The sequence below is a fragment of the Terrapene carolina genome, unplaced genomic scaffold, assembly GCF_002925995.2.
Source record: "Terrapene carolina triunguis isolate 2854851 unplaced genomic scaffold, T_m_triunguis-2.0 Scaffold95, whole genome shotgun sequence".
Classification (NCBI taxonomy): domain Eukaryota; kingdom Metazoa; phylum Chordata; order Testudines; family Emydidae; genus Terrapene; species Terrapene triunguis.
Genome location: NW_020664446.1, coordinates 38,580,841 through 38,652,929, shown reverse-complemented (window position 1 = coordinate 38,652,929; position 72,089 = coordinate 38,580,841).

The following is a 72,089-nucleotide window of genomic DNA, read 5'->3' as shown; positions in this document are numbered from 1 at the left end:
CAGGACTAAGTATTATCTATTCTAGAATGTGTGATCAGCAGCTCTGACATGAAGTTTTTTAAGCATGAGTTCTGTGTGTGCCAGCCCCTATGGTTTGCATTTGTTTGTTTTAAGCTTTCGGTAAGAAAAAGGTAACAGCAAGAAATGACACAGATCTTTAGATGGTTGCCCAGTCCAGTTATAATATTTAGCACTTCTGTACAATGTTAGCGCTTAAAAATCACTGTACAAATATTAAACAAACTTAATCTAAAGCCTTTCAGCTTTTGAATGACTAGGAGTTGACAAAACAGACCTATTCCATGTTGTGTTCTCTGCCCCCCTGAACAAAAAGAATTCACTGAAAATCAGCATCTTAAAGGAACTGTTAAGGATCTTTTTTTCCTTAAAGTGCTCAGAGTTTAGGAGAGGAAAGTGAATGCGTTTCTGCTTATACAAGGTGTGAAAAAAGCAGAAGGGACCAAAATCTATTCTTGTGCAAAAATCTGTTCTCCCTGAAGTCAATAAGGCTACCCAAGTGGTGGGCAACCTGCAGCCTGTCAGGGTAATCTGCTGGCGGGCCACAAGACAGTTTGTTTACATTGAGCATCCTCAGGCACGGCCACCCGCAGCTCCCAGTGACCACGGTTCATCATTCCCAGCCAATGGGAGCTGTGGGAAGCGGTGGCCAGCACGTCCCTGAAACTCAAAAGAAATCTAATGTGAGGTACTTTTATAATGTAGTGAACTGTTAGAGAACCAGCAAATGGACAGAACCTGCCTTTAGCTTATTCAGCCAGTCTTTCTATCATAGCCTGTTAACAAGTGGATTTAAAATTCTTAAGGGAGAGGGGAAAGAGAAACCTACAACTTTGTGTGTTGAGCTTTCTTCAATGCTTTTGCAACCCTTTAAAAGTACAAAGATTGTTGGCCTGTGGAACTAGGCTGAGCATAAGGAAAGAACTTGGTTGCTTGTGCATCCCAGTACAGAAAAATATATCAAAGAAAAAAATTGGATTTTTTTGATATTTAGTACAGTTCAATACAGTATTGAACACAGTGCATCATAAAACTGAAGCCCCTTAATGGAAGGTACTGTAAAAGTTAAAGTACTGGTATCCAGAATGGGATGTTTCATTTTGTTTTTCCTACAAATGTGTGGGCATTCATTCCTTATACATGGGAGGGGCAATAGTTCTGGCTGAAGCTGAATAGAGTGTGTGCAGATTCTGTGCAAGATTCCCACCCTATCGCTCTGGTATTGCCTCTTCCCACAGCCACCCCTTTGCCCTGCCCTCCCACAGGCACTCACCAGTTGTCCAGAAACAGGACCAAGCACACATAGAAAATGACAGTGATGGGCACTAGGACCCAGGAGGCAGCATCCTGGAGCTGCCTGCCAGCCTCAGCAGAGGAGAGGGACAGAGGGAGCCTCTTCCCTCCCTGACCACAGAGGTCTGGAGAAATCAGGGGTGGGGGGCACTGGGGGACAATGCCTGCTCAAACTACACCCACAGCTGGCAAGAGTTCCTGTGGTAACCAGATTTTTAGTGTCTAGTCACAAGTGTTAACCGGATACCTGGCAGTGTGTTCCTGCAGCGCCGGGAGAGGCAGCAGGTCACTGGCTGTCTGCTGGCTGAGCTCCTTCCAAGCCACAGGGGGCTTCTTTGCCTTTCCTGCTGGCAGAAGTGCTCCAACAGGGCTACGTGAGCAAGTTCGCTCCCCACCACCATCCGGCCGTGCCCCCTGCCTGACCGGTAGGGCCAAAATAATAGGAGAGCCTAAGGCTATAGGCTTATTAGCCTAATGGTTAATCCAGCCCTGGGTGAGGGCTAGGCAGGCCAAGAGAGATATTAATTCAATACATCTCCTATATAGACTCCTTGATAGCAGTTCAAATAGAGTCCTGGCTGAAATTTAAATTTTCCCTCCTTAGTAGAAATCTTGTGGGAGGATGGCAGCAATACCATCGATCCTCCACAGAAGCTAACCCCCCATTGGTCTCAACTGCTCCCACCAGCTTCAGAGGCAGAGCACAAACTGAGCCTCCCTTGCTTGAGTCACTGTGAAATGAGACCACTAATCCGATAGAATTGTAAAAACCTTTTTTTTTATTTATTTATTTATTTATTTATTTATTGCTGCTTATAGATTTCATGTGATATCAGTGGAGGGCAGAGTAGAATCAGCAGCATCGACTGGACATAATGGGTCAAATTCATCCCCAGTTAACTGCACTAATGTCTATTTTGATTCCTTTTGAAATCTGTGTAGTCAATGAAGATCTGATACAATTGATTTGATCAATTTTCAAATCAGGGGTCATATGTCTTTCAGCATTACCCACAAACTCACAGAATTTAAAAATTGAAAAGGTTTATTAAATTGTCAACTTCAACTCCTTTGCAGTTCCCTATTGTATAAAGCTTTATTTTAATTCTATTCAAAATTCCTTTGCACTATTATAGCTCAATACTGAAGTTTTAGTATAGGGAATTATATTTAACTATACACAAGCATTCTAAAATATCCAGGAATTTCATATTCAACATGCAAAACTATTTGTTATAATTGTCTCTATAGGTTAGAAATTATTTGTTGAAATGTATTTATGGCATACCAGGGTACAGTCTAAACTAGTGGGGAGCTGTGTCACCCTTGCCCTGTAACCTGGGGTGCCTTGCAATGTCTTGCTGTTTTAGCCTTCAACCTGGATTGTTCACAACCAGCCATTAGCATGTAGGTCACTCCCAGATGTGTTTGTGTAACTGCCTGTCACACTCTGGCTCTCACCAGCCTTGGTTATACTTCAGGGTGACCCCAACACACTTAGAATCCTGGGCTTTCCCCCCAAATGTATGTTTTGTACTGCCCATCCATCTCCTGAACAGTTCAAACATATTAAGTCTGTTATTCCTCTAAGGGAATAATATACACTAGCCTGCTATCTTAAATGGAGTTACCTAGAAACTTCATCTTAAACACACTGGATTAGATGAAATAATAAAACAAATGTATTAACTACCAAGAGATTTTAAGTGAGTACAAGTAATGATGTATAAAAATCAGAAATGGTTACAAGAAAAATAAAAATAAAATGCTTACTAGTGCTTAACTTAATAAACTATATTAGGTTCAAGCAAAATTTCTCACCACATGCTTCCAGCAGGATCACTGACCAAACTCTTCAGGTCAGGATCACTCCCCAAAGTCCAACAGCTGTTTCCTCTTATCTTCTCAGGTGCGGAGAATGCAATGGGCAGGGAGAGAGAGGGGTGCCATGTGGTGTTTGCCCTATCTTTGTGTATTTCCAGTCCCTCTCTTGAAAAATATTTCCATCTGAGAACCAAGATACAGAGTCTAAGTGGAAGGATGTTCCCTGCTAGGTTTTTTCCCCACCTGTTTGAGCTTCCTTTGTTTTCCCTTCCTACTTGATGACTCTGTTTACTGCTTAAATGCAAATTAAGGCTGCACAAATTCCTTTGTTTATGACAGATCTGTTTGCCAACTTCTGCCTAGGGAGGGCTATGGGGTTTGGAACATGTGTTAATAACATTGGACAGAAGAACCTTATAACTTCACATACAGTGTTGTCATACATATTTTTATCAGGACAATACTGGCCAGCAAATTATGAGTTTTCAAATGACACCTTATAAGGTATTCCTTGTACAAAGATCATTACAGTAGTGTGCAGGGTGTGAATAGAGGGGTGTATTCCGTCACAGTATTACAAAAATATGCAACATTTATCAAATAAACATAAATATCACTCAAATCAGATATATACAAAAGTCCTGAAACAGTCATGATCTTCCTCTTCCATACCAGTGAGACATTTTATTTATTGCCATTTAGTGTGCTTGCATCTGTTTTTCTGTGCAACAATAGTGACATCCGGTGACCAGGTCAGTCAATTCAGGGTGTGTGTTTCACATGCATTTATTGGGAGATTGATATTGCATTCACAGTTGACTTTTTAAATAAATGACATTTTCAGTTCAAGCAGGCATCAACCACTCACCATGTTTAGCACATCTGTATATGTAATATATTATATTGATTATGCTGGTCTTGGTGCAGAAGACCATTAATAACTGATAAGTTAGAGGGAAGTCTAGTGCACATTTCTCATTTATTTTCATAGTACATTTGACAGCTGCTTTTGAAACAAAGTGTTCGCTGCTCATGTAAGTGATAGATGTAGGGATAACAGTTTAGGATTTTGCCTGTTGGTGGCACCAGGAGAGGGAGTTTTCACTTTACAACTTCCTTCTCTGAATTGCTTGCACTCTTTGTAGATTATCTTCCAGGGAATGGGAAGGAATCTGGACATAATAAACTACCCTCTGAGGGATTTGTTACATGCAACACTCCTATGAGAAAAATGAGTAGCTCTTGTTAAAAGATCCTAAACTACAATAATTTGTCTTCTAAGGGAGTGATTGTATCTCCAAGATCCGCATATGGAGGGAGTTCTCAAGATGTGTGTCTCCTTCTTCCTCCCTTGAGCAAGGACTAGATATTTCTGTGAAGCCATACCCCCTGCATTGGACCTGTTCAGTATTCTTCATGTGTTTCAGGATATTTACACAGAGTGGACAAGAAGGTAGGACATGATCTCAATCTACCGAAGGACAGTTTGAGATTTTCTGGATGGACAATTCAGAAGTATAACTTTATAGATGAAGGAAAAAGGGAAGAGATCTATGGCAACCGTTTTATATGTCCAAGAGGGACTTATATTTCCAGAAGAAGTTGTAATGCTTGAGATTGGTCCTACTGTCCACTATTGCACCAGAGAAGGGGAAGGAAGAGCTCCATCACTGTGTCTGAGTGTCATTAATTTTATTGTAAATGAGGAAGTAGTTTTCCTAATTGTATCACACTAAACATCAACAATAAGAGAAACATTTTAGAGAGGATTTTAGAACAGTGGTTGCATATAGCACACAGAAGCAGCTCCTTTTCCTTAGGCGCACCTACCCCCTACTATGTCTCCTCATTGAAATGTAGGGCTGGAAGGGACCTTGAGAGGTCACTTAGTCCATCCTCACAACCTGAGGCAGTATATCTAGACCATCTCTGATTCGCGTTTGTCTAACTTGTTCTTAAAAACCTCCAATGATGGGCATTCTACAGCCTCTCTTTGGTAACCTGTTCCAGTAATTAACTATCCTTATAGGGTTTTTTTAGGAAACCTTTTTTTCCTAATATCCAACCTAAATCTCCCTTGTTGCAGATTAAGCTAATTACTTGTTGTCCTACTGTCAGTGGACATGGAGAACAATGGACCATTATCCTCTTTGTAACAGCCCTTACCATATTTGAAGACTGTTATCAGATTCTCACTGACTCATCTTTTCTCAAGACTGTACTTACCCATGTTTTTTAACTTTTTCCTAATAGGTCACCAGAGGCTTGCTTTATTTATAACCCCGCTTTCCTCCCTGCCACCCTGCGCATGCCTTTTTCGTAGATGGCCTGTAAAATTTGACAGAACCAAGTAGCTACAGCCCTAAAGTGGCCACTTTGGAAGTGGTGCTGCTTACTGCATTTTCCTTTCTTCTAGCTGGTATTAACTCTTATGACAGTTCACCCCTCAGTTTGACATTTCTTGCTTCTGAGGAGATATGGTACATTTTTCACAGTATTGGATCTGTCAAAGTTTTTAAAACCTCAAATTAAAATGAAGAGTTGCAAGCTGTGGCAAGCTGAAAGTTGTAGAAATGTTCAGCTTGGGTGCATTTTGGTGGGGTTTTGTTCCTTTTCCAAAATGAATCCGTTAAATTTACTTTAGTTTTATACCTTAAAAATTTTAATACAGATGAGAGATGTAAGAGCTTAAAGAAAATCTTCTCCAAGTTTATGAGCATAGGAAGAACTAGAAAAATATAGGCATTAAGAAAGAATATAAATTTTAGATCTGAATATAATGCTTCAGAACTTCCTGAGTGGTCTTGGGACAAATTCAAATAAAGACAGGTTCTCCTATAGCCTTCAGAGTGAGTTTGTGATTTCATGATTTTTTTTAAAAGTGCTGTCCTGGTCTGTTGTCAGCAAAATCTGTATTGAACCCACCTTCCTTTGAAAAAACTCTTTACATTCATATATGAATAGCGTTCAGCTAGAGATGCTTGAAATATTGAGGCACTGGTTTTGAATGGAGAAATTTCCCAATATAGCTATACTCCCTGTGTTTTGGAATTATACTGGTATAAATAGACAAGCCCTGAGTGGCTGTTGCAGAGTTTGATGTTAAGTGGTGATATGGCACTCTGTTGTCTGGTGGTAGTGGGATGCAAAAAGGGGAAGAGGATTATTTTGAGGAGAGATGGATCTGAAAGGAATTCCTGTCCTCAAGATCTGTAGCTAGAAAAGCAAAAGTATGTGTATGTGCAGTATGTAAGGAGCATATCCCTGATGCTCCCTACCTGATTTTTACCAGTATGGAGTAACCCATCCTGTATATACAAACAAATAATAAAAAGTGTCCAGGGAGTTCTTCCATGGAGAATTCTGAAATACCCAATACAATTTCTTGCACTTTAGTAGAGCAAGTTATTTCAAAAGATGTTATGCATTATTTATCTGTCATGAGGCAGCAGGGGTCTCCTTCTCTTCCCCTCTCATAGGAAGGCATGCCTTTTCAGGAAAGAAGATGAAGGGCTCCCTGGTGAGATACATCATGTTCCCCATCTGGTGGTGTGCTGCAGCCAACAGGAATGAGGTGTTGTTCAATGTTTAAAACATAATCTATAAACATGAAATAATTATGTATAGGTAGGTTTAGTGGGAGAATACTAATAATGTGACCACCAGTCTGAGAGATTTCACTTTTCTTCAGCAAGAGGTTTGAATTTCTGCTGGGCAGCTCACTGGAGCTCTAAGACAGTCTTGTACACTGTAGCAGGGTGGTCACCTGCTTCTGCCTTAAAAGGCATAAATCAGCCTTGGGAGAGGGCTGAGGCTGTGAGAGGGCTGCTGCTAGGAAAAGCAGCAAGCCTCAGCTGATTGGGGAACCAGCCACAGATGCGGGCCATGCCCCAATCAGGGCCCAGCTGGCCCTTATAAGAGGGCAGTGGGCCAGGAGCACACAGACACACTCTCTCTCTCTCTCTCTCTCTCTCTCTCTCTCGAGAGAGAGAGAGAGAGAGAGAGAGGGATGGGCCTGGCTGCTAGGAGCTAAGCGGGGTACTGAGACTGGAGAAGGGCTGGGGGAAGGCCTGAGGAGCTCCGGCCTAGAAATCACCCAGGCTGCAGGCCTTGTTAAAGGCCAAAGAAGGTACTGGGGTTGCAGAGGGCAGCCCAAGGGCAGGCAGAGGCAGCAGGTCCAAAACCCCCCTTGCCGGTGATGAGTGGAACTTACACTGCAGTCTGCCCCAGAGAATGGCAGCTACTTGATGACTGGCAGTGGCCATAGATTGAGGTGAGGTGGGGATAGGGGGTGAGGGTCCCTGGGGAGGGGAGACCCAGATTTGTGGGGGTACTGCCAGGGGGTAGCACCCCAGCCTGAAAGGGGCACCGGGGTCCAGGAGGGACTTGAGCCAAGTGGCAAGCAGGACACCGGCCTACAGAAGGTGCTCCGGAGGCTGGAAACGCTAATTCCCTGGACAGCCAGCAGGAGGCGCCGCAGCAGTGATTCCCGCCCTGTGACATGCACCTTTTTTGTTACCATATACTACAACAAAAATGGCTTATCTTCTAAAACAATATTTACCGTTTTGCAAACTGACTTTGAAGTTACCTGTCTTCTGGTAGCTGAAAAATACAGTTAAGAACCAAAAAGATAGAACAATTAGCTAAAGAGAATATGCAGAGGGTAACTTTCAGAACTTCTCATATGAAACAATCCAGAATCTGCAAGCTAAAATATAAGTCATGTGAGTGTGAAGGTCTCACAAATTACTTTACTTTTAACGAGGTTTAGCATTACAAATTAACTCTAGCCCAAGTGAATTAGAAATCATCACTTTCCCCATGAAAGGGAGTTACCTCCAATTTGGAATGCCTATCAAACAATGTCTCTCTCACTTTTTTTCATCTTAGTCCAAGATATAGTTGATCTAAGTGCCTAAACTAATATTTGTGTTCATACTCAGAGGAGTTTGCATAAGATCAAATAGTCTCCTCTCTGATCTGCACCGCAGATCTCCTATTTGAACTGTGGATCTCTATGCATATTCAGTTTCTGCCCAGAACTCCCACTGATGTGACCAGAAGTTCTCTATGCACAACTAGACCAGAATATGCAACAAAGAGGCAAGCAAATTATATACATTTAGCTCTGATACACCTAAACGCCGAACTGTGTGGTAAAATGCAATTTCTAACGTCTCAAAATACATGTACCAAAACCTCAGGATTCTTCACCGTATGTCTACAGTTTTCTATAGTCAGCACTGTAGATTGTCATGACATACAGTGTTTTGTTCTATGTGATTGACTGTGTAATAATATGTATTTGAACAAGAAGTATCTGTTTAACAGAAAGATCCTGCAGTACATAGACAGGAAGGAGCTCTGAAAGTGGTTGCGGAAAATATCTTAATGTCTCCAGTCTAAGATTTATTTGCATTGAAGGGGGCGGGGAGAAAGAGGTGTTGAGATGTTTTATGAGGGGAGTATGAAAGAAAAAGAGTGAAAATGTACCAGTTTAATTGAAAATTCAACCACTAAAAGCAAAACAGACTAGAATACTTGTACCTTTGCTCAGGGATATCAATTGTCAAAACATATTTTTGGGATTTTTTTGGTTAATGGCATCTGGTCCTGCTTAGTTCTAGAACACTCCGAGCTCACCTTCCCTTGGATGACCAAATGTGCTTTACAAAGGTGAATAAAGATTCTACATTGATATAGACATTATACCATTTTACAGGTTGGGAAATTGAGGCTAGTGAAGTGATGCTTTTGATCTGCATGTCTTCTGTCCTGGCTCCTTCAGAGACTGCCTTGTTTTCTGTGAGCCTCTGTAACAGTTGAGGTCTGTTACTTAACAATCCTTATATTTAAACATCTGGAGAATGGGGGCATGACATTCATGGTGAAGGGCCCTCAATACCAGAACTCCATGTGAATGTGTGGCTATTGCTGCTCAGATTTCTGTGCAAGGGTCCTCTATTATTTCAGTATTTTGCCCAAGTGGAGTAGCAACATGGATTACTTATGGCAGGAGTTAGTGAGCAGCCTATGTTTTAATCTCCATACATATGATTAGAGTTTGTTAATGAACAACATTTTAGCAATAAATAAAATTATGTGAAAAACTTCACATGATACTTTTCATTGGACCAAAAAAAAAAAATACCCATACTCTACACAAGTATGAAAACATCAGCCTTCCAGAAAAATTCCAAGACTCCGCAGTTACATGTTACCAGAGAGAGGTTTTTATATGATGCTGAGATTGTTTATTCCCTGAATTGGCACAGACGTCCGATATACCCAATTTATATATCTCCATCTGTTTTTCAGCACCATGCCTCTCTTTTTGAATAATTTCAACTCCACCTTTAAATGTGGTGTTGAAGGAAACTAGAGTCTGCTAGACAATCAAGGCATGCATTTATTTGTGTAAGACAAATCACTATGAACAGAAAACGTGTATTCTGATATAACAAGGAAATTGCTTTAGCACCCTCAATAACACGGATTTAAAAGATTGGGTAAGGTTAGCACTCACTAAACCCATAGCAGTGTCAGCAAAAATGACACTGCTTCTGAGTTTAGTATAATGAGTTTGATATTTGAAAAGACTGCAGTATTGAGCCCATGCTCACAAAGAATAGACAAAATATATGCCAAAATATTTATTAAAAGGGAAACCTCTCCTCTGTGATCTTCACTGGAGTTGTAATTTGTATGTTAAGTACTGATCGTGAGAGGTGCTGAACATCTGCTGAAGTCCTTTGGAGGTACAGGTGCTCAGCAGTACTCAGTATTAGGCCCTTATTAACATAAATTTAAAAAAAAAAATAAATAAATAAATAAATAAAAGAGAACTGGATAAATTCATGGTGGTTAAGTCCATTAATGGCTATTAGCCAGGATGGGTAAGGAATGGTGTCCCTAGCCTCTGTTTGTCAGAGGATGGAGATGGATGGCAGGAAAGAGATCACTTGATCATTGCCTGTTGGTCCACTCCCTCTGGGGCACCTGGCATTGGCCACTGTCAGTAGACAGGATACTGGGCTAGATGGACCTTTGGTTTGACCCGGTACGGCCGTTCCTATGTTATGTACAGGATACAGAACTTTGACTGATGTTCAATGGAAATTTTGTACCTGGAATATATGTAATAATATGCAACAAATCTGTGCGGAAGGTTAGTGATCAACCATATGAATTTGAAAGGAGAACTTTTCCTTAATGCTTTAGAATTGAATTAACAGTAAGGAAAGAATTTACAGTCTTACCCTACATGGAAAGGAAGCAATATTCCCCCTGACTTTTTATCATTAATATTTAGGATAAGCTATAGCAACTAAATAGGTGTTAAAAACATTAGGGTTGTACATAACCATAAAAATATACAGTGTTGGGCATATATGCGCAAGGAAAATATTGAGTCGACAGGGAGCACAAGAAAACCTCTTTTTGCATGAAAGAAAGTGTTGCCATGCAGCTGCCAGTTTATTCATATTCCCTATGCACAAAAATACTAAGATAATGGTGTCAATATAGGAACCTGGATGGGTAGACAGTAGCAGTAGTAAAGAATGCATGGTGAAGTGCCTCACTCATGTGTGTTTCTTCAGATACATGCATTCTATGCCTATGCCTGCACCCTAGAAGCTTGAGACTCCTTAGTGCAGAGGACTAAGCCCTACTGCTTAATTTTACTTGTGTCCATGGATAACCTCCACTCACACCTGCACTGGAACTCAGCCACTTGGAGCAGATTCCTCCTGAGGCTCAGTGGGCCAGGCTGGTTCAGAAACGTGTAAATCCAATCACCCTGGCCATCTTTTCTGAATCCAGGCCACACTGTTAAAAAGTACTGGTAATTGTTTTGATGGCTTTAGAGGCAAACTCAGGATAGTAATGCATTGAAGTTTCTGCCACAGTATAACTGAGATGGTACCAAGGATTGTGCTAAAGATTAAAGACTTACCAAGGAAGAAGTTTGATTGCAAAGAGCCTATAAGAGGTCAGAAGATAGAATGAAAAAACTGTAGATGTTATTTTAGATTGCCCATTCCAGTCTTCAAAGACATCTGTTTTAGTGTTGCTCATTATTTTTCACAAACTACTATTAAAATCCATATCAAGATTCCCATTAAAGTAAATGATCTAGGCCTCCCTATTCATTACTGCAGAATTCAAGATGCTCTAGTGTTGTCAGAGGATAACCTCTTATTTTAAAAATAACTATTTTCAGTTGATACACGAAGAATGTGGTTTCTTCAGGTCTAAGGTCAATGAAAATTCTGAATCAGACATACATGTTGGCATTAGTATTCCTCAAAGGAGTAGCTTAAAAAGAGACATTTCAAATAACTACATTTGAAGTGTTTAAAAAAAAAAAGACACAGAAGGCAGGAAATGCATTACCAAGCACATTTTAGAGTAAATTATTTAAAATCATAGTATTAAATACAGAGAAAAAAAATATTTGTTGATCTCATATTTTGGGATGTGTGCCTCAATATTGCTTTCAGGCTAGATTATGCCTTTAGGCACAGCCACAGGCAGACGACAAAGGCATTGTGCCTCAGAGGCACTTCTTGGACCAGGGCCTCCCATGGATGTGCTGGGGTGTGTGGGGAAGAGAGTAGTGTGTGACAGCTTCTTTTGGGGTGCAGCTTAGTGCCCCTTGCTGTGTGGTGTGTGGCGGTAGGGGTGATTCAGCACCCTAGTTATGAGCATTACTTTCACACTGAGTTGCTCTTTGTGGGGGAATATACTGAGTACAGTCCTGCACTCCTCAGAGAGATTCATAGATTGTAAAGCCAGAAGGGACCTCTGTGATCCTCTAATCCAGGGGTGGGTAAACTACAGCCCTCAAGGACCTGTTAATCTGGTCCTCGGGTGCCCGCTGGGGAGCGGGGTTGAGAGCTTTCCCCACTCCGGTGCTCCATTCAGGGAGCGGGGTTGGGGCTTGCCTTGCTCTGCTCCACATATGCAGCAGCTCCGCATGGCTCCCGGAAGCAGGGATAGCAAGGAGGCTCTGCATGCTGCCCCCGCCCCAAGTGCCAGCTCTGCAGCGTCTATTGGTTGGGAACCGTGGCCAATGGGAGCTGTGGGGGAAGTGCCTGCGGACAGGGTAGCACACAGAGTGGTGTGACCCCACCTCCGCGTGGGAGCCGGAGGGGGGATGGGCTACTGTTTCCAGGAGCTGCTTCAGGGAAGCGCCACCTGGATCCTGCACACCTGAGTGCCCCCTCCCCCATGCCCCAACCCCTCGCCCCAGCGCTGATTGCCCTCCAAACCCTTTGATCCCAGCCCGGAGCACCCTCCTACACCCCAAACCCCTCATCCCCAGCCCCACGCCAGAGTCTGCACCCCCAGCCGGAACGCTCACCCCCCCCCTCCGTGCGCCCCAATCCTCTGCCTCCACCGGCCCTCCATACAATTTCTATACTGAGATGTAGCCCTCAGGCAAAAAAGTTTGCCCACCCCTGATCTAGTCTGACATCCTCCATAACACAGGCCATAGGAGTTTCCTGAATTATTTACTGTTTTTGAACCAGAGAATCTTTTAGAAAAACATCCCATCTTGATTGAAAATTACCAGTGGTGGAGAATCCAGCACAAACCTTGGTTAATTGTTCCAATGTTTAAAAAAAAAAAAAGTGCCTTATTTCTAGTCTGAATTTGTCTAGTTTCAACTTCCAGCCATTTGCTTGAGTTATACCTTTCTCTGCTAGACTGAAGAGCCCATTATCAAATGTTTGTTCTCCACATAGATATTTATAGACTGAGACAATCACACTTTAATCTTCTCTTTGTTAAGATAAAGAGATTGAGCTCCTTAGGCCTCTCACTGTAATGCATGTTTTCCAATCCTTTATGAGACATTCTCATGGCTCTTCTCTGAACTCTCTCCAAATTTTCATCTGCTGCCTTTAATTGTGGACACCTGAACCAGATACAATATTCTGGTAGCAACCGCACTAGTGCCAAATACATAGATAACAATCTCCCTACTTCCACTTGGGATTCCCGTTTATACATCCAAGGATCACATTAGCCTTTTCGGTCACATTATCACACTGGGGAAGCTTATATTCAACTGATTGTCCACAATAAACCCCATGTCTATTTCTGAGTCACTGAAAAGGTCCCCTTATCCTGTAATGGTCTACATTAATTGTTCCTATATATGTAACTTAATTTGGCCATATTAAAAACGCATTGTTTCCTTATGCACCAAGAGATCCAGATCAATCTGTATCAGTGACCTGCCCTCTTCATTATTTACCACTCCCCCAGTCTGTGTCTCATTTGTAAACTTCATCAGTGATGGTTTTAAGTTTCCTGCCAGAGATCAGGATATCAAGCCAAGTGGCCCTAAAGCAGGTCAGGCATGGGAGGCACCCTTATACATCTTATGTATTTAAATGGCCTCCATTACCACAGTATTTGAGCACCCCACCATCTTTAATATATTTATTCTCACAACATCCCTTGTGAGATAGTACTTCCCTATTTTACAGATGGGGCACTAAGGCACAAAGAGACTGAAGTGCCCTATAGTCATACAAGAGGACCATTGTACTGGGGACTTGAACCCAGGTCTCTCAAGTCCCTAGTTAGTGTCTTAGCCCTTAGACCATCCTTGCTCTCACTCAGTCTCTCCTATTTCTCCTGTACAGTCACACAGGGTCACAGCATGACCTAACCTTTAACAAAAAGCATTAAAAATCAGAAACAAAAAGATTTTAAAAATTGCTCCCACCAAGAGTGGGCCAAAATGGAATTTGTTAAAAGCTTTTTATCCAAGGGCACCCAGAAACTAACATAAGAACATTAGATTGCCCCTATTGGGTTAGACCAAAGGTCCATCTAGCCCAGTATCCTGTGTTCCGACAGTGGCCAGTGCCAGGTGCCCAAGAAGGAATGAACAGAACAGGCAATCAAGTGAGCTCATTCCCAGCTTCTGGCAAACAGAGGCGAGTTTCTGGTAAGAAAGTCTCCACCATATTCACCTTACAATATACTAGAAAATAAATAGAATATAGTTTATACAGGCATGGTGTTGTGCAGCATTTTGATAGTTCACAATTTAGACAGCAACAGAGCATATTTATCTACTGTCTGTGAATAGTAATGTGAAAGCCAGATTAGGTAATGATATAATTATATCATTTGGTTTACCAAGGCCAAAGAAATGGAAGCTACCATTATTCTTGCCTGTATGCCATGTGTAATTATAAAGCTCAAATGACAGTTTGTATGATGGAATTACACAAACTACATCAGGTTCACTGGAATATTTTATGTTGTTTCAAGGGATGGCTTTAAGCATAGGTCAAATAGACCACCTACCCACCATATACCAGGGGGCAAAGGGAACTATATTAGGGGTGCAGCATAAACTCTGATTGGTCACTCCTCAGCTGAAATTTTACATTAGAGAATCAGACCACCCTGCCACTGGCCCTTTTCTCTCCCTTCCAGGAAGGGTGAGTTTCATGGAGATTCAAATGTGGCCTAGTCTTATTGATTATAGAGCCTGCTAACACCGCCCCAGCAAAAGGAGGCAAGGCAAGTGATCCCCCTCTTCTTTGCCCAGCAGATCTGGATGGCTGCAGAAAGGGAAGAATACTTCACACCCTGAAATGCTGCAGCAGATCTGCTCCTCCTGTATGTTAGACACTACAGAGATCTTGCTGGCCATGGTAGGATTTAACAGGGAGGGCTATGTTTACCATCAGCCATCCAGCACTTGCTGGCAGACCTATCTTGTGTACTAATTAGCTGGGTGGACTATACTAAATCTGGTCAAAAATCTTTTGTCTGAAACTTTGAGTGAAAAATACAGATCAGGATAACTGAAACAATTCACAAAATTGTGTCAAATTTATCAAATTGTTTTGGTCAAAAATATTTTCTAAAAAATGACATTTCATTTCAACATTTTCAAAACAAGACTTTAGATTTTCAATTCAAAACAACTTTTTGATTAGACATGTACTTTAATTTTATTGTTTAAGTTTTAATTTTGTTAAAAAAACAAAAAACCAAAAATGTTTAGTTTTGGTGTGAGCAAAGCATTTCATGTGACCCAAAACTATATATATATTTTTTTAACACAGAACAGGCAGGGAACTGAAAAATCAGTTATCCACACAGCTCTGAACACCTCAGATCCTTTGGCCCTGGGGCACAGGGCTGGCCATTTAGCTAGCCATTCCACTCTAGGCCACTCCCAGAGGTAGTGGTGTGGGGGAAGAGACTCCCCGCATTTTCATTCTCACCTCTACCCCACACCAGCATAGCAGAACATAGCCCAGAAGAGCTGTCCCTTTCTCTTATCTATTGAGCTTTTTCATAAGAGTGCAGAATCATATTATAGTCCTGATTCCCCACTGCCCTGCATGTTGAAGTCATTCACACCTTTTATTTCCATATGGAAACATTTCATACCTACTTTTATAGTCATTTACACCTGTGCAAAGATAAGAGGCTGTAGAAAATCAGGTCCTATGTATTTATGCCTGATCTTAAAATAATGCCGCTATCATTCTCTTCACTGTTACCCCATATTCTTATTAAAAGCTATTCTCCAGACACTCAACATTAATACCTAATAAAAAAGCATTTAAAGTCATTTAAGATAATAGCCTCTTTTAGCAATAAACTCTGATTTGCTATTTTAATTATTGGCCCCCATTCTCCATTCATCTAAATCAACATGTTTCATACACTTATTATTATCGCATTAGAATGAGGGGGAAAAGATGAATTTTTCAAGGAGGATAATCTTTTGTTAGTAATTCTCTTAGAATACCTCATCCATCACTTTCTTCTGTCATTTTCTCCAACTCTGCCAATCCATCACCTGTAAGATTTAATCTCTTGAAGGTAAATTTTTAATTCAGCCATGCCACCAATAAAAAAACCTCTCTTCACAGGATAATATGCTGAGTTCAGTAGCTATGATAGTGTGGGTTCATTTGTGTTCTGAAATGCTATTTGTGTTAACAAAATGTAAATTAATCCCATGGGACAGACATTATACCTGTGTTTTCTAGAACATTTAATAAATAGTTGAGTTGAACAGATACAAATGCCTACTGCTATTTTACATGAGAGCACTGATAAATATGCCCCCTTTTGTGAGAGTAGCAGACTGCTTAGTTGTGGGATTCAGACCTGTTACTTCTTTAATTCAATTGAAGCTGCTTCTCACTGCTTTTCCTATGACATACAGGTCCACCTACACATTACTGTCTGGAGTGGTGATATGGAGATGCAGGAGACATCTTCTGGTGGACTCTCAATCTAAAATATAGCAAATGGAATCAAAATCAGACTTCATTTAATCAGTTATGTGCTATTAAACATATTAAAATCAAGAATCTGGCTCAATTCAGAGAGGCACTGAGCTCCAGCAACACACATTGAATCCTCCCAACCCTTTAACAGTCAAGAGATAGTTGGATTCCCAGCAGCCACATGGCAAAGGGCCATGTTCTTTGTTGCCTTGCACCTTGTATAGTTAGTTACACCAGTGCAAAATAAGTGTTAAGTGGCTACTCTTTTGATACGGTAGCACTCTACAGTCATTTTGTACCAGTGTAAATAGCTACTTAAGGTGCAGGACAACAGTGAATCAGGCCCACAAAAAGAGAAAAACCTATCTCTTTAAGCAGCTAGAAAGGAGAGAGCAGAACCTGAGACAGCTGTGTGCACCTGTTTTCAGTGTTCTCAGCAGCTAAAGTTGTCCATTGCTGCCCTGATTGATCACAAGAAGGGCAGTAAATTCACAATAACTGTAGACATCTTTATGAAATGGCAAAGGACTTAGCAAAGTCAGCCCATTGCCAGAGGAATTTATGAACTATTGAGTTTGTGATCCTTTCAAGTAGAAGTGAATTTCATCATTGTCTCCACTGAAACTCTAGTGACACCAGGAGTCACAGATGTTAACATTATCATCAGATGCAAAGAACTTCATACTTTCACTAGGTAGCATACCAATGCATCATTTCCCTTGTATTCCTGGAAGGAGATAGTTCTCTTTTCTGTGTCTGCTTTCAGACCAGAATATGAAGTTTTTCCCATTCCAAACTGAACTTTGATCTCAGCAGTAAAGATGGGTGAAATCTCTTTTACAAAACTCTTTTCAGCAAAACTTGCAGATTTGGTGACATTGAAACTTTTCTTGAATCATTTCACTTTTGTTGCATTTTAATTAGGGGAAAAAGCTTAAGTCCCAAACAATTCAAAATAACTAGTTTTGACATTCTCAAACAAAAATATATCAATTTTTCAGTATGAAACAACTTTCCATTTCAGTGTCCTTTAATTTTATTTTTAATCAAAACTTTTATATATGCCCAAAATCTAAGCAAGATGTTTTGATTTTGTCAAAATGAAATATTATGTTCATCCCAAAATTATTTTTATTTTGAATTTTCAATTCACCAAAAATGTTTGGACCCAAAACATTTTTTTTCAGAATCACTATGAATTGAAACAAAAGTCTTTCACCCAACTCTAGTCATCAGGTCTCACAAGCTATTCAGGTGCAGGATAGGCCAATATCTGGCTAGGAGATGTCAAGGGAAAGTTAGGGTTCTGCCGGGTTTGTTACTGTCCTCTGGGGTCAGTGTGTTCATGGTGAGTCTCTTTGTACTGAAGCTGACTACCTGCAACAATCAGGTCAATTGTTCTTGTAGCTGAAATGGACAAGAGTTTCTCCGCTGCTGAGTCGAAAATGACTAATGAAGCATCACAAAAAGACCATTCTGGTATCTTGTGCATTGGTGGCAAATGTAAAACAGGTGCCTGGAAAATTCAAACATTGTCCGAAACGGCTAACCATGCCCTCCTATTGTGTGTGAACACCAAGGAATGCTACTACCCAGTCAGCGATCATGTGAGATCCAAAAGATTTGGTGGCAAAGTCAAAGGCTTACAGTCTAATAGACAATAGACAAATGGTGGGGAAAATGAATAATTAGTTTTCCCCATCTGCAAGAACTAGGGGACAAAGGGTTTGTCTACAGGGCGAGTTATTGTGCAGCAAGCCAGGGTGTGAATTTACAATGTACCAGCTTGCCATGCACCAACATACCATGTGGACACTCCTACAGCACAGTAAAAGTCTTGGATTTGTGGCTTAGCCTACTACACTTGTAATGCACAGTAGCAGTGTCCACACAGCAAATTACTGTGTGGTAGATTCACAGGCTGGTTTACCAGGCACTAGCTTCTCATTTAGATGAGCCAAGGCAGATTGAGTAATATGCCTAAGGTCACACAGAGCATGTGGGAGAGCTGGTAACTGAACTCAGATCTGTTGAGACCCAGGCCAGTGCCTTACCTGTAAGGCCATCCTTCTCATCTTTTTCACCTGATCCAAACTTCAATAAGCTTTGTGAGATGCTAAGCTGGGGATTTGAGCCCATGTGAATTTCAGATGCTAATAGTGTTCACTGTTCTAGGAAGGCATTGAACCATATTTTTACCATGGTCTTGTGTTTTCTTCTTCCTGTCTTGTTGCAGATTTGTTTTTCCTAAAAGGGGTTTCTGTTAGTAACCTCTCTGAAAATACTGCTCAGGGTGCATGTACGTAGAAGCAGTTTGTTTGGCAGCAAACTAGCCTGTACATGAGTCACTATTACTTCTCTTCAAAAATTGCTGTTTAATAATTGGTCTGCTATGACTTGCCTTGTTATAATCAATGAAACAATACACTAATTACAGAAATTAATGCCAGGAAGAAATACATTTGTAAAATGAGTTCATGCAGTGTTGCATTGATAACATCAGAGTATAGGATTAAAATGGTCACCAGTTGCATTCTTATTAGTTAGTATCTGTTTTTGATGCATATCATGAATTTGTCTGTGGTAGCGCCTGCTCTAGGAGCTACACGGGGAGTCCAATTATCCACCACCCTAGCACATGTTACTGGGTGTCTTTCTAGTGGGCCAGCACTCAAAACTCTAGCTGAGGTCTCCAGTCTTGTTCTCTCTCGGCATTCCAGGTGAAACCACTAAACATCCCGCAGTCAGTTAACAGGATTAAACAAAAGAAAGGAAAAGTAAAACCGGTAAGCTGCTCCCTCCAGGATCTGGGCCTCTTACTTCAAAGGGGCCTGGGAGTATCACTACCCACCTCAGAGTCCACTGGGGATCCAGTGTAAGTATCAGTTCTCTTTCCTCTTCAACCTGGGAATCCTGCCCCCTCCTTCAGTGAGGGCAGGGGCTCTGCAGGCTGTCATTTCTCTCTTCAGGGCTGGGAAGGCTCAACTCCGTTCCCTTGCCAGGGTTGCCCACAACTGAGAGGAGTTTGCTGCCTTTTAACTCCTTCTCCAATCCTGGCTGATTTGCAGGTGAGAAGGGGTGGGATCATTTCAGCCCAAAGCAGCTACATAATCCCTTCTATGCTAGTGCCGGGTTTATATACCCCATCACATATCCTCCCCCTCAGGACTGTGGTAGCAGTGTTGTAATCAGAGTTGGTGCTCCACTTTCTTTTGAAAAGAAATCCACATTTTGGTTTTTCTTGCCAGCCCAGTGAAAGACCTGGAAATTGCAAAGCTGTAATGATAGGTACCAGAGCATTATCCACTGGTTAGTGTCTTTCATAGTATGTAGCCACTTGAGTGCAGCATGACCCATGACCTGAGAAAAGGTGTTTCCCCACAAATAATATAGTGAGTCCACAGCCCATTTTAACACCAGCTCTTCCTTCTCTATGAAGAAGTATAGTTTTTCCTCTAGAAAACAGTTTCCAGCTTATACAAAGTACTGAGTGTTCTTCTTCAATCTCCTGTGAAAGGACTGCCCCTAGTTCTATGTCAGAGGTGAGAGTTTGCAGGATGAATCCTTTTGAAAAGGACCAGCACTCCTGCAATGTCCCAAAGCCTCCAATCACAGGAGGTTACTTGGGTATCCATTATTTAGAGGCTCCATGAGGGCAGCCGCAATGGTAGCAAATCCTAGCACAAAGCATCGATAATATCCTGCCAGACCCAAGAAGTGCTAGACTTGTTTCTCTGTTGTGGGCACTGGACTGTCTGTCACACTTGGACTTTGTTGACTAGTGGCAGCCGCTGGCCTATTCCCATGGTGTAGCCCAAATAAGTGACTTTGTGGTTCTCTATTTTACATTTCACCATGTTAGCTGTTAGGCTGGCATCTGTGAAGGCCTGGAGCACTGCTGCAAGCTGTTTTATGGGGGTCCCCCAATCTGAACAGTAGCTAATGATGTTGTCCAGGTAGGTGGCTGCATACAGACAATGTGGTTGTAGTATGCAGTCATTTAGCCTCGTGAAAGGTGCTGTCTCATGGAGACCACAATGATACAAGTTGAAGGGTGTGGAAAAGGCTGTCTTCTCCTGGGATTCTGGCATCAATGGTATTTGCCAGTAACCTTTCATGAAGTCTAAAGTGGATATATATCTGGCTGTACCCAACTGTTCTAATAGTTCATTCACCCTCAGCAACAAGTAGGCATCAAACTTTAGTGTTGCATTGAGCTTTTGGAAATCACTGCAGTAACAAATTGTGCCATTTTGCTTTGGCACTAGTACAATGGGACTTTTCCATTTTACTATGTGATTCTCCAAAGTCTAACATAGCTCGTAATTCACCCTGCATGGTGTCCCACATTTTACGAGGGAGCAGCTGCAGCGTTTCCCTGACCCATTGCTGTTTAGTATGGTGATAAGTTAGGTGGATCTGCCTGGGTAAGGTCGAGAACACGGTGGGAAAGGAGTCCAACTTCTGCACCTGGATCCTTTGCTCAGCCTGCAGCATTTCCTTCATTTGTATGGGGTCACACCATTTGTGCTATGGGCTCCTGGGGGTCCTAATTTGGGCTCCGGAGGTTATGGGGTTATAAGGAGTACCTCCTAGTCTTTCCAGGTTTTTAATAGAGTCACATGATAGATCTGGGTCTCCTTTTTCTTCTCTGGGTGCTGATCCTCATAGTCAATGGGGACCACTTGCCTCACTACCTCAAAGGGTCCCTGTCAAGAATTGGGATTCTGAGCTGGGTAGTAACAATAACACCTAGTTTGAATACTCAGTCAGGTCCCCCTGTTATAGGTCTTCTTTTGTCCTTGATGTCTTTACTTTCAGTAGCTGACTCAGCTCTTTCATTAATCAGGAAGTAAAGTTAGATCCTTGATCTGTAAAGATTTCTTTGGGGTATTCCCGTCCACAAAAGAGTTTCATAAGTTCCTTTGCAATGGTAGAAGCATTGGTGAATCGCAAGGGAATGGCTTTGGGGTACCACGTTATATAGTCTAGGATGATTAGGATATGTTGATACCCTGTAGAACTTCTCTCTAGGGGCCCCGCTAAGTCCATGCCTATCCTTTCAAATGGGGTGTTAGCAAGGGGAAGCAAGATAAGTGGTGCATTCGGTATTCCCTTAGGCAGGAGGCATGCTGGGCAGGAGGAACAATAGTCGCTTATGTTCCCATGTAGGCCCAGCCAATAGGGGCTTATGTTCCTCTGTCTCCTGGTCTTGCTCCAGATGGTAGAGCTGTTCGGCCTGGAGCTCGAAGCGGGGCCACTGTCTCAGCTGCCTGGGTTCCAGCACCTCCCCATTTACCCCAGGAGATTGTTCCAAGGCACGCTTGAGTGTCTGGTCCGCTCTTTGTTCCCAAGGAAAGTTGGAGTCTGGTGCTAGGATATATGCTTTCTGGGTCAAGCACCTTCTGTACAATCTCAGGTGCTATTTGTTGCTGGCTTGTTGACCATGGCCAGAAGTTCTCTCTCCAGCATCTTCCTTTTCCTCTCCCATTCCCACTAACTCTGTCAGTTCTTCCTGTACTCTCTTCAGGGAGTTGGACTCCATCTCATCAGGTGGCCATTCCCCCCATTCCTTCAGAACTTTACCAAAGTATTTCCAGTCTCTCCCCAGTATTACTAGACAGGTGAGGGTAGAGGTCATTCCCACACATAGGGTCATTGTATGCTCTTCCATAGTGAGCTGTACTTCTCTGGTGGGATGTGTCTTTACATCACCATGGACACATTGCAGGTAGATATTCTCCGCTGCCTCACCTCGGAGACTAACCAAGTGATCCCTGACCAGGGTCTGCTCATGCCCTGAGTTGACCAGGCTGATAACCGATTTCCCATTAATTCATACTGGTGACACCAGGTTACCAGGGTTTTTTTTCCTAGCCCGAATCTCTGCCATCCAGACCTGCCCATAATTACAATCAATCAAGGGGCAATCCTGATGCAGATGCCTAAGTTGCCCACACAAAAAACAGGCCCTCGGGCAAGGCGAGCATTTGTTCCCTGATCCCTGGCAGAGTTTTCCTGCTGGGGTAGTTCTTTTTTTCCTCTGAGGTATTCCCCACAGGGTGTGTGGCTGGGGCACATTTCAACATGTAGGAATTACCTGTGGAATAGAAATTCTGAGTTTCAGTCAAATCTAGCTGAGAGTTATTGCTGTTTCATTAGAATAAGTGATTTCAGAGGCAGGCAGTTGCAGGAAAGAGATCTTTATTGAGCATGCACTACAACAGAGTTACATGCTGAAAAGCCATTGTCAGTGTCAAGAGAGATCCATGGCCCAAAAGGCTGCTCAGAGTTTTAGTGAACATTTTAAACTGACTCTGCTTTGAGAATATAAATAAAACCATGGACAGATTTAATGGAGTCTCTGCTGACAGAGCCCAGTTAGCACACTTTTTGCCTGGGAGAGACTGCAGCAGGAGAAAGTGGCTATAACTTTCTCCAGAGTGGGGTAGGGGAAAAACAAGTTGAAACAGACCCCAAACCAGGTGCAGCTGTCTTGGAGGGCAAGAATGGATTGACTAGGGCAGTGTTTCCCAAACTTGGGATGCTGCTTGTGTAGGGAACGCCCCTGGCAGGCCGGGCCGGTTTGTTTACCTGCCGTGTCCACACGTCTAGGCGATCGCGGCTCCCACTGGCCGCGGTTCGCTGCTCCAGGCCAATGAGAGCTGCTGTAAGCGGCAGCCAGTACGTCCCTTGGCCTGTGCTGCTTCCAGCAGCTCCCACTGGCCTGGAGCAGCGAACCGTGGCCAGTGGGAGCCGTGATCGGCTAGACCTGCGGACATGGCAGGTAAACAAACAGGCCCGGCCCGCCAGGGGCTTTCCCTACACAAGCGGCGTCCTAAGTTTGGGAAACACTGGACTAGGGCAACTGGTGATTTTGCTGATACAGTACATTTCTTTAGCTTCCTCTGCCAGTATGGCTAAGGAGTGATTTTCCTCTCTCAGCACTTGGGATCTTGCTGAAATAAGGATATATATTTTGCATTATGTGACACAAGTGAGGGGGAATTCAGTTCATGTTCAGTTCATTGACTATAGACAAAAGGCTAACTGACCAGTCTGGTTTACTGTCTGAACTTTGTGGAAAAGATGTTGCAAAAAACAAAATATGGCAAACTAACAGGGACCAGAAAAATGAGACTTTAAAACATTCTTTCAATTGGATAATCTATTGTGTGCTGTTAGTGAGTTTCACAGGTAAAGAAATGTGTTTGCGGTTTAAAATATTTGGGGCTAGATCCTCAGCTGGTATAAATTGGTATGGGTCCATTGACGTGCCGGGACATATACTAATTTACATCAGCTGAGGATCTGTCTCTACTTTTAACTTTGCAGTTATTCATAAAAATTGGGTTTCCCTATTGGAGCAAACTTTGGACTAATGATTTATACACAAAATATTATATACTGCCAATAAGCCTGTCTTCCTACTAGCTTTGTTTTCTCTACCACCTAGCTTCTCTTTTTGCTTGATCAAGTATGACAAGATAGTCTGTAGCCTTGGAAATTATTTCGATGTCACAAATTCAGCAATACTGTGTCAGATTTCCCTGGAGAAGGAGGAAGAAAAAGCAATTCATTTGTGAAAGAAATACCCATAAAGTAATAGAGATAATTAACTGGTAAAGCATATGAAAATAACCCAACAGACCCTCCCTTCGCAGCCAACTAACCAGTTCCTTTCTTTTTTTGACTATTCTAAGTTATTAGACCACACTCATTACCATGATATCTAAGTGCTACACAATGAAGGTAAATATGATTCCTGAGGAGTGTCTGTCTACAGGGAATATTTCAAGCCAGCCTTTTCATTATCTAAATCATGAAAGTTGTTTTCAATAAGAAACTAAATTCTCCCAAACTGATTTATAATGAAATATTCCATCAGAAAAATGTTTGGGGAAAAAGAAAGTTTCCTAAGAATATTAAATTATTTCTTGCAGCCATACAAATAATATGGTTATTCAATAAAGATAAAGCTTTGTTAGCCAAATAGGGAAATTGATTACCTGAGATTTATTGAGCTACTTCCATTACTTTAAATCATGACGATTTACCAACATTCTTCGCACTCTCTTCTGTATTTTTTAAACCTTGTCCTATTTTGACAACTCTTTCAAGTTAATACACACCATTTTAGTGTGAGTGTATTTATAGTTCAGAATTGTCAAATACTAGCTACTTTGTATAGGAACTGGGAAGACAATAGAATTTCTGTTCTCTCTCTTTCAATAGAAAGATGCACCTAAGAATATTACAATAGTAACTATTCAGATCATATAATTACCAATACAATCCCATATGAGATGGCATTTTTATTATTACTAGCCCATTTTGTGGGCACAAAGGAAAAACGGCCCTCACTCTTGAGGTCAACGCCTGCTTCTATTGTTTGCAGGCTGTCACTCTCTCTTTTCCTCTGGTCTGCAGACCCTCTCTCGCTTCAGGAACCACAGTGTCCTCTTTGTGACTCAAGCCTCTGGCTGGGTCACTCAGCATTCCCCTCTTCTCAAGTAGCAAAGTCCCTTTTCCTGGCAGTCCAAGGCAGTCTTGCCTCTCACTGTCCCATGGTGCCACTCCCTCAGTGGATAATAGGGAAGCCCAGGCCAGCCTTCTACTCTGGGTTCCAGTCCAGAGACCCTCAAATCAGCAATTCTGGGTCTTCCTTTCTCAGCTCTCACTGCTCTTTCTCTGGACTGCTTCCTACCACATCTGATTCCCCTTCACCCTCTGGGTGTACCAGCTTCAAAACTCTCCTCTCTCCCCAGGGAGTGATTGCTGCCTGGCTTCCTGCAGCCTTTGATAGCAGCCATGTCTGTTGCCAGCTACCTGGCTTTATGCAAGCCCCACCTGTTCTGGCACAGCGGAACAAGCTTCTCATTAGTTCTCTGCTCCCTGGCTCCACCTCCAGGTGCAGCCTGTGGAGTTAATTGGCCACCTGGCTACCTTAACCCCTTTCAGTCCTGTGTGGGGTGCTCACCCCATCACACTGAATAAATAATTAAACTAGATTTAATTAGACTTCTCTAATTTGGTGTCCTCCTTAGCTGTCCAATTTTCCAAACTGGCTTTATTTTACTTTAGTAAATACCTCAAAATAGAGGTGTGACTTCATGGAGAAAAATGGAGGTGGAGGAAATGACCAAATACAGAAAGGCATGGGTCCTACTGTTTTGAGCAGGACAATAATTTGGAGACACATACCCATCAGTCGCTACAGAGGTTGCTATTGTGTCATAAAATACATCTGATGCCGCCAAGTGTGATATGACGTTCATGCAATTTCCCATTTGCTAAAAGTCATGGAGTTACTTTTATTAAGACTAATAAAATTGCCTTGTTCATAAATTCTCAATAATCTTTTCCCCATATTTCTGTTTTCAGTAATAATCTCTCCATGCAGCCTATGCTATCAATTCAAATGGCATCTTAAACATTTTATGTTAGTTGTAAACATGGACATAAATTAGTAATGTGAATTTGTTTTATTAGTCATTTTATTACAAATGCCTCCTAGAATGTGACTGATGGGCAAATGTAAATTATAAATTCGTCTTAAATAGACAGAGGAGAAATGTTATTGCATTTCATACTCTATGAGCCTAGAGCTGATTTACAGATGCCTATCTCAGATCAGAAATGGATATTGGATGACACAGCTTTAGATGTCCCCTTTATTGGATGTCGAGACAGGATTTGCACCACCACATATACTCCTATTGTGAACTGGCTGGCCTTTCTGTTCCCAGAGCCTGGGGATCTGCAAGAACTGCAGCAGAACAGACCCTTCTGTGCAGGTGCCTTGTTGCTCCCCACTGCAGCCAGGATTCCCTCCGTGACAAGGTTCTTCTATGAGAGCCATGTCCAGGCACCACAACTTCCCTCTAAGGAGTGGGGGGCTTCCCAACTGTGGCGAGGCTGTAAAAGAGTCAGTGCAGCTTGCATTAACTCTTTCCTGGCTTTTTCGTAATGTCTGGGAGAAAATGATGATGGTCATCCTCACTCTGCCCAGGTCCTTCCTCAGCTGTGTACCCTGACCATGCAAAAGGGTCTCACAGGAGTCCTGGACATAATTGTGTGTGTATATGGCAAAAATTATAGAGAGGGAACCCCCCACTATCTCTAGCACTGGGTGGACAATCCTACCAACATATTTTAGATCTTTGGCTTTTTTTCTGTAATGAACAATGTACTTCGACATGTGGTAATCTATCACATATGCCCATATTTTTTAAGGGTGAGCTCACAATGGCTGATGAGCATGTGCAATTAAGGGATTTACAAGTGCAAGTAATTTTATGCATACATATATCAAACTTGTGATCATTTTGGACTAGATCCACAAAGGGGACTTAGACTCAATGTTGCAGTGCCTAATGTTTATGCAGCTTTTTGCATGTCTGAATTCAGAGTCCCAAGTTAGGTGCCAAGGCTCCCTATACAATGCATGGGTATAATTAGGCACCTAAGAAAGCCAGCACTAGGAGCAGGGAGCTGCCTAAGCTAGCTAATAGGAAATGCAGAGGTGAGGGGCCTAAGCCCCACCTCTCAAAGGGAATTGGGGGTCTATCTCTGCTTGGTAGTCACAGCAGTGAACCTTCACCTGGAGTTAGGTGCCTAAGCCCTTTGTCCCCAAAAAAGTGAGGAGGATGGGGCATTTAGCCTAGTGGTTAGAGCAGTCACCCAGGATATAGAAAACACTGGGTTCAAATCTCCTGATGTGGAACTAGGATTTGAACACACATCTTCTATCTGCTAGGTGAGGGTACGTACCACTGGGCTATGGGATGTTTTCTGTGGTGAAAGCTTCCTAAATTTCTCCTGTTGAAGCCATTTCACTTTGTATAAATGGTCAAAGAAAGTGTAAAAATGACTATGGCCTAGTGGTTAGTACACTCCCTGGGGATGAGAGAGACCCACATTCAAGTCCTTGCTCCTATAACTATTTAGTTATACAAAGTGGACTAGCTTCAAGAGGAGAGATTGCAAAAGCCCCATCCCAGAATAGACCAGTCCCAGAATAAACCCAGTGATTAAGGCACTCTAGTAGGAGATATGGTTCAAATCCCTGCTCCACTTCAGGCAGAGTGGGAAATTGAACTGGGTTCTTCCACATCATGCATGTGCGCTCTAATCACTGGGCTAAAAGTTATCGGGGGCTACCATTCCTGCTTCTTCTTATGGCATTTTGTACAGGGTCCAATCAGTTGGGCAATCTTAGTACACCCACCAGAGCAGGCTTCTCGGGGTAGGTAAGCACAGGAACAACTAGTTTGAGAATCCTGCTATGGCTTAGCCATCAGCTAGAAACCCAGATGTGAGGAATGAGGTGATTGTGTGCATGCCTGGCAGCAGCAACAGGCTTTTTATGCACCTAAGAGACTTTACCAGCAGAAACATGGGTAATTAGGAAGTTGGAGTACCTATAGGGTGGCATAGGAGGCAGCTAAGCAGGAGTTGTGAGGATCTACCATTTGTACTTAGGCACCTAAAATGACAGTTAGCCTTTTGTGGGGGAAGTTCATGTGCCCCATGCTTTTAATTTGGGCCACAGCATGTGTGTATATAAACAATTAGTAGAAAGACACACACACATATTGTGTGTGTCTCTGTCTGTCTGTCTGTCTCTCTCTCTCATATATAATGTCTAAAACAGTGTACATGCCTTTCATAAATTGTTCTTTTACTAAAGTCTCCCCTTGAAATAGCAAAATAGACAAGTAAGGTCATACCATATAAGCAAGGTGAAGGAGCATGGTGCAGGAAAATCCCTGCAGGGCTCATGTTAACATATTGTATAATACTGAAAGACAAGAACATTGCTGAGTTTCATTTATTGTCCCTCTGCTACTAGCCCACTGGTTTACACAAGCTATCTTCCCAGCCCGTGCACCACAGAGCATTCTCCTGCCACAGGATTCCAGTCTATTTTCTTCAGGGATTCATTTTTATTTCTTCAGAGTAACAAATACTCAGCATATCAATCATTCCCCTTCTTCCTGCCCTGGGGTCAGGGCAAATGTATCTGCTCCCTTTTCCTTCCTAGCCAGCTCCCTGCAGGATTATACTTTGCTTGGCCGTTTATGCTCAGGGTGGCTCTAAGGGGATGCAGATATGAAGACTCGTGTTGTAGTTGGCTGAAAGATAACTCTAAACTGGAGAGATTCAGTGCTAGTAGATACAGGTATTCATCACTATTTGAGTCATATTTCACCTGGCAAACCACTACATCTTGTGAAATTCACCCACATTTCTGCTCCCTGGCCTTGTCACCCACACTGCTTGGCAGATGAAGGGTTAGCAGATCATTAGCACTTTTCACATTTTTGTGTTTCTAGGTCTGGGAAAAAGCCTTTCTCTCTTTTCCTTCCCCACCCCCTTGATTGATAGTAAAAATCTCTTGGGATGTTTCTGGGAATTTTAATGCTTTCAGAATTACTGCTTTCTCCTTGTCCTCATTGCTGAGCCTGTCTTGCTTCACAACTGTCTGAGACAAGAGAGGCAGCTCAGGATTTTAATAAAAGCTGTCATGAGGAGTGGAGAGTCGTAGATCAGGAGCACTAAGAAACGTTGAAATCTCAAATGTCTTTTCATGACAAGCTCTTCAAATAGAGTCTTTGACCTTCAAGGACAAAATACTTCCCAGGGAACAGAAAAGGGTCAATTGTTAGAATAGTAATCTCTTGGGTCGGGAAATCTTTAAGGGGGGTTGGCAGAAATGACACCCATGTGCACACACACTGATAGGTGTCAACTTCTTCTCGCGCCCGTGGATGCTTGCACTCCCCCAGCCCAGCCCCTACTCCACCCCTGCCCCGCCCCCATTCCAATCCCTTCCCCAAAGTCCTTGCCCCTATTCGACTCCTTCCCCAAATCCCCACCCAGGCCCCGCCTCTTCCCTGCCTTCTCCCCTGAGCACGCTGCATTCCTGCTTCTCCCCCTCCCTCCTACTGCTTGTTATGCCACAAAACAGCTGTTTTGCAGTGGCAAGCACTGAGAGGAGAAGCAGGGAAGGTGCGCTCAGGGGAGGAGGCGGAGGCAGAGGTGAGCTAATAACGTAGCTGGAATTGACGTAGCTTAGGTCGACTTACCCAGGTGTCTTCATGTTATGTTCAATTCTCCACCAAAAATGTTATGCTTATAAGAAGAACATGGGATCTTTTTCAGGGGAAAAGGCAATACGCTGCATTTATTGGAAATACAACAATTAGCATATTCATTTAATTACACACACACACATACTGTTCCGCCAGTCGGTTATAATTACCAGTTTAGAGTTCGGATCAATCTAGTGACCAGCTAGGTTGATCATGGGTAGGTAGGAGCCGGCTTTTGTCAGTTGCGACACAATGCTCTGGGGAAGTCTTGGCAGGACGAACCCAACGTTTTATGGCAAGGCTTCATTTACACCGTGATTTTTTTTTATTGGGATTAATGAGTTTTGCACCTTTATACTGTAATTAATTGTTGTTTGAGTGCTTGACCCACTATTTTTTTAAATAGTTTTTATTTTATTTTGTTTTTTTATTAATTTTTTTAGGAAGTTATTTTATGCTGGTTTTGATTACAGCTCTTTTGTCCCCATGGAAATGTTTCCAGTACTATCCACACTAAACCAGTCCAAAAGGATAAAAGATATCAGAGTGAAATAGTCTGTCTTTGTAAGTGAATTATTGCTATTAATGTCAATGTGTGTATGCACTTTCTGATGGCAGAATTTGATCCTGAGTTTTGCCTCAAGTGAAATACAAGGTTTATGGCTTCACACTGCCTTTTAAAAAATGTTGCTTCTTGGTTCAAAACATTGTTGTGGCTATAAAATACCCCCTCAGCACCATATGCTAAAATTACCCATGGTCTCAGAGTTATGAGTTTCCAGAAGAAACTGAAAATAAATAGCCATTCAGGAGAGCTTGCATCAACATTTGGCACCCAGTTACTTCCTGGGTCATGCCTGATTTAAGGCACCCTGTGACAGGGTGCTGGGCAAAGGGTTGCAGATTCAGCCCTCTGTCATACCCGCCCCTCATTAGGGGAACAAATTAGAGTGGGATGAATGTAACCTGGCCCTAACTGGGGAGGCGGAGACAGCTGCTATCTAACTAGCCTGGGGTTGTATAAAAGCCTCAGGGGAAGGAAGCGAGAGGGAGCAGGAGGAGTGAAGGAAAAGGGCAGTGAATGGAAGCAGGGAGGTAACTTTCCCTTCCCTTCCCCCTGCAGATGGTGAAAGGTTACTTGTACATGGTGAAACAGTGGTGGAAACAAGCCTAAGAATGAAGTGCACTAGTGGTTACTAAACCCAGGGTCTATGAGTGACTTTGAACGTAGCAGAGGCAGAAGCCAAGGGGGCCCTGCAACACTCTGCTACGTGTGGAGGGCTTGTCTGGGACCTCCTGTGCCAGAGCAAGTGTTTGGCAGCCTGGAGAAGGAAGAAACTCTGCAATGGATGGTCCTGCAGCAAGAGAAGGTGTAGAACACAATGCAGAGTTTTCAGCAAGTCCACCGGCTGGCGAGACTGGCCTTGCTCACCTGCCAGGCAGAAGAGCCTGCAGGACTTTGTTTGGGAGCAGGCTGGCATCCAACAGCAGCTCCTGCAGAAAGTGGTGAGTCCCACAGAGGGGGGAGCATTTGGGTGCCAGGCCTAGGACTATGTAAAATGGGCCCGACAGATGACCCTGATGCCTTCCTAGGCACATTTGAGTGGGTAGCTGCTGGGGCTGGATGGGACCAGGGCAACCTGGGCCCTGCGGCTGGCTGGCTACCTAGCCAGTGAAGCTCAAGCGGCCTACATGGCCTTAAGTGAAGAGCGGGCCAGGAATTATGAAGTAGTGAAGGCAGCCATCCTGGATGGGGTGGGGCTGTCTGCAGAGAAGTACCAGCAGAAGTTCCAGGCAGCAAGGTGGATGGGGGTGTTTGAGGCCCTGGGTATTTGCCAAAAAGTTAATGGACTGGGCCACCCGCTGGCTGAGGCTGGATGCGCAGACAGTAGGGGAGACCACAGACATGCTTGTCCTAGAGCAGTTCTTACAGGGCCTCCCTGAGAACATAAAGATGTGGGTGAGAAGGCACCAATCAAATACGGTCGAGGCAGCTGTAAGACTTACAGAGGAGTACGCAGAGGCGGACTTCCCCAGGAAGGAGGGATGGCCGAGCAGGGACATGGAGACTGGGAGAAGGCCCAGAGAAACTCCGCCTGGGAAGGGCCTGGAGAACAAACGTGAGGGCACCCAAGGGGCTTCCCTGGGGTCATGACCAGTGGTATGCTGGCAGTGTGGATGACTGGGACAGCCCACACATAGATTGTGGGTGGGTGGAGTTTTGTGGCTGGGAAAACGCTGGAGGGCAGGGAAAGGGGCAGAAGCTGTCCACCATTCTAGTGATGGTGGGGAGGAAACCCCATTGAGGCCAGGTGGACTTGGCCTTAGCCTACTCTCTGGTACAAAGGAAGGATTCCCAGTGCAAAGATGGACCTAGAATGTGTCCATGGGGATAAGAGGCAATACTGTATGGCCCAGGTGCCCCTTGAAGTTCAGGGTAGGTTTAAGTGGTAATGGGTCGCTTTATCCCGTGATAGTGGGTATGGACTGGAACCCCTTCCCAGGAGGGAAGGTGGGCAGAGGGAGAAAGCCCAAGATAGGGGAAAGGGGAGGGTCCCTGAAGAAGGGGCTAGAGACCCCTGAGCAGAAAATCCCTAGACATCAGAGCCCGAGAATGAAGAGGGAAGCTATGGGCAAGACGACGTCCACCCCAGGGTCCTTGATTGGCGAGCAAGACCCTTGGGGGGACAGGAAGCCCTGATGGAAAGGAAGGGGGGGAGAAAACAGGGGAATACCCAAGGGGCTGTGAATGGTGCGAGGACCTGTGGGTTGCGGCGGAGCTGTGGGGCCATCCAACCCCCATACAATATAGTTTCTGTGGGTGGGGAATGGAGGAAACCCCTGGGATTGACGCACAAGATGGGGAAAGACCCCCCCCGTAGAATCCCTCCCGTAGAGGAAGGAGAGGACGTGGAAGGTTTCAGAAGCAGGGGAGGTGTGTGACAGGGTGCAGGGCAAAGGGTTGCAGATTCAGCCCTCTGTCATGCCTGCTCCTCGTTAGGGGAAAAAATTAGAGCAAGCTGGAGGTAACCTGGCCCTAATTGGGGAGGCAGAGAGAGCTGCTACCTAACTAGCCTGGGTGCTGCATAAAAGCCTCAGGGGAAGGAAGCCGGAGGGAGCAGGAGGAGAAAAGGAAAAAGGCAGGGAATGGAAGCAGGGAGTTAGCTCTCCTTTCCCTCCTGCCTGCAGATGGTGAAGGGTTAGTTGTACATGGTGTTGGGAACAAGTCTGAGAATAAAGTGCACCAGTGGTTACTAAACCCAGGGTCTCTGAGTGACTTTGTGAACCTAGCAGAGGCAGAAGCCAACAGGGCAATGCAACACTCTGCTGCTACACACCCTCATCACATACTCTGGACACACCTTAAATGTTTCCACTAGCTTGAAAGTTTTTCCCAGTTCTCTAGGTGTATCCCCCATGTGGCTGAAATTTTCACAGGAGCCTAAGAAGTTAGGAAAGCAACTTCCATTGGATTCAATAGGACTCAACTGCCTAACACCATTAGTCTTTGAAAATCTCAAATGTGTACCTGTTGTGGTTTAAACAGTTATATAATAGTCTGTATATGTTAGGCATAGTATACACCACAGTAAGAGGTATTATATGCGTGGTATTAATATAATATATATTAAAATAATATGTGTGTGTTGGGATGTTGTTAACTGAATGTATTATGCTCTTCCCACAATTCTGTCAACTCACATTAGTTATCCCACAACACTTTGCAAAGCTGAAGTAAGCTTTGCCATTAAAAATAGGAATCTTGTTAGAGCAATGATGCAAGAATACTTTTTGCCAAGTACGGTTAGGGAGTACTGTTGTGGCTTATTAACACTTACGATGTAGTATTCAAACTGAGATATGGGAAAGCATAGGGAGGTACCATGAACAAAGTGGGCACCAACTAGTGGCTTAAATTTAAACTTTAAGCCATGTGTGAAGAGTTTTGTAACTTATAAAATTGTGCTACTATAAATACTACTAGCTGAGATGTGTATCTGTCTACCTCATAGGGCTGTTGTGATTTTAATCCATTAAAGGTTGTAAAGCATTTTGAGTTCTTGGCAGGGCCGGCTCTGGCTTTCTGGCCGCCCCAAGCGCAAAAAAAAAAAAAAAACGGGGGGCCCAAAAACGAGGAGGGAAAAAAAAAAAAAAAACCCTGCGGCGCAGCCGGAGCCAGGGTGCAGGGGGACGCCCTGCCCTGCAGATGTGCCCCAGCTAGCAGGGGGAGGGGGAAGGAGTGGAGGGAAGAGAGAGAAGGGAGGCGGCCAGGGCTTCAGCGGGGCGCTGCCGCGGCCCCTCCCGCCGTGCCCCCTGCCGGGAGAGCTCTGCACTGCTCCGGTCGGCAGGGAGGGAAGGACGTGGGCTGCCCTGCTGGGCTTGTTGCAGGGCGCTCCCATCCTCCATGCTGCCCCTTACAGGGCGGCCAGAGCAGAACACACCAAAAAAAAAAAGCGGCCGTGCTGCCCTAGGATTGGGCGGAATGCCGCCTCCTACAAGCTGCCGCCCCAAGCACCAGCTTGCTTGGCTGGTGCCTGGAGCCGGCCCTGATTCTTGGATGATTAAACACTCAGTTATTAGCAGCTATATCACTATTCTCCAAATAGTACCATTTTCTGAGTGTAGTGTATGAACAGATAAGGAGTATTTGCTTATTTATTTAAAAAGACAAGCTGAGGGTAAGGGTGCAGTATAAGTGCAAAGAAGAAATTCAGCTGGAGAATGATGTATTTAAGTCTTCACCGAGAAGTCTGAAGGAATGACTAACATAGTGAATGCTAATGGGAAGGGGGTAGGTTTAGCAGATAAAATAAAAAAAGAACAAGTTAAAAATCACTTAGAAAAGTTAGATGCCTGCAAGTCACCAGGGCCTGATGAAATGCATCCTAGAATACTCAAGGAGCTAATAGGGGAGGTATCTGAGCCTCTAGCTATTATCTTTGGAAAATCATGGGAGGCGGGAGAGATTCCAGAAGACTGGAAAAGGGCAAATATAGTGCCCATCTATAAAAAGGGAAATAAAAACAACCCAGGAAACTACAGACCAGTTAGTTTAACTTCTGTGCCAGGGAAGATAATGGAGCAAGTAATTAAGGAAATTATCTGCAAACACTTGGAAGGTGGTAAGGTGATAGGGAACAGCCAGCATGGATTTGTAAAGAACAAATCATGTCAGACCAATCTGATAGCCTTCTTTGATAGGATAACGAGTCTTGTGGATAAGGGAGAAGTTGTAGATGTGGTATACCTAGACTTTAGTAAGGCATTTGATACGATCTCGCATGATATTCTTATCGATAAACTAGGCAAATACAATTTAGATGGGGCTACTATAAGGTGGGTGCATAACTGGCTGGATAACCGTACTCAGAGTTGTTATTAATGGTTCCCAATCCTGCTGGAAAGGCATAACGAGTGGGGTTCCGCAGGGGTCTGTTTTGGGACCGGCTCTGTTCAATATCTTCATTAACGACTTAGATATTGGCATAGAAAGTACGCTTATTAAGTTTGCAGATGATACCAAACTGGGAGGGATTGCAACTGCTTTGGAGGACAGGGTCATAATTCAAAATGATCTGGACAAATTGGAGAAATGGTCTGAGTTAAACAGGATGAAGTTTAACAAAGACAAATGCAAAGTGCTCCACTTAGGAAGAAAAAATCAGTTTCACACATACAGAATGGGAAAAGACTGTCTAGGAAGGAGTACGGCAGAAAGTGATCTGGGGGTTATAGTGGACCACAAGCTAAATATGAGTCAACAGTGTGATGCTGTTGCAAAAAAAGCAAACATGATTCTGGGATGTATTAACAGGTGTGTTGTGAGCAAGACACGAGAAGTCATTCTTCCGCTCTACTCTGCTCTGGTTAGGCCTCAGCTGGAATATTGTGTCCAGTTCTGGGCATCGCATTTCAAGAAAGATGTAGAGAAATTGGAAAGGGTCCAGAGAAGAGCAACAAGAATAATTAAAGGTCTTGAGAACATGACCTATGAAGGAAGGCCGAAAGCATTGGGTTTGTTTAGTTTGGAAAAGAGAAGACTGAGAGGGGACATGATAGCAGTTTTCAGGTATGTAAAAGGGTGTCATAAGGAGGAGGGAGAAAACTTGTTCACCTTAGCCTCTAAGGATAGAACAAGAAGCAATGGGCTTAAACTGCAGCAAGGGAGGTCTAGGTTGGACATTAGGAAAAAGTTCCTAACTGTCAGGGTGGTTAAACACTGGAATAAATTGCCTAGGAAGGTTGTGGAATCTCCATCTCTGGAGATATTTAAGAGTAGGTTAGATAAATGTCTCAGGGATGGTCTAGACAGTATTTGGTCCTGCCATGCGGGCAGGGGACTGGACTCGATGAACTCTCGAGGTCCCTTCCAGTCCTAGAATCTATGAATAAGTTCAGCCCTAAAGTTTTCTAGGTAAGAAGCTTTCAGAGCTATCTCTTAATGTCTTGCAATTATGAATATTTCTGAGACTTATTCTCTTAAGGCTTATGTGACTCTTATTCATAAATTACTGTGGATTGCCATTAAAGTATAGCTCTGGTACTACTGTTCACTCTGGACCTTCTTTTGGATAGGCCTATGGCTTTACTGAGACTACTAACTCACTAGCATCACAGCTGTTGAGTTTTGAAATAAGGTTAAAAAAGCAAAGTTCTAAGTTTTTGTTATTGTACAAACACTTCTGTGAGTCTATTTTCTAGAATTTGTGCCTGCTACTTGAGACTGTGTGAACAGTATATCTGTAGGGAAATGACTCTCTGCTGTTTTACACTAATACATCATCAGTGTGATGGCACTCTGATAATAAGGTACCTATTCTCCTATGCCAGCAGAGCATCAGTGAGCAGACATGCCACTTTAATTATTTATTAGTCCCATATATCCACACAATGTCATTATGTGATGCTCACTAACATAACTCCAGACAGGTGGAGATGGAGAATATTTTTACTGGAAGATGAAGACAATTTAAAATACTGTATGAAGTCCCCTACAGATCTCCCAGTATGTTGTCTTCTCCCTTTGAAGTATACAGAAAACTTCCATTATCCCAGAGAAGATTATATCCAGAAAGAGTGGTGTTGGCCACATATATGGTCCAAGATCCACTCTGCTGGCACAAGATGGTGGGAGGGAGGATTACAAGTGCTTTCTACTGCTAGCCTCCCCCATGCTCTTCCTCCCTGCCCCTTCCCCCCCCCCCCCCCAAAAAAAGAGCAGTATGCATTCTTCACAAGCAAGTGCTGCCAAACACAGCATACACCTTAACCAGCCCAGGGCTTTGTCATGCTACCTAGTTTTCAGACCTTTCACCCTCTTGGGGCTGGGCTGTGATGTCCTTCCTAGTACTCTCTGGTGTACCAGGTAAGAATCATGCCTTGCTGTAGGACAGGTGAGTGAGAGATCAGTTTCCTTGTATCCTCTTCCTATTCCTGGTGCAATGATGTAATGAAGCAGAATATGGCCCAAGTGTTTATGTTACCCCTTACCCGGCACCTTACAAAATATTAAGGAAGTGATAGCATGAAAATTTAATCTAATATTTACACTAACATGTTAAAGGGGCACCATTAACTTCAACACTCTTGTCTGAAAGCTGTAGATCTGCTAAGAAACAACTGAAAGAGATGAGGAAAACATTGGACCAGATTCACTGATCCCTTTGCACCACTAGAACACCACAAAACAATCAGAACCAGCATAACTAGTCATCTGGGCTCTTCCAAGGCATGAGGGAAGCCCTGGATGACATGTAGTCAACTCCTACACAACTTCCTTCATGGCCAAGAGGAAAAGGTTGTGAACAAATAGCCATTATGCTCCAGCCATCCCTTGCTGGCATCCCAGCCCATAGGAGCTATAGCTGATGGAGTTTAGATCAGACTTGAAGAACAAAACCTGCCCCAGTAGTGGGGAGCCACAAATGGCTTATCTGCTACTGCCCCCTCCCTTCAGCTGTGTTTATTGGTACAACTAACAACTCAGCCTATTATTTGGGTTTTTTTTCTCAGTTTGTTTACTTTGTGCAATTAAGAACACTTTGTATATAGTTAGTTTCAGTACAGGCAGTTTCCTTTTTTCATATGAAAATTGCCCATGCACTTTACCTTTCACATGCAAATGGAAGGAATTTTATTTAAAATAGGGAAATGTGTTAAAAATCAGAACTGGCAAGGGTTTCCCCAGCCTTCCACAATGGACAGTTTAGGTAACACTCAAAATTTCTGAAGCAACTATAAGGAAAATGAAATAAAATATCTTTAATCAAGTGTACAATAGTTGGGAGCTGTATACCATATAAGGTAATTCTAGAACTTGACAAAAACTATCAGAAGAAACATTTGTGACCAGCTTCCACCCATGGGGGTGAATATATTTTACTAAAAAAATAATCTTTTTGCCAGTTAAATTAGATAGTAAATATATTTAGCAATTGAAAAACTGTGGCAGCATAGCAGTGGATCTAGGGTATAAAGCAGACTACTGTAGAGTGGAGACCACTGTGTCCCTCCAGAGACACAGCATGTCAGTAACGGGCACCATTTGGTAAAGGCAGGCTAAGAAGCCATTTTTTAAAAAGAACCCCTGAGATTGCGTTCTGGACCACCCTTAGGCCTGGTCTACACTAACCCCCCAAGTCGAACTAAGGTACGCAACTTCAGCTACGTGAATAACGTAGCTGAAGTCGACATACCTTAGTTCGAACTTACCGCGGTTCAGACGCGGTCCACACGCGGCAGGCAGGCTCCCCGTCGACTCCGCGGTACTCCTCTCGCCGAGCTGGAGTACCGCAGTCGACGGCGAGCACTTCCTGATTCGACTTATCGCGTCCAGACCAGACGCGATAAGTCGAACCCAGAACTTCGATCCCCAGCCGCCGAACTAGCGGCTGGGTGTAGACCAGCCCTTAGAGAATGCAGGATTGTGAAGTGATGGTCACTAGCACTGCACAAATACCTGTGTGCTTATTTTGTGTGTGTATTTGAGCTAAGGAAAAGAAACCTTAGTAAATCACCCATTTCTGGTAAAAATAAATAAATGGCCTAATATTTCCTAGGCCTGCTTATACCTTTCCCTGAAATACTCCGACTGAATTGCCCAATAATTTCTCTAGGCACTTTGTCAACCAGTCAGGAAATAGAAACCATATGACTTAACTGACACATCAGAGACTGAATTCCTGATTCGGAGTAGTTGAGAGCTCGCAATAAGTTCACGAAACCTAATAGGCCCAAATATGTTCATAAAACCTAATAAATGAAGAATTAAAATAAAAAACGTAAGAAATCCTAAGCAAAGTGCCAAATCAGAAGAATAAATTGTTTCAATAAATATTTTGGGCAGCTCTATTTCCAACCATGTGGGGAGCCAGCTGGCTAGCCCAAAGGTAATTGTTCATCAGATCACAGATAGTAATAGCTGGAACTGCTGGTCTTAATGAAAATTCCCCTTTGTTGCTAGAATTCCACTTGTTGCGGCACTTCACAATTTGACCTGCTTTAGACGCAAAGTGTAGTTAAGCTTATATATAATCTAAATGATGTATATTTTTGCCTTTGACGCATATGGGCAATTAACTTTGTCTATTCTACAGCCACTACTCTCAGTGCATCAAATGAATGGAGTGCTGGAGGGCAATGTTAGCTAAGAGGGATGCTCCCCAATTGCTTAGCCACCTTTTTCCTCCACAAAGTATTTACATTATTGGGGAGCAGTACCACACTTCATATTTCTGTCCCCCTTTCTTTATCCCCTCTCATGCTGACTGCAGATAAGGCATAGGAAAACATGCTGTATGTGGGAACATTATCTCTTGCTTTATCCTCTTTGGCGTTAAAGCACAGGAGAAGACCTGCAACCAGTAGCACAAGAGACCACTTTACTAGTCCTGCCAAGTTTGAGGATGGAGGCTACAGGTGAGCATGAAGGAGACATAAGGGCAGCTGAGTAGGCGTTAGAGCCCGGACTCTGAGCCCTTTTTCCTTTTTGGGTCTACTCATTCTTCAGCTCTGATAGCTTTGCAGATTGTGGGGGTGATGAGGTGAGGAAGAATGTGCAGACTGTAGCTCCACGGGGAGTCTCAGTTCCATAATGATTCCCTTCTCTGTGCTCTATACAACAGGCTATATACATGAACCCACCCCAGAAGAATTCCAGAGGTGATATGTAATCTCTCCACATGCAGATAGCCACACAACATGATGTGTGGCTATTTTAGGTGAGGTATGTAGCTATGATTTTCCTCTGTGTACTGCACCTTCAAACGTAAGCAACCTGTCTGGCAGGGGTGTGAGAGAGTTCAAAACCAAGGCATTTACTGAGTGACAAGCCCACTCTACATCTTCTCTTGGAGACTTTGGTTGTCCTGAGTGCTCATTCTTTTCCTTAATTTAAAAAAATTGCCATGATCCTGCTCCTCCTCACCTCCCAATACAAACTTCTAGGTGGTTCTGGACAGTTATTAAATACTTGATATTAAGTTAACAAGGTAGAAATATACTGTATGCAGGGAAGTATACATTTAAGAGCTGTTAACATTTGACACATTTAATCATCTATTTTACAATTTTTTATTTTTTTTGCCACAAATACAGGTTTAAAAAACAGATAAATGTTACATATAGAATCACTTGGACTTCACAAAGTTAGAAAGAAAATAAGGTAAATTTTGGGACTATCTTGACTATGCCATATAAACCTTTCCTGTTATATTCATTAATGTTTCCTTGCTAACATCAAGCTTACACTTGTACTGTAGTTTCAAAGCACTTCTGGGGTTAACTTACATGCAATACAATAATAACAGGTTCTATGTAATGTGACAAAGTTCCTCCTATCTTGGTGGGTCCTGCGCTTATTGGCGGATTTTCTTTCCTCAGAGATTCACCATGTGTGTTGGGGAACAGCCCAGAGACCTTCCCCCCTGGAAGAACCCACAGTCCAGGTCAATTGGGAGATTTGGGGGGAACCCGGGCCCACCCTCTACTCCGGGTTCCAGCCCAGGGCCCTGTGGACTGCAGCTGTCTATAGTGCCTCCTGTAACAGCTGCATGACAGCTACAACTCCCTGGGCTACTTCCCCATGGCCTCCTCCCAACACCTTCCTTATTCTCACCACAGGACCTTCCTCCTGGTGTCTGATAACGCTTGTACTTCTCAGTCCTCCAGCAGCACACCCTCTCACTCCCAGCTCCTCACACTCGCACCACAAACTGAAGTGAGCTCCTTTTAAAACCCAGGTGCCCTGATTAGTCTACCTTAATTGATTCTAGCAGCTTCTTCTTAATTGGCTCCAGGTGTCCTAATTAGCCTGCCTGCCTTAACTGGTTCTAGCAGGTTCCTGATTACTCTAGCACAGCCCCTGCTCTGGTCACTCAGGGAACAGAAAACTACTCATCCAGTGACCAGTATATTTGCCCTCTACCAGACTCCTGTACCCCACTGGTCTGGGTCTGTCACAGTAATTATAATATCTTTAGTCTCTAATGCTGTTGAGAGAGGGGGAGAGAGAGACCTGGTCTGAGGTCGACCTGCGGCAAGTAGAAATTAGGGAGTTAGGCATGTGAAGGAAGTAGACTGCGTTGGAGTGTGATCAAAGTTCACATAATAGTTTGCCAAAAGCATGGCTCTCGGATTATGATGGTCATTTTGATTTGGAGGCAGAATGAACAAGCTGAATTGGCTATACTTGATTTGTAAAAGACCGAGTTCAAACTGCCCTTTGTTAGCAATTAAAAAAAACAAAAACCTTCTATGATTGAATACTAGTAATTGGCTAAATGATGCAACTGAAATAAATATTCATTTTTTAAAATGTCTGTTGAAAGAAAAGTCTTTTTAAAAAGGAAAATGAACAGTACTTATAGTAGCTGTTTTCTATAAGACTCTATCATGTAAGTCAGTATTCAAACATGGGTGCCTAAGTAAGGGCCCAACCCAGTGTCTGATTAAGTCAATGGATATTTTTCCATTTCAGTGCTCATTGGATCTGACCCTGAGTGTCTAGAATTTCAGAGGTGACTTCAAAAAGTACTCAGCAACTGAAAACATCAGACTATTTGTTTAGGTGTCTAAATTTAGGCACTTATGTCTGAACATCTTTGCCATGTTATTCTAACAGCCTTGTTGTTCTAACAATCTTAATTGACTTCTTTATTTTTTCAAATACAATGTTAATTCTAAGGTTTGATAATAATGTGATCTTCTCCAGTGTTTCATCTTCAAGGAGAAATGATGATATATTTGTATTTTCCTGTGAATTTTTGTATCACTTTTCATAAATACCGACAAAAACTCATGAACTATTGTCCTTCAGATATGAATGACAGTTATTTAGTGTGGTCTTCCAAAGCAAGCATGACTCATAACTCTTGCGTACATCGCACATCCAGGCATTGTTCTTTTCATAGCTGTGACACAGACGGAGACTGATGCAGAATAAACAAAGTCATTTCTCAATTTAAATACAAAGTAAAAGGGAGTAATGTTTATATTTGTGTTTATCCTTTCATCTTGAAGGCTATCAAAGCACTTACATTAAATATAGTACCACCAAAACGTAGCCTTGTCTATGCTGGAAGGTGTCAGTCAGTCAGTACACACCTAGCAGGCACATCCTCAAACAGAAAGCTAATGGAATGGGGAGCTCATTCAGGATCCATCTACACTGCAGCTGGTAGATATAATTCTCAATTTAGGACCTGTCTGTCTGCCCATCTCTGGTCGAGTTAGCATGCTAAAACTAGCAGTGTGGGTGTGGTGGCACGGGTGGCAGTTTGTGCTAGCCACCCAGTATTTATCTAAGACCCTGGAGGGCGTTGTACTTGGGTGCTAGCCCAAGCTGCCCTGTGTTGCCACCGCACACTGCTATTTTTAGTATGCTAACTTGACCAGAGTTAGCCCAGGTATGTTCATCCGAGCTGGGAATTAACCTCCCAGCTGCAATGTAGACATAGTCTTTGATGTAGGAAATGCAGTTTCTAAGGGAAGGAAAGTCCCACATAAAAGCCTTCCAGCTGCGGTTTGTCAGATTGGCCTTTTTTAGCATCCAGAAGGCTCATCACAGGAAACAATGGTCTCATAAGTCTGATGGCAGTAGCTATAAACTTGAACCAGTAGGTGGCATGAGAAACCAGACCCCATTAAGGAATTCTGCTCCTTGTGTTCTCCTGTGTGAAGTTGATCCTCTTCTCAGTAACACCCTACGCATTTCAGGTCACCTTTACTGTCCAATAGAGTGGCTAGGCTGCTCCAAGATTTTTCCGAGGAGAGTGTCCCATAAAGGCAAAGGTCTTCCAGCAGATCTTCAAGTAAGGGGAATTGGGTATTCCCTATTTCAATTTCATTATTCTTCCCATATTAAGGTATATCAATGTGTATTTTGTTCCTGCAATGCTTGCATTTTCCAGCTTGCCACAGAAAAGAACATATATCTATGTGTAAAATTCAGTCTTCAAATACCTACATCACAGTAGTAGGGAAACTACTCTATGCAAAAGAAACATACAGGCACAAGTGAGCATACCATATATCACTCTTCTTGCCTGTTATCCTCCCTAATTATTTCAATTGTTGCCATGCTGTGGTTGTATTGATTTTTATCAGATTACAGATGAACAGACGTATGAACAAGAACCATTTTTAAGGGGATTTACACCACTTACAACCCATTAAACTGTTCAAACCTCCTTAAGAAGCTGAGCAACAGATATGTGAGAAAGCCACATACTGTTTTTTCTCTCTCAGAATAGCATCCATAATAGAATCTGTGAAATGTCAAGAAAATAAAATGTACTAAATGATAGCATAAACTCACATGGAAACTGATCTGTAATAATTATAGTTGCTTAAGTGCAAAAAAGGTTTGGCTTTAAAGAAACTATGAATAACTTTCAGCATGCCACCAAGATTTCCCCCATCTTAACTCTTTTTCAGTACTAATCAGTTGCACCTAATTGTCAGGCAAGATGAAGCATTATTACCAACTTTAGTCCTATTGGAATCAGTTGAATACACAGTATTAAAACAAGAAATAAATTAACAACAAAGGTATCGGGATAAACAAACAACTGTCTACATAAGCTGTTTGTTGCTTTTAAGATATGCTTTCTCTGTAATGCTTTTGTGCTAAATAAATAGTACTTTGCCTTACGAAGGCTGGCTGGTCACTGGTTAACCCTGTCATTAGGGCTAAATTAAAGGATTTGGGGGCCCAGTGCACTATGCAATTGGAAGGCCCCCCCCCCTTCTCAAACCCCATGCGTGGGAGGCCCTGGATGGGAGAGTCCCCAGGAGTGAGGGTTAGAGAGCAAGCCTGCCCTGCACTGACTCTGCAGCAGCTTCTGTCCCATAGGGCTGGCCCATAGGCTCTTGCAGCAGTGTTCAGACAAGGTTCCCCACACCCCATTCCCAGCCAGGGGTTATATTTTTGGTCTTTATTCTCCTGAGTGGCCAAGGGGTCACCTGAGATGGGGGCCCTGTGCAAATGCATTGAATGCACATTGGTTTTTCCAGGCCTGCCTGTCACTGTCTCTGAGGGTATGTCTACACCAATAAAACACCTGGAGCTGGCCCATGTCAGCTGAATCAGGCTTGCAGGGCTATAAAATTGCACTGTAGACATTCAGGCTCAGACTGGAGTCTGAGTCTTGGACCCTCCCCATCTCCTGACTCAGCTGATTCAGGTGAGCCACAGATGTTTTAGTGCCGTGTTGACATACCTTCAGAATACAGGATGGGCAGGTGCTGAACTAAAGTCAGACTTGCTGAGGTGATAACAGTGAATTGAAGCCTAAATTCCTGGTACGGAGGGAGGGAGTTGTGGGACTACATCCCAAGGTGACTGCGAGAGACCTGAGAACTTCTCAAGGAGTCCACAAAACAGTCCAGATGTGCAGTTACCTCCAGAACTGTGATGTATATTTTATTGCTGGATGCTCTCCAACATTGTCACTCAAGGATGTAAAAAATCCACACCCCTGACCAACACAGTTAAATCAACCTAATCCCCAGAATAGACAGTGATATGTCATTGGGCAAATTCTCCTGTAGACCTAACTACCACCCCTGGGGGAGGTGGCCTACCTACTCCAACAAGAGAACCCCTCCCATCGGCATAGGTAGTGTCATCACTGAAGGGGTGTACCTGTGCCATATGTAGACACCGCCCTAGTAGCAGAGGGGTGAGAGGTGGAGAAGCTGAAAGGGGTCAGCCTATGGGCAAGGTTGTTTTGTAGCACTTAATAGGGAGTTGGAGGTGGAAGGAGCCTTGTATTGAAGGGAAGGGGTTGAAACTATTTGCCATCAATATTCTGAAGGTTAAACAATTTGAAGATCAAATACATTTTTCCTTCAAGAATAAGACCTTCAGCACCAGGCACAGTAAATGCATTATGTCCCCAGGCTTTACTGATGAAATAATGTACTAAAAGGAAAATAAGTTAAGTATTAACTAATTCAGTATTTTTCATTATTCTTAAATATTTGGACACTTGCCAGGCATTTATGAAAATGTTCATAAATCCGCAAAGTCTCACAATTTCAGCACAAATGCTTAGCTCTACTTTATATCTAAGGCTATAAATACTCCAGGTATAATGTTAAAGCTAATGTTAAATAAAGTTTTACATAACTTTTTTTCAAATAAGTGTAGCAAAGTACAATATTTGTCATGCTTTGTAATTACAAATCATTCATTATGATATGCAGTTTAGAGCTTACTTTTCCATTAAGCTCCTATTACTGTCACTCCACTTCTGTTGATGGTTTTGTTTTACATCTTGCTGCTCAGTTAATAGTGATGATTGGAGAACATTTGCAGCCTTTTATATGTCATCCCATTGTTAATCGATTCTATTCAGATGGCTAACAACTCTGTCATAGTAAAATGATGGTATTCCCTAAAATCCTATTCTGGACTAAATAGGACTGATTACAGACATGACAAAATGTAAATGGCTCTTAGTATTCTGTACTGCATAGCACTATGCCTTTACAACTAGAATAGGAATAAAATTTGCAGCCATAACTTGAGTCCACTATTAACTCAGTTTGATATAATGAAAGCCTCTACAAATAGGTACCTTCTCTAAATAGTAAGCCACTGTCTCGCTCACACCTCTCTGGCTACTTATATGGCCCTTATCACCACAGTATTTGAGTGTTTTACACTTGTTAATGGATTTTTTTATTCCTTGACCCCTGTGAGGGAGGGAAATATTATCCCCATTTTACAGATGGGAAACTGAGACATACGGTAGATTTTGCAATTTTGGGTGTATCCTCACTACAGAGTTAACCTGGGCTCATACTCAGGTGTTTCCCTAATCTGAGTCCTATTCACACAAAGAAAACTTACTGAGTGTGGTGGTGCTTTTCACCCAAGCTAACGAGCTTATCTGGGTTTATAAGCTAAAACCCAAGTGCTGCTTACACTTGGGCTGGTAGTCCACCCACTTTGCAGTAAGGATGTAAGCTAAGTCACTTGAATGCTTACAGTCCTCCAGTGCTGCCGCACACTTCCTTTTGTGTGCCCAGAAGGAAAACCAAGTTCTCTCTCAATTCATTGGGTAAGACTCAGAGCAGCTCAGTTTAGTACAGCCTAAAGACACATGGAATATACCCTCAGACGTCCTAGGGATACACACAGGTGAGTGCAGCACCAATGAGGACGCACTAGTTCAGGTAGTGCTTTGCAGTATGGATGCTCACACCTGAACTCGGCTAACTGGGAACTCAGACCCAGGTTGTGATCACTCAAGTTATCTCTGCAGAGAAGACAGACCCTTGGCCCACAGTCACACAGGAAACCTGTAGCTGACCCATGAATCAAATCTATACCTCTTGAGTCCCAATTCAGTGTCCTATCCACTAGACCATTACCTCTCCAGCTGTCAGGCTAGGTTACCCGGGGGTATTTTGGCTATACTCATGGAAAATGCAGGGGGAAGGGAGAAATTATTAAATAAACAAATATGTTTCATTACTGTACATCATGAGTTATAAAGATCAATGCAACTTGTGCAAGACTTGTGTTTGTTTCTTTGTACAAACGCCTAAAATCAGGAACAGGTGCCTTTTCAAATTCAATCATTTTATTTTTCTTAATTTCTACTGGCCGTTGGTGTTTTCCCTTACATTTTCCTTCATTTTTAGTGGGTTTTTAATATATTTTGCTTTTGATTTCTGGTAGCTGTTGGGCCCATGCTATTCATTTTTGTTTTTTCTCATTTTTACTTCCCTGTTTTTTTTCCTCTTGTTTTTATTAAAATTAGCTTTTTCTTCTTTATAGCCTGCAAAATTAGTCATTCTACCTAATTTCTACCTGTCACCCCCACCAATCCCATTCTGAAATGTGTTTCTTTGAAATTATTGGGCCTGTTTCTCCTCTGACTTATACCAGTGTAGCTCTATTGATTTTAGTGAGGGCGCTCCTGATTTACACTGGTATTCGTGAGAAAAACATCAAATCCATTGTATCTTGTTTACTTTATTTGTCTTTCTTGCCATTTTAGAAGGCATTTCTCAAACTGGTTCTTTTGTCTGCTGCTTAAGTTCTATATTCTGCCCTTAGATGTATATGTAGAGTTCCCACTAAAAGTCAGTGGGACTCACCTATGTATACTTGAGTGTGGAAATTGGTCCTGTTCATTTTCTTTTAAAAAGTTATTTCATTTTATTCTTTAAAGGAAAAATCTTCCCTGTTGTGATATATCAACAAAAGTGCTCAAACACAGTAGAACCAGTGCTGTGGGACATCCAGGCTGTGGAGGGGTCACACGCATGGTGAATTCTTTCCCCTTCTGCTCTGCAAGCTGTAGAGCAGGGCTTTGTGGGTGGCCTTCATAATAATGCTCCATTTTATCATCTTAGAATAAATCCTTATTCACAACACATGGTTAAACGTCTCCCCATAAATCCACTTTAGACACTTGGAAGAATTTGGAAGTGGATTAGATTTAAACTGCTAAAACCGTGTTATTTCATACAATGTCATAAGCTGTGACACTTAATTGACCCTGTCCAAAAAACAGTGAGAGCTTATTGCTTTGGTAATTTTCCAGTAATGCAGGATGAGTATTAGGTATGATTGTATGATCACCAACAAAAAGTGAAACTTCTCAGTGGTGGTATACTTTATTTTTTCTTTCTAGTGCAACAATGTATGACAAAAGCACATGGGAGCTATTTTTCTTCTCTCCTAAGATCTTCATGATGTGATGGTGTATTTTGCTGTAATGCACAGTAATCTGATTGCAGCAACATGGTGAATGAGAACTTTCATAGCTTCTAACTCCAGAAGGGACCATTGACCTCATATGTAACACAGGCCATAGAACTTCTCCAACATAACTTTGACATTCTCCTCACTACTGGGGACACATGGCATGAAACAAACAGAATTTCACAGAAAATATTAAGGTACTTATTGTGCTGTCCATGTGTAGGCAAGACTTCCATTGAAATGAAGGGAAGTTTGGCCTACATTGGGACTGCAGGATTGGGCCCTTAAGATTCTACACAAGAAATTGAAGCTTGGCCTCTTATATGCATTTGTTTCTTCTGTCCATAGCCCAGTGTGATAAGACTGGCATAAACACACCTATTCTTAGTGCTAATTAATGTATATTAATGCAATTTCACTCGCTCGCTTAGGGCCAGATTCTGATACCCTAACATTGCGTAGCACCTTGTGCTATAAGGAGTCCCACTGATGTCAGTGGGAATTCTTGTGACAAGGTACCATTGTATGTGAGTAAATTTAGCAGAATTTTGCCCTTGGTCATATAAAGCATTGCATTACAGAGTCCACGTGACGTTTTAGATTTACAAAGGATCTTTCTGACGTTAAACAGGGCCGGCTCTAGGCATCAGCCAAACAAGCTGGTGCTTGGGGCGGCACATTTTTAGGGGCGGCATGGCCGGCGCCAGAATGCCGCCCCTAAAAATGTGCCGCGGCCGCCCTAGCTCACCTCCGCTGCTGCTGCCTGGGAGGGAGGGGGAGATCCCAAGCGGCCGTGGCGCGCGAAACAGCTGTTTCGCGCGCCGCTGCTCCCCCTCCCTCCCAGACTTGAGAGCCTGGGAGGGAGGGGAAGAAGCGGCGCCCGCGCCACGGCCACTCGGAGTCTCCCCCTCCCTCCCAGGCTTTTAAACCTGGGAGGGAGGGGGAGATCCCGAGCGGCCGCGGCGCGCGAAACAGCTGTTTCGCGCGCCGCTGCTCCCCCTCCCTCCCAGGCTTGAGAGCCTGGGGGGAGGAGGCAGGGCTGGGGATTTGGGGAAGGGGCGGAGTTGAGGCGGGGCCGGAGGGGCGGCCAAAATTGTTTTGCCTTGGGCGGCAAAAATCCTAGAGCCGGCCCTGACGTTAAACCAGTACCATGCTGCTACTAGCAAAACTCTGGCTCTGGGCTCATAGTGGAAAGCCTGCCTGGAGTGGGGGAGCAGTGGCATCCAAAACTGGCTGGGGAAAGGACATGTCAAGACAGATCATGTAAGGAACCATGCTGGGATCCTAAAGAGGCCTGGATGTAAGTTAAAACTGCTCTCCTCCACCCGAGGGCAGCAGTCATCCTTCCACCTGTCCTCCCCAAAAGGTTAATCCCCATTTAAGTGCCACTGGCCACCTGTAGAGAGAAACCAAGCCCTATAGTCAAATTATCTAGAAATTACTTTGCTAAAGTGGTTTAAAATATTTAGACAGGTTCAGACCATTCTAGTTATTAGTATACAATGATAGATCCCAGGGGGTTGAGGAGATTAAAGGTTTCTTTCATGCCTAATAGTCAGAATACTAATGCAAGACAATGAAAACACACTCAGCGCTCAGAAGGATTACAGCAACTTTAAAAGATTTTAATCTATAGAGGATTCCTAATTATTATAATAATGAAATAGTTCATTATCCTTTGGTGAGCAAAAAAGGAAATGTCTTTTGTCCAAAGAAATTCAAGGAATTTCCTTTTAAGGTAGTGAATGTAATTAGCCTATAACTGATCATATGGGTGATAAAAGGGCCATTGCACTTCAGGGATAAGATTATTAATGTCAAGGGGTATAGTGAAGCATTTTTATGCAGGTTTCCGGAGGCAGTGGTTGTGTCGGTGGGAAGAGTGGTCTCTTACTGTAGCTGCAAAAATAGAGAGGAAAGGGGAAAGAATAGATACTTTATGCTGCAATGCCTTCATTTGCTACTATATTGTTTTCTGATCTGCCCCATAGCACATGCTAGTGCCACTTGAAGGTACAGTATATAATTAACATGAACTGCTATATAAAAAACATTTCCAGAAATTGTACCAACAGATTCTGCAGTCCTGTTGATGCATGAAAATTTCCGAGACTGTGGGAGTGAGTCTCATCCTCAGGGTTGCTGGTGACTTGTTTAGACCGATTTTTTTTTTTTTTTTTTTTTTTAATTCTGCTTTGCTTCAAGGGGAATTATTTTTGCTGCTGAAGAAAAATCAAAGACAATGTACATAAATCAAAGTTAAAACATGGATTTCTCTGCTTGTGTCACAAATAATTTGGTATGCAAGTCTGTTGCATATCTGCGAGAGTTTCCTACGTAATCAATGAAGGCTTTTGTTTCAGATAATAGTGAATGACTGTTTTATTTATTGATAAAATAAATAGTATTTGTTCCTTACTGTAAACATCCAGTTCCGTATCTTATCTATTTTTGTATTATATTGTAGATCACCCCTTTATACTTCCAATTATCAGTGACACATTTTTTAAAATATAAATTTCTATAGTTTCAGTGCTAATTAAAAAGAAAGGAGGATATAGAAGTCAACTCATTAGTCTGTACTTGAGCTGGATGAATAATGAGGAGAGGAATAAAATATTTCATGCCTCTGGGCATAAGCCAGCTTCTAACTACTGGAGTTTAGGAGGAAACTTTCTCTGGGGGTGGGTTATCCTTAAGGGCCTCCACTTTAAGATTCTACTGATTTTTTAATGAAAAGTTCCCAAGATTTACAAAAGCTTTATTTGATTTTTACTGATTTTCACCTGAATTTTGGGCCACTCAAGTACATAGAAATACTGATTATGTTAAGAAAATCCAATACATTATATTAAGTAGATGTGTTAATGTTATAAATAAATTAATCTAGGTGTAAAGTCTGTTAAAGTATGACAATATAGCAGAACACACACACATATACATGCACGTGTGTGTGTGTGTGTATTGTTAATGTATAATTCATTAAATAAATCACTGCATTAAACTGCTTTACTTTTAATACTCCTATTTTTCTCTATTTGAAGCTTTTATCTGTCCTCCCATCCCCCAATATTAACCTTGATTTTTACTTTGAATACTTGGAAGTTTTTGGGTTTTTTTCAATTATTTTTGCCCATTTTTAAATTTTTGTAATAAATTCTTGGGAAATTTTAAACAAAATAAAAACCAGAAATGAAGGGCCTTGATTATCCCTGCATACTTTAGGGTTTCTAGCACCTTCCTCTGACGCAAATCACAGTCAAAGACAAGATATGTCCTAGGTGCACCACTGGTTTGATTCAGTATGACAATTCCTATGTTACTATTTGAAAACATTTTTGTAAATTCAGGATCTTATTCCAGTTAATTTCTGTAAGAAAAATATGCATCATACCAATATTTTTGTAAAGCAAATTTCAGGTTTGTAACAGATTTGCTTAATCCCCAAAAATTAGTCCCAGTGGGAGCAAAAATATGAGCTGTAAGAACACAGGAATTGTTTTAACAGAGTGGGCCATTTAGTCCAGTATCCTGCCTGGAACAGTGCTTAGTACAGTACCAGATTTTAGAGGAAAGTGTTACAAACCCCATTGTAGCCAATTATGGGATAACCTGCCCTTAGGAATGTTTCTTCTTTCTTCTTTTTTATTATTTTTAACACTAGGTAGTTAATGCTTGCTTATACCCTGAAGCATAAGGATTTATAACTCTTTATAAAATTTTAATACTATAAAACAAATATAGACATGGATATTTTCATTACCCATATAAATGTCTAATCCTCTTTTAAATCCTGCCAAACCCTTGACCTCACTTATGCCTTGGCAATAGGCTTCACAGGTTAATTATCTGTTGTGTAAAAAACCTCACCTTTTTCCTTGATCAGTTTTAAGTTACTACTTTTCAGTTTCATTGGATGTTGTCCTATCCTCCTATTATAAGCCTGAAAGGCTAAACAGAAACACTTGCCTGATTTACCTTCTCTTTACCTTTTTTTATAGGGGGAGCTGCTAGCAACCCTTATATTTGGGTTGACAAAAACTTTCCAGTATAAATAATTCTTGCTACCTTATCTTTGAGATGCTTTAGCACCTCCGTGCTTTGCAGAAGGCCATGACATTTAGCAGGAAGGATAACTTTAGGCTAGGGAAATGCCTTTTCTTTGTCCCATGAAATTCCATTCAGGTTTTCTGAGATATAAACCGCCCTTTTCTCTATCTTGCTTACTTTACTCAGGAAAACTTTGACAGCTTGCAAAGCAATAACTTAGTACGTGAAAGTTTTAAATCCTGTGTCACAGTGCTATAGCCAAAGCATTTGCAACACCATCAGCAGATGCTGTAATGGGAACATCTGGAACCTATCAGAGCCACTGCAGCAGGGAAGAAGACAACCTGGGTTCCCACTCCCTCGGCCCAGAGCATGGCCCAGCTGCATATGTAGTACCACATGTGGGCATAGAGTTCTTCAAAGAATCAGTTGCACAGATAGAGGGAGGTTCTCTCTCTCTTAAACCTGGTTGGAACTGAATCCTCTGGATGTGAGACTTGTGACCAGGTGGTGAGATGAGCATTCTGTGGGGAAGGAAAAGCCCAGTCAATGGACTCTTTGACCATTTGGTGAGCGTGAGAGACTGACTGGGACTTCTTAAGGTAAGGGAGAAAATGTACTATTCTTCCAAATAAAAGTTTTTGTTTCTTGATCACAGGGAACCAGCACTGCTGGCTGAACACAGAGTAGTAAGATAAGAGGTGGGCTGTTGTATCCATTTGGATGGGATTAATAGGGCCTAGGAATCAAAGGTGCTAAAATGACTCTAACTATCCAACATTAAACAGTTTTAAACAAAGTTTGAAGTTTGGTATACAGAGACCTTAGCCAGCTTAGTACCATGGCACACATGCCATTCAATCAGTTTTAAACTTTTATTAAAGATACAGAAAAAGGGAAAAACAGTTAAAGCATTTGACTGTAAAGTATTAAATAAGGTTTTCATTTTAACAGCATACCTTGTTCCCTTTCCCTTTAGCTGGAGAGAGATTTTAGAAGCGGGGAAAAAAGCCTTTGTTTTGGCAGTCTCTTAGGTGGTATTAAAGATAGTAATAAGCATCTGTTTAGGAAACAGCAAAGAAGTTAGTTGAGATTGGCTGGAGCTGTTATTGCAGTTGTTAAAGTCTGATCCCATTTCAAAAGAAGACGAAACAAGACAAACACATACAAAAGTTTTTCAAAGGGACACTATTAAGGGCCCAAAAGCAAGCTATTCCGCTGAGTAGGAAAGATAGGAAATGTGGCAAAAGACCTCCTTGGCTTAACCACGAGATCTTGCATGATCTAAAAAATAAAAAGGAGTCATATAAAAAATGGAAACTAGAACAGATTACAAAGGATGAATATAGGCAAACAACACAGGAATGCAGGGGCAAGATTAAAAAGGCAAAGGCACAAAATGAGCTCAAACTGGCTACGGGAATAAAGGGAAACAAGAAGTCTTTTTACCAATACATTAGAAGCAAGAGGAAGACCAAGGACAGGGTAGGCCCACTGCTCAGTGAGGAGGGAGATACAGTAACAGGAAACTTGGAAATGGCAGAGATGCTTAATGACTTCTTTGTTTCAGTCTTCACCGAGAAGTCTGAAGGAATGACTAACAAACATAGTGAATGCTAATGGGAAGGGGGTAGGTTTAGAAGATAAAATAAAAAAAGAACAAGTTAAAAATCACTTAGAAAAGTTAGATGCCTGCAAGTCACCAGGGCCTGATTTAAAGCATCCTAGAATACTCAAGGAGCTAATAGAAGAGGTATCTGAGCCTCTAGCTATTATCTTTGGAAAATCATGGGAGACGGGAGAGATTCCAGAAGACTGGAAAAGGGCAAATATAGTGCCCATCTATAAAAAGGGAAATAAAAACGACCCAGGAAACTACAGACCAGTTAGTTTAACTTCTGTGCCAGGAAAGATAATGGAGCAAGTAATTAAGGAAATTATCTGCAAACACTTGGAAGGTGGTAAGGTGATAGGGAATAGCCAGCATGGATTTGTAAAGAACAAATCATGTCAGACCAATCTGATAGCTTTCTTTGATAGGATAACGAGTCTTGTGGATAAGGGAGAAACAGTGGATGTGGTATAGATAAACTAGGCAAATACAATTTAGGTGGGTGCATAACTGGCTGGATAACTGTACTCAGAGAGTAGTTATTAATGGTTCCCAATCCTGCTGGAAAGGTATAACAAGTGGGGTTTCGCAGGGGTCTGTTTTGGGACCAGCTCTGTTCAATATTTTCATCAACGATTTAGATATTGGCATAGAAAGTATGCTTATTAAGTTTGCAGATGATACCAAACTGGGAGGGATTGCAACTGCTTTGGAGGATAGGGTCATAATTCAAAATGATCTGGACAAATTGGAGAAATGGTCTGAGGTAAACAGGATGAAGTTTAACAAAGACAAATGCAAAGTGCTCCACTTAGGAAGGAACAATCAGTTTCACACATACAGAATGGGAAGAGACTGTCTAGGAAGGAGTATGGCAGAAAGGGATCTAGGGGTTATAGTGGACCACAAGCTAAATATGAGTCAACAGTGTGACGCTGTTGCAAAAAAGCAAACGTGATTCTGGGATGCATTAATAGGTGTGTTGTGAGCAAGACACGAGAAGTCATTCTTCCGCTCTACTCTGCGCTGGTTAGGCCTCAACTGGAGTATTTTGTTCAGTTCTGGGCACCGCATTTCAAGAAAGATGTGGAGAAATTGGAGACGGTCCAGAGAAGAGCAACAAGAATGATTAAAGGTCTTGAGAACATGACCTATGAAGGAAGGCTGAAAGAATTGGGTTTGTTTAGTTTGGAAAAGAGAAGACTGAGAGGGGACATGATAGCAGTTTTCAGGTATCTAAAAGGGTGTCATAAGGAGGAGGGAGAAAACTTGTTCACCTTATCCTCTAAGGATAGAACAAGAAGCAATGGGCTTAAACTGCAGCAAGGGAGGTTTAGGTTGGACATTAGGAAAAAGTTCCTAACTGTCAGGGTGGTTAAACACTGGAATAAACTGCCTAGGGAGGTTGTGGAATCTCCATCTCTGGAGATATTTAAGAGTAGATTAGATAAATGTCTATCCGGGATGGTCTAGACAGTATTTGGTCCTGCCATGAGGGCAGGGGACTGGACTCGATGACCTCTCGAGGTCCCTTCCAGTCCTAGAATCTATGAAAAAGGGGAGAAATAAGAATAGCAAAGATAGAAAATGCTCCTTCTGCCTCTGGTGTTGACTTTCACTTGCAACCTCACTTCTGGAAGAACCCAGGACCAGCACACAGTCTTATCACTCACTCAGAGACCTGGCAAACTTGTACCAGTGTCAGGCTGTTTAGGGCATTGCTTTTAGTTACTTCTCTGGTCCCACGTTCACAGCACTGTTTCAGAATATACCGTCTTGACTGGCTAAGCCAGACTCTTATTAAACAGAAGGCAAAAGGAGAAGGATAGGAAAAAAAGAAATAAGGTAGGGAAGGAAAAGGACACACACACGGATGGGGGAAGATGAAGTCTCACTTTTCAGGTAGTGTTTGGGATTCAGCTAGAGCCACAGGTGCGGGCTTCTAATTTTCTCTGGGGGTGCTCAACTCCTGCTCAGCCCCAGGCCTCACCCCCATCCCAACCCTTTTCCCCAAGCCCTCACCCCTGCCTCTTCCCGCCCCCCACTCCAGCCCTACCTATTCCCTGCCTCTTTCTGCCCCTTCCCTGAGCACGCCCCATCCCCGCTGAGCAGCTGTTCCACAGCAGGTACTGGGAGGGAGAGGAGGAGTTGATCGGCAAAGGCCGCAGGCATGGGGGAAAGAGAGGAGCTTGGCTGCTGGTGGGTGCTGAGTACCCACTAATTTTTCTTCCTGGGTGCTCCAGCTATATGAATCATAATCTTAACATATTCCTTAAGTGGTATCAGTAAAACCCTTTTTATTTAAATTCATTCTTTCTGTCTCGATTTGCACCTTTTTCATTAATATTTGTTGTTATAAGCTATTGTGATATCTTATGAGCTTTCTCACACTTTTTACAGTTGAACTCACCCTTAGGGTAAATTTGTAGGCCAAATTATAACAGGCCCCGGATCTGAGTCTTGTGACGGGTGTGAAATGTACTTGGTCCTTTGCTACAGAAGCCCTCCCACAACTCTCAATAATCCTTCCTATGGTCAGATAAGATGTATTGCAGGGTTTTTTTGCAATCCAGGCAGTGGAGTTGGATACTGCCATGCATCTATGGCAGTAACAAACACTGAATCTTTTTATAAGTGTGAGATACAAGCAGCAGTCCTGCATTCCTATTTGGGGAAAATTTCTACTGACATCCATAGGGAGTGCAAAACTGGGATCTTACTATGTTAATTTAGAATCTGAAGTATGTTTGGGGTTTGGTTTTTGTTGTTGAAATTCTTGTACTTTTTGAGAGAACTGACTTCTGAACAATATCGGTAACCTCCAAGAAAAAAAATGTCCTCCCAGCATCTTGAACAATACCAGTGAATCTGCTCCTATTTCTTCCTATATGTTTGTTCATTGGAAGTGGGGTAGGAACTAGGGAAATATTGCATCAGCACCTCAATTTTAATGTTTTAGAAATATTACCTGCTACATGTTCCAGAATTGCCATATTGCTGCGGAGTAGGAACAGCCCTGCAAGAAGGAAAGAGGGTAGGGGGTGTCTTCAGGTCTCCATTGCCTTATTCACTCAGCACTCTCACACAGGCTGTAATCATTCCCCAAACCTCATTCACCAAATGTTCTCTCTGTGATTAACAATAGCCTAGTCACCTGACGTATGAGATGATTCAACAAAGTAAATGCAATATAAGAGGATCATAATTAAGGTTATAATAAAGAAACTATAAAAAGCAACAGAGAGTCCTGTGTCATCTTTAAGACTAACAGATGTATTGGAGCATAAGCTTTCGTGGGTGAATACCCACTTTGTCAGACGCTCTTGGGTTCACATGCATCTGACGAAGTGGGCATTCACCCACGAAAGCTTATGCTCCAATACATCTGTTAGTCTTAAAGGTGCCACAGGACTCTCTGTTGCTTTTTACAGATCCAGACTAACACGGCTACCCCTCTGATAATAAAGAAGCTGTTATAGTTGAACCAAGTAAAGGAGCTTGGGGGAAAGAGACTTCCAATAAGGAACAATACTTAGCACTTCTGAGCCTGTGGATCAGTGGTGGTCCATGTAACATTGGGATGCTCATTTATTTTAGGCTACATTTGCTGATGGCCTGCAGAGTGCTTGTTCATCCCATAACAATAGCTTTCCTTCCCTTTTTGCTTCTTTTAAAAAAGCTATTGAATCCTAATAAAAGACACCTAAAAATACTCACAACTTTACTTCTATTAGTTTCCATGTAAACCGAGCCGGTACTTGCCAACAAACACAAATAGGAACCAAAACTGAACTATTGCTTGCTATGTGAAATGGGAATTTAAATTTAAACATATGTTAATGAGGTAACTGCTGTTGGAACTATTTTTTTGGCTAATCTAAGGCATACCTTTGTACTGACAAACTCTGTATGCTAATATAAGTGTTGAATATAGGTACAGGTTGCTTCACGGGTGTATTTAAGGCAGAATTTGGCTTTAATCATCACAAATTTATTAGAAAATGTTCATGTACGTTTCTGGGGGGAAAACTTCAGCAATTGATGCTGAAATTAATTTAGCTAAACTTAGCTGCAACCACACTACATCATACTTTTATAACAGTTGATACTTAATCTAGAAATGATTACTGCAAAAGTGATTTTTTTTAAAGAGTATATTTTAGAAGAGTCAGCTACTGAATACCCATACTTAAATATGCTGAGAATGATAAAAACACAGGTCAAAATGCATAGGTATGGTAATTATATCTACTATCTGACTTAATTTTGTAGCTATACAGGACATTTTTTTTTCTTGTAAAGCAGAATATAATTTATTCCTGATTGCATATTCATTACTTTCTGTCTTGGTAATGGTTTGATTTGTCATTGGATGAAGCTGTATCTCCAATACTCATTCTGATACAGTCATGTTTTTGCTGAATATATTAGAGGGACATTATTCCCCATGGAAATTTGAAGTTCCTTTTACGTTCTTTTAGACAAAAACTGAAAAGAGTTTGTGTATATACATATGTTTTGTAATAGTAAAACTTGTAGGAAAGGAGTTGAGGCTTACTGAGAGGAGGATGTTTTAAAACTCAATTGATTATGTATGATTGTTTGACTTGTGATTCCTTTTCACATCAGAGCAGCAGGGCAGGTCTCCTTAAAATTCTGTCAAATAGGTCCATACAGTAAGACTTCTCTAGTTTCCGTGGTGTGTATTTAGGGCAGTGATTAGTTAATGGTATTGTATTTATCTTACACATATTGTGCATTAGGGTGTTTAGATTTAACTTTGGCCTCAATCCGACAGTTGACTCCACTCAATCAAATGCCTGCACTGACATGGAGAGAATTTTATGATCCAGGTCCAAGTCGCCAGTTTAATACAAAAACTACACAGATACTAATTTAATAATACGAGTAAGTGTTAGGCAGGTAATGGGATGTACAAAGATGATACTGGCCAGGGAAGGGTTAATTAGGTGCTGTGGTCTCAGACAGCCCCAATCTACTTCACTTGTGCAAGAGCTGTCAGGCTTGGAAGGGGCCATTAAAAGGAGAGAGGCAGCTCAGTTGAGAGGAGTCTGGGAGGTACAGCAGATCTCTTGTGCAGGAATGCTTGGCTGGGACCAGGACCCAGCCAGAAACTCCTACATGCAGGCGCCTCCTTGAGGGAAGGTAGGCCTGGTGCAGGACTATTGTGTTTACTTTGTTATACAGGGTATTGTCTTCTAGTCTACCTGGACCTGATTATGGTCTGAATGGGACTGCTTCAGTTGACATGTACTCCTGAAAGGGATGACTGCTCTCAATAAACCAGTTGGTTTGTCCCTCCTGAGCCCAAGCAGTGATTTGTCACAAGTCCTGAAGTGACACAGTCACAGGCGGCCCTCCTTTTTTGGTATTAGTTAGTTCTAATATGCTTTATCTAGCCAACAAAAATGTTTGAGGAACATAGAAGACTCAATGCGTGAGGAATATACACTATTTGAAAGAGATCTCCCTGCTATACTTTAGAGACTGACTCAGAAAAATAATTGCTAATGTTATTTTGCACGTGTGCAGTGTCTTTTCCCCCTCCCTGGCAGATCTCAAACCACTGAATAAAGGTGAGTAAAACATTACCACAGAGTACAGACAAAGGCCTGGTCTACACTAGGAGGTTATGTCAAATTTAGCAGCGTTAAATCAAATTAACCCTGCACCCGTCCACACAACGAAGCTATTTAGTTCGACATAGAGGTCTCTTAAATTCGATTTCTGTACTCCTCCCCAACGAGGGGAGTAGTGCTAAATTCGACATGGCCATGTCGAATTAGGGTAGGTGTGGATGGAAATCGACATGGAGCTATCCCACAGTGCACCACTCTGTTGACGCTCTGGACAGCAGTCTGAGCTCGGATGCTCTGACCAGCCACACAGGAAAAGCCCCGGGAAAATTTGAATTCCTTTTCCTGTCTGGGCAGTTTGAATCTCATTTCCTGTTTGGACATCGTGGCGAGCTCATCAGCACTGGCAACGATGCAGAGCTCTCCGGCAGAGGTGACCATGCAACCCCAGAATAGAAAGAGGGCCCCAGCATGGACTGATCGGGAAGTCTTGGATCTGATCACTCTGTGGGGCAATGAGTCCGTGCTTTCGGAGCTGCGCTCGAAAAGACGGAACGCAAAGATCTACGAGAAGATCTCAAAAGCCATGACAGAGAGAGGATACAGCCGGGATGCAACACAGTGCCGTGTGAAAATCAAGGAGCTGAGACAAGGCTACCAAAAGACCAAAGAGGCAAACGGACGCTCCGGATCCCAGCCCCAGACATGCCATTTCTACGAGAAACTGCATTCCATTCTAGGTGCAGCCGCCACCACTACTCCACCACTGACCGTGGACTCTGAGGATGGGATATTGTCGACGGCCGGTTCCTCGGAGATGTTAGCGGACGGGGAAGATGAGGAAGGAGATGAGGAGGACGAGGCAGTCGACAGCACTTACAACGCTGATTTCCCCGACAGCCAGGATTTCTTCATCACCCTCACAGAGATCCCCTACCAACCGTCCCCAGATGTTAACCCGGACCCAGAATCAGGGGAAGGATCAGTCGGTAAGTGTTTAAAACATGTAAACATTTATTTTGAACAGAACAGGAATATTAACAATATTAACAATGGGTTTTTCATGATTAGTTTGCCCTAGGCGCTTCACGTTTTAGTTCTTGGCACTGCAACTACTGCAAAAGAATCTAACAATGTCCGGTTTATCATGATTAGTTTGCCCTAGGCGCTCTACTTTTTAGTCCTTGCCAGTGCAGCTACTGGAAAAGAAGGTCTATATGTCCGGGGATAGAGCTGAAATCCTCATGGGACATCTCCACGAAGCTCTCCTGGAGGTAATTGGAAAGCCTTTGCATGAGGTTCCTGGGGAGAGCGGCCTTATTGTGTCCTCCGTGGTAGGAAACTTTTCCACGCCAGGCTATCATCAAGTACTCTGGGATCATTACCTTGCAGGGCATGGCGGCATATGGCCCTGGTTTTTGCTGGCTTTCACGCAGCATGCGGTCTTTCTCTGTCCCAGAAATCCTCAGCAGAGTGATGTCGCTCATGGTGACCTGCTTAGAATTAGGGGAATGTTACTGTTGGGACTGCTTGCCTGTTCCTTTACAGAACTGTAACCGGCGGTTTACAGCCACGCGGTGGAGGCGGGAGAGGCGCAGCATACAGGGATCTTTCCTGGGGACAGTCGCAAGGGGGTGGGACAGGGGCAGAATTCATGCTTGCCGGATTGCCAGCAGCAGGAACTGGCCAGCGCTAGGAGCATTGCTTTGAACGTGAAAGGAGGGCACTGCTATAATTTAAGTTTTAAGCAGCCGAAAGTCTACGGCTTACCATGTCAGCCTGCTACCCGAATTCCGCTGTCCTGCCCCGCTTGTCTGATCTCCAGTGCAAGACCCCAGGCACTGAATGCGAAGGCCGAAAATTCGACCTTGTCCTGAGTGCGCATGTGATAAGTGCTGTGCATGGTCTTGTTCACAGAGAAAGACTATGTTCATTGTTCACAAAAAATTATCTTTGTGAGGAATTCACTCCCTTTTTCCCATCCCACAGCTGCGAGTGTCTCCCGACCTACCCTGGCATCCCCCTCCCAGAGGCTGGCGCAGATTAGGCGGAGAAAGAAAAGGACACGGGACGACATGTTCTCAGAACTTATGGGCTGCTCCCGAGCCGAGGCGGCCCAGCAGACCCAGTGGAGGGAGAACATGTCGCAAATCCATCGATCACACATTGAACGGGAGGAGAGGTGGCGTCAGGAAGACCAGCAGGTGAGTCAAACGCTGCTTGGACTAATGAGGGAGCAAACGGACACGCTCCGGTGCCTTGTGGATGTTCTGCAGGACCGGAGGCAGGAGGACAGAGCCCCGCTGCAGTCTATCTCTAACCGCCCTCCCCCGCCACAAAGTCCCATACCCCCTCACTCAAAGTCCCAAGAAGGAGGGGCGGCAGGGGCCATGAAAACTGTCACTCCACCCCTGCAGACTGCTCAAGTAACAGAAGGCTCTCATTCCCCAAAATTTGATAAGTCCTTTCCTTCCCGCCTCACCCAAGCCCCTGGCCCAGTTTCATCCCCTAACTGTTTAGTTGCTAATAAAAAATACGTTTCTGTTAATTACTGTTTCCATCATGTTCTTTTAGAGGACAGTGTGTTTGAAGGGGGGGAAGGGGGTTGGTAATTGGAGAGGACAGTCACCTTTACCAGGGTACAGACGGGGGCATGTTCAGCAGCAGGTCACACACACATTGCAGTCACTAGGCACCCTGGTCAGTCTGGGAGGTGGTTTTCATGTTCTGTGTGGCGGGGGGGCTATGTGAGTTTGTGGCGGGGGAGGGCGGTTAGAGATCTTATGCAGCGGTCTTTATCCTGGATCACAGAGCCACGCAGCAGCGTCCTCCCCCACCACAAAGTCACATAGCCCCCACACACAGAGTCCTGAAAAGGAGGGGTGGCAGACTCCGTTGAAACAACCAGTCCACCACTGCTGACCGCTCTAGGAGCAGGAGCCTGTCATTCCTCGAGTTTACAAGCGTTCTTTCCATCACTACACCCATTCCCCACCACAGTCTGCGTCCCAGTTTCAACCCTTTACCGCGAAACCCGTAATAAAGAAAACGGTGTTCATTAACAAAGTTCCATTTTTTTTATTTTTAAACGTGTGTTGGAAGGGGGGACGGGGTGAACAGGGTATGTAGCTGCAGAGGATAGTCAACATAAACTGGGTAAAGAAATGGGGGCAGGTTCAGCTTCTCTTTAAACAAAGTTAATAGTCACAGGTTACCCTGCTCACTGAGGAACCTAGCTTTCAAAGCCTCCCGGATGCACAGCACGTCCCGCTGGGCTCTTCTAATCGCACGGCTGTCTGGCTGGGCGTAATCAGCAGCCAGGCTATTTGCCTCAACCTCCCACCCCGCCATAAAGGTCTCCCCCTTGCTCTCACAGAGATTGCGGAGCACACAGCAAGCTGCAATAACAATGGGGATATTGGTTTCACTGAGATCACAGCGAGTCAGTAAGCTTCTCCATCTCCCCTTGAGACGGCCAAAAGCACACTCCACCACCATTCTGCACTTGCTGAGACGGTAGTTGAAGACTTCTTTTTCAGAGTCCAGGGCGCCTGTATAGGGCTTCATGAGCCAGGGCATTAGCGGGGAGGCTGGGTCCCCGAGGATCACTATAGGCATCTCCACATCCCCAACAGTTATTTTGTGGTCCGGGAAGTAAATACCTTCCTGCAGCCATCTAAACAGACCAGAGTTCCTGAAAACACGAGCGTCATGAACCTTGCCAGGCCATCCGACGTTGATGTTTGTAAAACGTCCCCTATGGTCCACCAGTGCTTGCAGCACCATTGAAAAGTAGCCCTTTCGGTTAATGTACTGGCTGGCCTGGTGGTCCGGTCCCAGGATAGGGATGTGAGTTCCATCTATAGCCCCACCGCAGTTTGGGAATCCCATCACGGCGAAGCCATCTATGATGACCTGCACGTTTCCCAGGGTCACTACCTTTGAGAGCAGTAGCTCAACGATTGCGTTGGCTACTTGCATCACAGCAACCCCCACGGTAGATTTGCTCACGCCAAAGTGGTTCGCGACTGACTGGTAGCTGTCTGGCGTTGCAAGCTTCCAGAGGGCTATGGCCACTTGCTTCTGGACAGTCATGGCTGCTCGCATCCGAGTGCCCTTGCGCTTCAGGGCAGGGGACAGCAGCTCACAAAGTTCCAGGAAAGTTCCCTTCCGCATCCGAAAGTTTTGCAGCCACTGTGATTCATCCCAGACCTGCAGCACTATGCGGTCCCACCAGTCCGTGCTTGTTTCCCAGGCCCAGAATTGCCGTTCCACAGCATCAACATGACCCATTGCCACCATGATGTTCACGGCGTGGGGTCCCGTGCTTTGCGAGAGGTCTGTGCCACTCTCAGACTTCATGTCCTCACCGCGATGCCGTAGCCTCCTCGCCCGATTTCTCAGCATCTGCCTCTGGAAAAGGTGTACGATAAGGTGCGAGGTGTTGACAACGGCCATAACTGCAGTGATGGTCACAGCGGGCTCCATGCTTGCAGTGCTGTCGCGTCCGCGCTGTCACTCACCAGAAAAGCGCGCAAAATGATTGCCCGCCAGCGCTTTCAGGGAGGGAGGGCGGGAGTGACGGTTGGATGACGACAGTTACCCAAAACCACCCTCGACACATTTTTTTTCCCCAGCAGGCATTGGGGGCTTGACCCAGAATTCCAATGGGCAGCGGGGACTGCGGGAACTGTGGGATAGCTGCCCACAGTGCACCGCTTCCATTGTCGACATTTGCCCCGTTAGTGTGGACTCACAAAGTCGAATTACTGCCCTTAGTGTGGATACACACGTTCGACTTTGTAATATCAATTCCACATATTCGATTTAAGTAAAATCGAACTACTCTCGTAGTGTAGACATACCCAAAGTAATTGAGTCACAAAGAGTTTAAGTGAATTGCTTAATATGACACACAGCTGACATCAAAGATGAAGAAATAATTCTTAGCTAGACTAGTTACTAGGGATGGGTCTCCTGACTCCTGGCTCTGTGTTCAACCTACTACACCACAAATCAACTTACTGAAGGTCTAATGTGTATCTTAAAAGTGGGGGTATTTATTCACTCCTCTGGGTCAAAGTCAGGATGTAATTTACATGCACACACATCTGTGGCTGCTATGACAGTTGCTGTAAAAGCTAGAGTCTGTTTAGGGCGTGCTGTGGTTCTGCTGTCATTCTCACTTAGGGTGGGAAGGCAGGAAAAAGCATGTTAGGACAACACTTGGAAGAACTAGTAAAGTTCTAGTCATTGTCGTCAATTTGAGATTCCCTGCTGTCAGCAATATTCTGTGTATTTGGGAAATTTATTTTCTATATACCCCTATGTTGTGGTGGTCTTACACATTCTCCTTTTTCAAACTATTCAGAGCCTAATAATATTGAGCTGTGGGGCTTTAGTACAGATTAAAATGCTAGGAAGTATCAATGCTCTAAATCCAGACAAAATAATTACTTTTTTGATGCACAGTGTAATATTGACCTGCCATTGCTCTTCATCAGGATAGCCAGCCTTTGTTTTGACAGAGGGAAATGATCCACTAGTCTCTGGATATGATATAGCAATGTTGTTATAAATCAGGAGGTCCTCAAATATCCAGCCAGAGTTCATGATGTTCAGACCTGTATAGTCTCTCTGAGACTCCCTTGTAGACTACATAAGAGATAAAAGAGAATAATGTGCTAAACTACAGTCTTGGCAAGCAATGTGTTCTCTTCTGTCTACTTAAAAACAATCTTCAGAATGGCTTTGCTCTATTTATTAACTTATAATGCATTAACAATCTTGTACATATTTATCAAATTACTGCTGTTTTATGCAGAATTACAATATACCATTACTGCTATCTGTTAAGCACAAGTATCAAAAGCTTAAGTTTTTTAAAAACAATTTCTAGTAGTAGAACAGTCAATAGTCAACAAGTAGTAATATCTTTTATTGGATCAACTTCTGTTGGTGAGAGAGACAAACTTTTGAAATTACACAGAGCTGTTCTTTAGGACTGGGAATCATACGCCGAGTGTCACAGCTGAATACAAGGTGGAGCAGATTAGAATATGTGTTAACTACTTATGCTAAATAAAAGTACCAGTCAAGGTGAAGTGACCCACCATCACATCTGCATCCTAGGACAAAAGGAGTGTTAGTGGGTTATAGATTGTTGCAATAAGCCATAAATCTAGAGTCTCTATTCAGTCAGTGATATAATAGGCATGTGTAGGACACAGGGATCTTGAAAGGTATGTTGCTGGCGGGGGTTGATGATCATAGCAGTGGAGATATGTCTGCAGGTTTTGCATCTGTTGTTCTGGCAGGATCTGGTGCAATTTTTAGTTGGTGTATCCTGGTGTGTGGGGAGCTTGCTTGTGATAATGAGGTTGGGGCAGGTTATTTGAAGAGGGGGTTAAGAAAAGATTTATTTCAAGTTGTGGTATTCACCTAGTATATGTTTTGTTTGATGATACCTTGTATGGTTTCCATGTGGTTTGGTATATGACAATTAGAAGTGTCTGGTCGGGGGCGGGAGGGGGTGCTATTTCTGTATTGAAGCAGGTTCTCTCAGGGTATTTGGATGGCCTGTTCCATGATGGGATCTACTTCTCTGGTGGCGCATCCTTGTTTGGTGAAGGTGGTTTTAAGTGTGTGAAGGTGTATATCCCAAACTTCCTCCTCAGAGCATATTCTGTGGTATCTGAGTGTCTGGCTGTAGACAACAGATTTCTTGGGGTGGTTACTGGATCTGTGACAGTAGGTATGGTGATCTGTGGGTTTCTTGTGTATAGTTGTCTGTAGGGTTCCATTGTTGAAGCTGATCATGGTGCCCAGGAAGCTGATCTGAAGAAGGTGAAAGCTTGTCTTTCTCACCAATGGAAGTTGGTCCAATAGCCTACAAGTGACATCTGCCCTAACACAAATAAAGCTCAAGTACCAATGGTGGTTTTTGGTTGTGAAGGCTACATATCAGAATAACAATTATGACGTAAATTCCATGTGTGGCTGAAATTTGTTTCACAATTGTCACAAAAAGACAAGCTGTTCCTTTGGGTTTAAGCTCATTTATTCCTTGTAAACCTTCCTGTGCAAGTCAGTGATTCCAGTAAGGATGTTACAACACCAGAGCTGTAGACTCAGTGGTGGTCTGCCTCTGTACACCTCACCAATTGTATTTGCATGCAAAATAGTTGTCCTTAAAAGTTATTTGCCTTATTAATTCCACATTTTGGAAAAGTGGCATTAGTGACATTTTACAACAAACCAGGGTTACAAATAAAAATACAATATGGTTAACTTTAGTTATGTGTAGGTACCAAGTATTGTATTTGTTGCTGTTGTAAATTTGCTAAACATTTCTACTCTTCCTTTTTATAGTTTTTACAGACAGTGAAAGATTTGGAATGTCTAGCCATTCAAACAGCAGTAAAACATTAATATGTAAAGAGCTTTTAAAATACCATTGGACATTATAGCCTAGACTGTAGGTGGTGCTTACACAGTCAAGGAATGAGAAAATAAGAACCATTGTGTGGACTGTGTACCTTCCTGGAAAAGCGGCCCCTAATAGTAACTCACCATAGAAGGGGCAGGGAGAAGGCAAAGCCATGGCTACAGTCCCCGGTGTGTCAGCCACCTGAGCTGTCCAGGTATAAGGGGACCAATATATCCCTAGAAAGGGGCCCCCCAGCACATTTGGGAAGCTTCAAGATGCATGCTGTTGTAACCCACACACCTCCTGGGTGTGGGGTTCTGTCCCTGGAATGGTGCAGGCCCATCTCCATCCCTTACTATGGAATGAGACTTAATGCCGCAATCTAGTCTTGTGGTATTAGTATATACCAGAGATAGGAGTGAGATTAGATGAGGCACCTATGGTACTGTTTATAAACGAATATTGGTGCCCTCAACGCAACAATGATAAAACCATTGGTTACTGTGCACTTATGGTTTTCAGTTGGAAATATGTACAATTCATAGTGTCAGAAATGTAGAAATTAGAGATGGAAAAGACCATCCAACTCACCTTCCTACCAATGCAGAGTTGTAGCTTCCTGTGCTGTAGGTAGCTTCATTGTGCAACTTTGTGGATTCAGCTGAATTTTTCTTTAAGACTGAGTTTGTTCAGACCTGAATCTTAGAACAGGTGGTAGCAGCTGGACCTCTTCTCTGCATCTTTTATCAGGAGCATGTCTCCTTCTCTAAAGTGAATTATAACTAGCTGTGTTCAATATTTGGCAGCTTTCAGTTTGTAAAGTCTTGTCTGCACTTCTGAAAATAGCCTTTGCTGTCAACCAGCATCAGTGAAAGATGCAGTTGAACCAGCATTAAGCACAGTTTAGCTGCAAGTGAAGGTGTGGAGAAACTGGTGTTGTGCACTGTTCAGTCAGGATTTTAAACCAGTTTATCAATGTATCCTAGTATCCTTCCCTTTTGAGATGGTCAATTATGCAAATATAGCAGAGCGGGCTTCCAGTAACTAACTAGGATTTGGAAGAAATGTATCAGTTTCAGAAAGGCCTGTGTAAATCATGAAGTACAACTAGACAGAGAACTTGTTTCTGTCCCCTACATACATACAGTGTAAATACATAGGAAATTTGAATATACCCAAAGTTCAGGCACACAAAATTTGGACAAGAGAAATCCAAACATATTGCAAAAATTTATCTGAAAGGAAATTCTTCCCCTTGCTCAGCACCACAATTGTCACAATAGATATCTGAGTTATGGAAGAAACTTTGTAGTAGATTTCCTTCATGGGCCCTAATTGCCTATAAAGGGTACCTAACTTGGCTTTGTGGATCACAGTGGTGTTCTGTGACTTTTCTAGGTACCTAAAAGTTAGAGTATCATGATGCTCAAAAACCCTTTCTGGATTCTACTCCAAGGGACTAGAAAAGTGAGCAGATGATAAGAAGAGGACTCTGGAGAAATGGAAGTCATTCATTATATTGCACTTCATATGAGCAAGATTCTGATTCTCAGTCTGCAATAGTAAAAGTTACTTGACAGCCTCCCATTAAAATTTCTGTTCTAAGTTGTAACTTGCAGAAAGTTTTTCTAGGTTTGGTCTCTGCCCAAATGCATTTTTTTTTAAAGTTAGAGCATTTCAGCATAAATAGAGAAACTACATTCCCCATTATAAAATGAAAAACTGTGCACCTTTTTGGAATAGCTGAACAGATGAAAGCGCTTAGGGTAAAAAGCTAAAATTGAGCATGGAAATAGCCCTCACTGAAAAAGCAGTGCAGAACCTTCGTTTTTGAGGAAATTGGTTTTGATTTCACTTTCCTAGGAGCCTTAGAAAAAAATCTTATTATGCGTCCTCCAAATGCAAAATGCAGGAACAACTAATGCCTTGATCCTGCAACTTCTGGCACACTGATGGACTGCTGCACCCCCATGGAATCACACTGAAGTCAATGTATTAATCTTAACTCCATAGGGCAAGAAAATGGAGGAAAAATGATTAAACATTAGGGCACCAAATCTAGTTTTCCTATATCTGCATCATTTTGAGAATCCCCCTTCTTGACCCCTCTTATGTTGAGAGAACATAGCAAGAAAAACATAGTACTTCTTATTATTTAATGTTGAGGGGCTGAATCCTGCTGGTTGCTCATGTAAGTGGTTTCAAAGAAGTGAGAGGATAGCCTGGTGGTTAAGACCTTGAACTAAGCCTTAAATTCTATTGCCAGCTCTACCACAAACTTCCTGCATGAGCTTGAAGAAATCACTTAATCTTTCTGTGCCTCAGTTTCCCATCTGCAAAATTAGGCATTACTTAATGGGATGTTGTAAGACTGTACAAACTAACATTTTTGAGGCATTCAAACTACAATGAGTGGCTAAGAAAATCCTATAATTAAGTAAGGATTTGGACCTATGAAATGCATACCTGATCAATATAAGGACTTTCTCTCTGAGCTATATTACTTAAAGACTGACTGTGCAGTTTCCCTTTACTATTAAAAATACTAAATGTATTTTAAATGTATAAATAAACAAGTCATCTGAAGTTCTTTAGACTTGTTTTGGTTCTGACAAACACAATATTAAAATACCCTCCAAGTGAAATACAGACTAACACATCTACCCCTCTGATACATTTTTTTTCTGAAGCCAATCTAAGAGTGGATAGGCTTAAAGGCTCAAAAGGCTGAAATAAATTGATGGCCATGTTCAGATACTTTTTAAACATCTAGTATGTAATAGCAGGAATTTATTGAGATCTTTGTTTTGAGGTATATACAAAACATGAATTGTTTTTTTATCTTTTCCCTATTTGGATAGATTGTAATTTACAATATAGAAACATAATATTCTACCTATTCTGCAAGGTGAATTCTATTAGAAAAACATGGAGTGCCTGCAAAAAAAAAAATACTTCCTTTTCACAGAATGGATTGGAACTAAAGGCACTGGGGCTTTATATGTTGACATGTTTATATTCATTCATGTATCTTATGTTTTGAAAACAAGAGAGGGAGTAAAAAGATTAAATAGTGAAAATTGTATTTCAACCAGTCTCTATGATTAGGCAGTTAAAGCTTTGAAATACGTATCATAATTTCAACTGAGGCTGAGACTGGTGAATGCTGCTAAGCAAATCAAAAAAATCAGTTTAGTTCACACGTTCAAATAAATACTTCTATCCTCTACTGCATTCACAGCACAGTTGTGTTCACTTTCTGTAAGTTCTGTAGATAGAGAATGCAAATACTTACAGGAAAGTGAATTCTGAATTGGTTAACCAAGCAACAGTACCAATTTCAAAGTTGATACTGGAATATTAAATTTAAAATCCATTCTGCTTTGTGCTTGAAACATCAAACCAGGGAACACAAACAACACTAACCAGCACACTGTAATTTTTGAATGTTCATTGGTATTCTGCCGATCAATAATTTTTTGAAGAAAGTTGGCAAATTCAAACACACTTGAGAAATTTGCAGTCTGTTATGGACAATTTTATGAACATAAAAATTACTCATTACAAGTTGTTCACCTGGATCTAATGCAGATCACCTCAAAACTCAGTGTGGTGTGAAGCATGGGTAAGTATGGAAACAATGCAAATGAATACTCTGGAGAATGCAGGGACACTGTCTTCTTTCCTCTCATTTGTATTTGAATTTGCTGCTGAAGCACTGACGTTACAAGCAGCAATTAAAGACCTGATGCTACGTATGATCTTCTCAAAAGTCTATTTGATTCCAGTGAATGTATTGAGGAAAAATTGCAGGGTGGGGGGAATAGAGGAAAGAACCTTTTGGTAAAATAGCAAACCTGGGAAAATCTGGCTAGAAAGCAAGCACCTTTTTAAAATATGATTGGAAAAAGCAGTTTAGCCTTAGTATAGTCTCAGAAGCTGAGGACAAATTTACTGAAGGAAAAACAGGAAATGTCATTTTCATGTAGCATCTCTCTAACAGCTCTTCCTCTTAGTCTTCAATATAAGTAAATCAACTGGTCTATATGTTGCACAGATACTTGGGTTTCTTAAATATGTTAAGGTTTGATTGTCTCATCATTTATATCATAACAGTGCCACTGACACCAATGGAGTTACTTCAGTTTGACACTGGTGTATGGCTATGTCTATTCTACAGCTGTGTCAACACTAGTGAGACTATACTGGCATAGCTTTGTCAGTGTAGCTCTGCCCACATAATTCTGCAATGTGGATGCATGCTGAACTGACAGAAGGGATGTAGGAACATAACCTCGCTGAATGAAGTCAGTTGCACTGACAGAAGCATTCTTGTGCCAATGTAACTGCATCTACACTGGGTTTTTGTCAGCATAATTACCAGTCAGGGATGTGGGTTTACTTTTATACCCCTGATCAATGTAGCTACATCAACCTAACTTTTAAGTGTAGAGCAAACATTAGTGAGAGGAGAACTGAAACCGCCTAATCTTCAGATTGTACATAATTCTGTTTGCTGAGAGACATCTGATATACATACATGTCAATAGGACCCGCAAATTTGCGTGAATTTTTGTCCTTCATTTAATAGAAATCAAACAAATCACGAGCCTACGACAGAAGAGGATTAACTCATGTTATCCATTCTAGCTGACACTCTTACAGAAACAACAGCTGCTAGTTATTAGGTACTAATACACCATGGCTTTCAAAACTGTATGCAGCACTGAGTGGCCAAGAATAAATCTTTTTAAAAATAATACCATTGTACCTTTCCAACATTTTTTTCTTTCTCTATGCATAAACCTATTATAGTAAAGGAGATGCTGACAATGCTGTTTCTAATTTAAGTATCTCACTATACTTGTAGAAATAAAGTTTATGCAAGTGGGGATTAATGAACAGTGCCAGGGGAGAAGTCCAGAAGAATGAGTTTGACTAACAGTAAATCATCCTTGCTCTACTTGATTATCCTCATTCATCTTCAGCATTTATAACCTTGAATATCATGTTGTCTTTTGCATTAGAGGGTTTTCCCCCACTTTATTCTTGGTTTAGAGATCTCATAGCTTACCAAGAAGGAATAGTTTTTCAGAAACTTATCTTGTACCTTTATTTGTGTCTGCTTCCTCTAAAATCATTATTCTGCAAAGATTCTAGCATCAGATTTGACAGATCAATTAGATCACTTTCAAAGAAATTTTACTATGCTCTGAGAGTGGCTAATTCCATGGTGTATGTCTCTACCCCCTTCATAGTTTAAGGAGCATAGATTATATGACACTATCCAGATGCCAGTTTGCATTGTATTTTTTTTCATGATAACAATGTTCTTTCCGAACTGCACATCGTTTCTTCATTCTCCAGAACACTTCAGTAAACCGACTCTCCTAGATGTCACTTACATGACATCTTGGCTTTCTCAACTGGCATTTTACTAACCCCAAATAAACTCCCTGCATACTTCTGTCAAAACGGCATTGTCTCTTTACAATGAGATGCTGCTCAAATTGTTATTAAATTAGCTCCTTTGTGCAGTTATATTCTTGCTACAGCACTTCTCTAGTTCCCCATGGCTTAATTAACAACCTTGTATGGCTGTAAGTCTAGTAGTTATAGCTGACAGTGATGTTTGCAGAAATTGATTAGCTGGTTTG